Below are 60948 nucleotides of genomic sequence, written 5' to 3'. Positions count from 1 at the left end.
GAGCGGATTTTAATGCCATCTGGGACCCCTCGATTGATAAATCTAATCCCACCACTTCCAATGAGCAGAAACAGGCCTCTAATGCATTACAGGCATGGGCCAAGGATACAGGCGTGAATGATTTGTGGCGACTACTCAACCCAACGGCCCGAGAGTACTCTTTTCTTTCAGGAAGACACAAGACATTTTCCAGAATAGATTATGTTTGTGCATCCCCTAGACTATTTGATAGCTTTGACGTGGAAATGGTACATAGTACACTATCAGACCACAGCTATTTACTCCTAAAGGGCTCATTTAGCAGATTGACATCCCGAGCCCCAAGATGGCATTTTAACTCAACACTGTTGAAAAACACTGATTTCATTTTACAATTCAAATTTGAACTAGATAAATTCCTGAAGATTAATGCGGCTTCGGTACAAGACCCCAGAATGTTATGGATATCGGTAAAGAGTTTTATCAAGGGAAACACTACGGTCTTTGCCTCCAACCTGCGCAAGAAACGACATTCCAAATTGGTAGAGCTGGAAACTCTTCACTTGTCATTGTTCTCCTCCTTACAACGCAACTACTCGTATCAATTGGATTCTCGAATTAAAGTGTTAAAAAAAGAGATTAATTCTATCTTAAAACAACATTCTGAATTTCAAATACGCAGTACAAGACAACATTATTATTTTCATGGTTCTAAACCGAGTCACCTACTAGCTATGAAGATACGAGCAAATGCACAATTTGCTGACATCCCTGCTATTAAGGACCAACAAGGACTTGTTACAGACCCCAAAAAAATCAACGAGACTTTCAGGGAGTTTTACTCCAACCTATACAAGTCGGAAGTGGATTTCGATCATAATAAACTGGATACATTTCTTGATCAAATTAAACTACCTAAAATTTCAGAGGAAGACGCTAAACAGTTAGATGCACCTATTACAATAGAGGAACTTAGGGAGGCTATATCTGAACTGCAAAGTGGTAAGGCTCCTGGATGGGATGGTATCCCACCAGAACTGTACCTTTCATGTTGGGATGTAATTGGACCCCTATTACTTGATATGATTTTATACTCAATCAAAGAGGGGAACTTCCCCAGGGACGTCATATCTGTCCTCCTTAAAAAAGATAAAGATCCCACCGAATGCGGTAGTTATAGACCCTTAAGTCTCCTCGGAACCAATCTCAAGCTGTATGCCAAGGTACTAGCCATCAGACTTCAAAAGCATATGACATCTTTAGTTCATCCTGATCAGACAGGCTTCATAAGAGGCCGTCTGATCACGGATAATATTAGATGGATACTGCATGTGATAGACTCCAGCAAGGATGCCGTGCCTCCGATAGCTGTATTATCCTTGGATGCGATGAAGGCCTTTGATAGGTTAGAATGGTCTTATTTATGGGTAGTATTGGGAAGGATGGGGTTAGGAGATGGATTCATTAATATGATCAAAGTACTATACAAAGATCCTTCGGCCATGATTATAACAGGTAAATTCACCTCCCCACACTTCCCTGTGTCGCGTTCGTCCAGACATGGTTGCCCTCTTAGTCCCGGACTATTTGCCCTTTCCCTGGAGCCTTTGGCACAGTATATAAGACAATCCCAAATTATAGAACCAATCTCAATTAGGGGTACACAGCATCATATTAGTTTATATGCGGACGATGTAATATTGTTCATACAAAACCCTACCACCTCAATACCTCATTTGCTCAAGCTGATAGATGATTTTGGCAATCTATCGGGATTTAAAGGGGAACTATTTTACAATTTCTTTCACTATTTGGGCACTTTTACACAATTCCTGTGAGTCTATGGAACACCTCTGTAATATATATATTTTTTTATTCATTGTTTTGTATTTCTAATCAAGTCCTCAAAAACAGCATTTTTCTACCTCAAGATCTCGAGACGTTTTGAGCCTGGGCTCCAGCCACTGTGTGCAGCTCATCTTGTACCTCGCCATTATCATGCAGCGGTGTCTCTCTGACATCACAAATCATCACATTTTCAGATGACTCAGTTCAGTGAGGGTGAATATTGTGAGAGGAGAATTGGAAGAATGCGCCAATATGAGAATTAGAGATATAGATCATATTAATATAAGTTCACATAGCTAGGAAACAATGCTAAACACTCAAAAAGGCCATTTATAAGATAGTTCCCCTTTAAGATAAACTGGCCAAAATCGGCATTCCTTCCACTTAATGTCATTGCGAAGGCAACCATCCTCCCAGAAAATATACCAATGGTAGAACACTTTAGATGTCTTGGAGTCGAAATATTCCCCACTATATGCCAAACGGTGAAGTTTAATTATACCGGAATCCTAGATAGGATCACAAAGGACTTCGACAGATAGTCAAAACTAAAAAACTCAGTGCAGTCAATAGTTAAGATGGATGTTTTACCAAGAATCAACTTCTTCAGTTCGATGCTGCCGTTACCCCCCCCCCCCCCCCCCAAACAAACCTCCACGAATAAAAAGATCCACTGCACAGAGAAATAAAGCCGACGGAGGTTTAGCATTTCCAGACTTCTACAACTATTTTAAAGCGTTCTCTTTAAGACCACTAATCACCTGGTTTGATTCTCAAGCAGATGTACGCTGGAGGCGTGAATATTAAAGGCAACCAACTTGTGTTCGGCTTTTCTCTGATTGGCCGCGCCCCCCCCCCCCCCAATGTCGGTCATATGGTGGAAGAGTTTAGTACAGTCACACAACAGAACACCGGCTGTAGTACAGTCACACAACAGAACACCGGCTGTAGTACAGTCACACGAAAAGCTGAACACAAGTTGGTTGCCTTTAATATTCACGCATCCTGGAGACCATTAGAGGAGAACATAGTGTCACCACATAGACAACAGGATATAGTATACACCAATTTATCAATTAAGCAATGCAACTTGAAATTTGGCCCTCTTATTACACATGTGATCCGGATATGGCATGACACACAGAAAAATTTTACTAACCAATACAAATGGCATAGTCAATCTCCCATATTTAATAACAATTTACTACTTATTGCACAACAACCTATCAGATATACCAAATGGGAAAAGAAGGGCATACATACATTAGGGGATATTTTCAACGAACAGGGTTTCTGTAGCTATCAAGATATACATAACAAATTTAACCTCACCTGTTCCACTTATTATTTCTATCTACAGTTATTAGCAACTTTGAAGGCTCATGGAGTCCCATTAAAGATACCACTTGAGCACTACAGATATCACAAATAATTTTATGAAAGGGAGACATCGAGAGGCTTCGTCTCTGATTTTTATCGTCACTTACTTACATCTTCGTATGAAGTCCTTCCCCTAGACTCAGTTTGGAGGAAGGATATACCAGACTTTGAAGTCGGTTTTGATTGGGCTGAAGTATGGGCAAACGTTCGGCTATCGTCACGCAACCCGGATCATCAACAGATTAATCTTAATTTTATTCATAGGATTTACCTGACTCCGATACGACTGAACCGAATGGGACTTAAACAAGACTCTCGATGCTCCTTATGTCTAAAGGGTGATATCGGTACATTTATGCATATGTATTTATTGGGAATGCTCCCCTGTTAAGATATTCTGGGAAGAAGTAACCATGCAATTATCAGAATTTTTATTTCTGACCATACCTGTACTTCCTTCGGTATTGTTGCTGAATAATGTCTCTCAGTTATCACACTCTGTACATGTAAAGAGGCTAATCTTGTCCGGTATTACGGCAGCCAAAAAGCTAATAGCATCACGTTGGATTCAACCGGAGAAAATGTGCCTGAAGGTATGTGTTCTTACCTATCTCGATGTGATTTATCTAGAGATATCTACCGCACGAATCCTAGGTGTTAATGAAGCCAGCATAGCAATTTGGTCAGTTGTGGTGGAGAAAATAAAGCATAGCATATGAATTTGTAATCCTTGGTTTTAAACGAAATAATGGTTGGACTGTCCAACGGGGATCCTGAGGGGGGGGGAGCGAGCAAGAGCATATTATGTATGTATTGTATTGTATTGTAATTATTATGTATATATCTTGTAATCTACATTTATATTGATTCAAATACTGGACTGTCATAGTCCTGTGATTTATTGTGGATTTTTACTGTTAATGTTTGTGTGTCTAGTATTATGTCATGTCAAAAATTGAAAATAAAAATTTGTTAAAAAAAATGAATATCATTATTAACTTCAGTCCTCACCATACATATCGAATATTTATTCATTTTCAGGATTTTAACCATTTCTTAAATTAGGGTTAGGGTTAGGGAGTTAGGGTTAGGGGGTTAGCAAGGCCAGATTAAGACTTCAGAGGCCCCTGGGCCAGATTCTTGTGGAGGCCCCCCCACACACACATACACGTGCACGCACGCACAGTGGCGTTTTTATATGTCACTTTATAAAATATATAGAATATTTAGAAGTGGTGGGCTCTGAGGGCCAAGCTAAAAGGACTTTGATCACCCCTGCCCACTTTGACAACCTAGGATGGCTTAGAGTAGACGACAGAGTACAGCAACTTGCAATGGGCCTGGTCTACAAGATACACTACATGACCAAGGTACCCATGTACATGTCAAAATACTTCCCAAAGGTCAGTGAATACCACGATCACAACACCAGAGGGAGCTCCACAAATCATGTTAAACCCAGATTCGACTCAAACAAGGGACTAAACACGTTTTGCAATTATGCCACATCAATGTGGAACGCCCTACCCAAAGCTGTAAAGGAATTTGAATCACTACCCACTTTCAAAAACACTCTCAAAGAACACCTACGGGAGACTGCAATTCGAAACTGGCCCCTGTAAATGTCCTAACACAACCCCCTCCAATGTACAGTAAATGACCAAGTATGGTTTTGTCAATATTCCAATGTACAGTTTTGCTTGTACAGTTGTACAGTGTCCCCCACCCACCCACCCACCCCTCCCACCCAACGAACCACCTCCAATGTACAGTCCCCCCCACCCCCCCAACCCCACCCCACCCCACCTACCCAACCTCCTCCAATGTACAGTTTCTACGTCAAATGTTTTCTGGACTCTTTTCGTATCACAAACAGTACTGTATTTGCAAATCTGGTATGTCATAAATGTATAGATGTAGCACTACTGTCTATCTGTATGTCATGTATGTCATATATGTTATGATGAATTGAAAATGGGGGACCCTGATGTAAACAAGACGAAAGTCTTTCTCTGGTCTGCATCCCCTTAACAATTATTGAGCTGTACTGTACTGTACTGTACCAATTCTACAATCTGTTAATAAAGTTTTCAATCAATCAATCAAGAAGAGAAAAGAAACACATCATGTTTAGATGGGGGGATGGCGCCATCCTCAGGAAGAAAAAAAACATGCACACACTTTGGAGACAAGAATATAATATTAGAATAGTACGCTTATTTTTACGTGAATGTCAATTTAAATTATAATTAGGGAAGGGAGGGGGTTGAAATGTGTTTTGTCCTGTGTTACTGTCTGTGAATTAATGAATTAATGAAAATTGTATTTAACAGATTGCAGAATGGGTACAAATAATACAGTACGGCTCAATACACACAATTGTTAAGGGGATGCAGTCAGACCAGAGAAAGACGTTTGTCTTGTTTATATCAGGGTCCCCCATTTTCAATTCATAGTGACATGTATGACATGCACAACATATATGACATCATGACATTTATGGCATAGGGACATACATGACATACAGGTATATAGTACTGTTACATTTGTGACATATATGATATGCAAATATACAGTACTGTTACACATAGATCCTGACAGAGAGTATATACATATGATGGGGAGGGGACTGTACATTAGGAGGGGGTGGGTGGGTGGGAGAGAAATATACATACGGTGGGGAGAGAATATATACATTACATACGGTGGGGAGGGGACTGTCTATTAGGTGGGGGTGGGGCTGTATGTATGTATGCATGTATGCATGTATGTATGTATAAAAGAAAAATAATACAATAGAAATAATGACTGACGTTTCTTAGGCGACTCTTTCGAAGTTGGTTAAGGTTAGAGTATGGAATCAGGGGTGGTGTTCTATCGCCGTGTTCTAAGACAAACTCTAACCTTAACCAACTTCAAATGAGTGCCTAAGCTTAACCAGTGAAAGAAAGAGGCGTCACACGATTGGCGCTACCAGAAACGTCAGTGGCCAATCAGAGCGCAGAACGCGAACGCGGAACTGGAAATCCGTTGGTAAAAGTATTTAGGCGTCGGGGCTGGGATGTGGAGATGCAAGTTTTGACTTTTTATTGCTGTTTTTACCTCAAACGGAAAACCTCAAACTCTTATGAAGAGGATAGTTGATGAAATATTTTTGTTGACTAAATATTTTAGTTGATGAAACATCAACTCTAGGGACATCAACAAAGTGGTGTCCCAAGCCGGTGAGGGAGACTAGCTCTGTGGTGGGAGTCGAGCTGGTCAAACTAGAGGTGGTGGCGAAGAGGAGGAGAAGGAAGCTGGCCACTAACCTGGAGAACCCCACCCACCCCCTCTATGAGGAGCTATCCAAGATGAGAAGCACGTTTCAGCCACAGACTCATACCCCCCGACACACCACTAACTGCCTCGGCCAGTCCTTCATACCAGCGGCCATCAGGCTCCCCATCAGTGGACAGGGACCGCTGCCAGCAGCCAAAGAACAGCAGCAGAACTCGAAAACTACTAGGAATGTCTGATGACTAAGTGTGCCTGACTCCTACCTAAACTGCACAGACTACAACCTATAATGTATGACATATATCATGCCAGATAGGGTACCTTATGTATACTGTACCTTATGTATACTGTATACTGTATACTTTACTAGTATATTCAGATTCTAAGTGTTATTGACCATATTTATTGTAATGTAATGTATAATAAATGTAACTTATAGGACATACAGACCCTCATCTGCACCTTTGATTACACTGCCTACTTGCTCACATGCGTATATTCAGAGTTAATTAATTATATTGTTTACACTGCCTTTTATTTTTTCACCGACATGTTTCTAAATAATGTAAGCCAACAAATAAAGGCTTTTTAAAAATGTGTAGAGCTGCCTTGGATCTCAACCTTTCTTTTATGTGGTATATACAGTATAATCTACAATAAGCGGCACGGTGGTGTAGTGGTTCACACTGTCGCCTCCCAGCTAGAAGGTCCAGGGTTCGATTCCTGCTTGGGGACCAGGTTTCCTGGGCCCTTCTGTATGGAGTTTGCATGTTCTCCCCGTGCTCACAAGGGTTTCCCCTCGATAAGATAAACCCAAAGGAAAAACATGCACAACAGATCGCTAACGCTGTAGCGTTCCCTGACAAAGACGGACAGGAGCACTTGGGTTGGTCCCACGCCGCAGCCCCTATCTGCTCCCGGCTTCCCCTTGGGGGACGGACAACGGGATGAGTCAAGAGCAGAGACTCAATTTCATCGGCGACCCAAAAATGTTATGTGTGTTCCTGTGTGTGCCGCCCATCGCATGTGTGTGTCACCACTGCATGATGAATTAAGACTTCTTAAAAAAAAATCCAGTTTATTATGAATGGGTAGGCCTGTATTCTAACACTTGTGTAGTAGAGATTGATTGATTGATTGATTGAAAAGTTTATTAACAGATTGCAGAATGGGTACAGTACAGTACATCTCAATACATACAATTGTTAAGGGGATGCAGACCAGAGAAAGACTTTCGTCTTGTTTCCACCAGGGTCCCCCATTTGGCAATGGCAATGAGTACTATTCGTAGTAGGCCTATATGTAGTACAGACTGAATAAGTGTATGAGCCTACATCTTGGTTTGCACGACTGACTTTTTCCAAATGTATTTATTAATTTACTACCACAAAGAGCCTCGCCATGCAGAGCTCCAAGAGTTCAATATTAGAAATAACCGCCAGGTGGTACTATTCCCTCTCCAGCTCAGATCGTGACTGACAGGCATTATGACTCCTCCTACTTTACACGATCGCCCAATGAGAGACCACGTTCTTTTGTTGTCAAACGTGTGCTGACAGCGGAACTGAACAATCTTGAGAGGCTATCAACTAGAAACCAACAAAAACAAGGTGAATACTTATACGTGGTGCTTTATCTGTATGCATTCATACACACCTTTGTGTGTGAAACATATTTCTTAGTTATTCCCGCAATGCCGACTTTCGATGAGTCATTATTCAGGGATAACATGAGAGGAGGCCTGCCGCTCTGCATGAAGCCAGCGCCAGACTGGTATTAGCTAAAAGCTAGCTTGCTTGCTAGCATGACACATCGTGTGTGTGACTGAAAAGTTAAATATTCTGAGCCTGAAAAACAAATGCATGTTATATTTTGCTGCATTTCGTTTTCCTCGTCTGTTCTGAACCGTCTTGCATTAGTGTCGTTTGTAAAGTAACGGCATCTCTCTAACGTTAGCTAGCTAATTTAGCACATAGCACTGGCAGGCAGTTGGGCTTTAGTTAGTTAACGTTTGCAAGCTTGACAGGTCCGATCAGAGGTTCCCAATGTGTCATATTTAATTATGTGCAATTTTCGGTGCTTTTGACCAGCTCAAGATATTATAAAAAAGTTGTATCTCTGTCCTCTAATGCAGCTTTTGTTTGATGCATGTAAGTCACCCTACTACTGCTAAACATTCCATAGTAGTATTATTAATAGCCTAGTGAAAACAATTCAGAAACACTGTTAGGTCAAAATATTTCCCGTTCTTACTTTTTATTTGCATAGGCCCTACTTACTTCTATCATATTGTGGGGTTCTGTTTACCTGACCCCATCTTCATAGTGGTGCATGATCATGTTCGTGATGAGTGAACTGCAACATTATGTCCCACTAGTGAAACATTTGGTTGGTTCTGCACTGGATTGGTCTTCATTCCTGGTACAGTAGAACCAATGCAAACAGCCCATAGGAGACACTTTCTAATCACTACCCGAATAACCTCTGTGGTCTGCTAATCCCATAATGCATTTCTTTCATAATGTGAATGGCATTTTATGACGATGCCTCTATCTATAATATCAACAAGGCATGGATGGTTTCAGTAGCCAGATATGATCCCAATGGAGCCTTTATGAGAGATGCTGCAATGACATCCCAGACAGTGTTGTCCTCTGCCAGCATCTCTGTGATGATTATTCACAATCATGGTGGTGGTGGTAGAGATTAATTATTGGCTTGACAGCACAAGTGCTTCACTTCACAAGATGTGCAGACTTTCAGCTTGAATTTGAGGGTATCTAAATCAGGTGCAGTGTAGGCATTACACGTTTCCATTATGTGCTCTCCCCCTTTTAAGGGACCAAAAGTAATTGGACAAACTAACAATCCATAAATAAAATGATCACTTAATACTAGGGGTGGGACGATACGCATTCGAACCGTGTACCGTACGGTACGACCCCCACGGTTCGGGGCGTCTGTGTATCGTACGGTTCAGATGACGCGCAAAAAAAAAAAAAAAAAAATGGCAGAGCCTGGAGAGCTGGCAGCAGTCGAACATTCTAGAACATTTCTGATGATGTCATAGCCGAACATTCTAGAACATCAAACATTCTAGAACATTTGTGGTGATGTCATAGCCGAACATTCTAGAACATTGAACATTCTAGAACATTTGTGGTGATGGCATGACCGAACCTTCTAGAACATTTCTATACAGTATATTCAACAATTCTCTCAGCCAGGTCAGTGTGCATCTTTGGACCAGCCATTTGGATATCTTTGTTTTACACTGGAGTGGCTGTGGACATAATTTTTCTTTATCAACGAACGTACTACTCACAAGTAAGTAATTGTAACCAGTAGAGTGGAACGTCTGCCCTCATAGTACTGTATCTACAAAACCTTCTGTTGAATCATCTTCCATTGATTAATTTGCTTAGATTTTTCAGGTATAATAATAAACTTTATAATAAACTTTATTTGTAGAGCACCTTTCATACAGAAACTGCAGCTCAAAGTGCTTCACAACAGAAAAAAGACAGGCATAAAATGAGCACATATAAAATCTGTTTTTCACATTAGGATCTAACATCCCAACAGGCCACCTTGTTTATGGTTTGATTCAGTTTTAAATAGACGATAATAAAAAGATGCCAAAGATGTCCATCATTATCATTTAGTTATGGTCAATGTGTTACTCATTCAGTATATATATATATATATATATATATATAAATTAAAATAAACACAACCATTTTATGCCTGATATTCTATATTCTATAATCATATTTCAAATTGCATGTGTCCGGATGGCAGAATTCAGTACTTGTAGGAGCCAAAGCTATATTTAGGTTATTGTATTATATAATTGTCATAATAGAACATTCTAGAACATTTGTGATGTCACAGTATGATGTCGGTCGAACATTCTAGAACATTTGTGATGATGTCATAGACGAACATTATAGATTCTAGAACATTGAACATGCTAGAACATTTGTGGTGATGTCATAGCCGAACATTCTAGAACATTGAACATTCTAGAACATTTGTGGTGATGTCATGACTGAACCTTCTAGAACATTTCTATACAGTATATTCAGCAATTCTCTCAGCCAGGTCAGTGTCAGGTCTGGTCAATTTTAGCATGGTGTTATTCAGTCAAAGATACAATTTTTTTTTATTGATATTCTCATTTGGTTCATTACTATTTACTCAACCCTAGTAACAGACACACTGGGAATACATTCCCTGAGATCCATAGATGGCCCTAGAATCAGATACAATACCAAGAACATGCAAATGCAGGGACTATTTTAATCGTCATGTTGGCGTGACTGTATGCTTCAAAGGGTTAAATCGGGGGCGCCCCCCAGTGGCGAACCACATAGTTCCATGGGTTCGACTCCCGAACCCGTCGTTATTTGCCGAATGTCTTCCCCCCACTCTGTCTCCCATTCCTCCTCTGTCTCTCTCTACTGGACTGCCCAGTAGAAATAAAGCGATTAAACGCCAACAAATAAATCTTTAAAAAGGGCTAAATCAAGCATTTTTAAGGGCTTTAGAGGAAATGTCAAAATATTGTGATGTACATCGTGTATCGTAATATAGCCAAAAAATATCGTGATATCATTTAGAGGCCATATCGCCCAGCCCTAGGCTGAAGTTTAATAAAGTTTTAGACTGCATTACTCTCTGTCACAGTGATCTCCTGGTTGTTCCCCACTTAGGTTATCTAACTATCTGCAACTAGAAACACTGGCCTGGCCTGCTTCTAAGTTCAGTGGCCTGACTGCACATACAAAAAAAAAATAAAAGAAATGTAAATATATTTTTTAATTTTTTAATTTTAAATTTGTTCAAGTACCACCAGCAGTACCACCAATTACCACAGTTTGAGAACCACTGGTTTGATGTATGATAAGAAATCCATTCCAGCCATATTCCTTTCATTGTATTTCAAACACTGCACTTTAATTTCAAGCAGAAAACTAATCTTTCCATTCAGAATTGACAATCAGGGAATTTAAACATGGTTGACATTGTTTTTGTGTGTTTAAACTTTATATTAAAGAAAGGAAAGTCTAGTGCTGGCTGAGCATATTGTTTGTTTGCACTAAGTTAATACTTTGACAAAATAATGTAGCCTATATTTTTCAGTCAGTTCGGTCTTTGTGTGCCAAACATTATTTAAGGCTGTAAACACTGTAACACTGTAAACTTTTTTTTTTAATAAATGAGAAGCATGTTTAGATTTGAGTGTTACATTTCTTTTAAATAAAAATTAACGTATATCCATGCATTAAAGCGTTCCGTCTCCAGACGGATTTCAGTCTTTTTTATTTTTTTTTCCGTCAATTTGATTTGGAGTCTGACGGAATTGGCTACCTGGTATTATGATTTGTAGATGCGTAGGGCATTTTGACCATTCTAACCAATCAAACGTGAGCTTGACGCACACACGCTGCTCACAGTGCCCTCCCCCTCACAGACCTGTCTTGTCACAGACTCGTATCATTTGCACCGGAGCAAGCGTGCAGGTCCTCTTTTAACACCACTGAAGCATTAAACAATGGCCCAGTAAACCATTCACTTTAGTTTACTACACGAGGCGTTCTCTAACGTTATCTAGCTGGCTAGCTGATAGCTCATAACATAATTGAAATTTGTTTTGAAGCTGTGGCTAACGTTAGCTAGCTACCTACTTCGGGTGGCTAACGGTTAGCTACCTAGCAACCGTAGCTTGCTAATACGCACTGTCCTGGCTGGCTAACTTTTATTTCGCAATGGAGTGGAGCTAACTAACTGTACAAATTGATGTGATTGGCTGAGACTGTACGGTTGGCTGCCTGGCTGTTGTGGATTTGGGTAGCCAGCTAGCAGCTAACATCAACTCAATGTCAACACTATGTTGACACTGAGCGAGTTTGCCGACAGCAATGTAACAAACAATATGGTCCGTGCGGAACCATTATCCCCAACACATAGTTATTAGCTAACGTCAGCATAATAACGATAATGGAAGGAGTAAGCCGGCCACTAAAAAGAAAACACACGCAGTGTTCTCAGACGAAAAGGATGAGCGGCACCACCCAACAAAAGAAAGTTTCGAGAGGAATGGAAGTTTGAAGATAGCAGTGTTTCAAGAGACTGGCTAGGCTACAGTATGATGCGGGGGCTGTAGACGGTGGTGAGTTGTTAACTTGTTCCGCAACTATGTCAAAAAGAAAAACAGAAACAACACATTTGTCATTGTTGTGTTACTTCACAGTACAAATATGTGAGTCCTCTGCTGTGGTTGTGAGTATCCTTTATTAGTTTAACTCCGTAGCAACATCACACAGGTGTATCTGTAGACGGTCTCCTCCCCACTGTATATTCTCCCCCCACCGTATGTATCTTTTTTCTCACACCCACCCTAATGTACAGTCTCCTCCCCATCATAATGTATAATCTCTGTTAGGATCTATGGGTAACAGTACTGTATATTTGCATATCGTATATGTCACAAATGTAACATTACTATATACCTGTCCTGTAGTATGTCATGTATGTCCCTATGCCATAAATGTTGTGTATGTCATAAATGTCATTATGAATTGAAAATGGGGGACCCTGATGTAAACAAGACAAACGTCTTTCTCTGGTCTGCATTCCCTTAACAATTGTGTGTATTGAGCCATACTGTATTGTAGGGGTGGACGGTATGGTCTAAAATTTATATCACGGTATAATTTGAAGCATAGACGGTAACGGTATATATCACGGTATCATCGTTTTTGATAAAAAAAAATTTTTTATTTTATATATATATATATATATATATATATATTTTTTTTTTATAAAATATATATATTATATAATTAGACTTGTACTTGTATTATCTGCGAGACATCGCCACCACGCAACAAGCTCAACTGTCTGTGTGTACTCTAGTAGCCTCCAGCTACTCGAGTAGCCTCGAGCAGAGCTACGGCCAGCCCAATAGTATCCAGCTGATTCTCCGGCGCTGCACCTGGACCCTATTGGCATAACGTTACTTAACTGTGCTCATCAAGCCCTCAGCTCGAATACGCATCGAATCAGTGTTATAAGACATTGATATCAGGAGCTATCTGTAGCTACTGCTAGCCGGATATATAACGTTAATACAACGCCTCAGTGAATTATTTAGTTCAATGGGACATTTCGTTTTGAACGGTGAACTTACTTGCGCTAACGTGAGCTAACGGCTAACGGAGCTATCATACACGTCTACTCTACTAGACTTGATGGAGCGTTTGTTGATGTCAGGAGCTATCGGTAGCTGGCCGACTAGATACCGTTCGGTTAGACAATGCCTCATCATGTATTAAACTAAAAGTGAATAGTTGACTGGGTCATTTTGTAACGGTAGCTAAGCTAACGTTAGCTCAGGGAGACGCCGCCGACAGCTGAGCTCCCGTGTCCCGTCCCACTAGACTACTAGATCCGTGTTTACATGCGTGCGGGAGGGGCTGGCACGCCCACTGCGCGAAGCCTCCTAAATAACTTTTTCCAGTTCGCACATATCTATTATCTATGACTAATTCTATCTATTTTTAGGGGCAAATGCGAGTGAAATAGTCGCGCAGTGGTTACATGACGTCATTGCTATTTTAGAGCTGCACTACCGGTTACACGGTATACTCAAAATCCATACCGTAGAGCAAATTCATACCGTTTATACCGTATACCGTTTATACCGTCCACCCCTACTGTATTGTACCCATTCTGCAATCTGTTAAATATTGATTGATTGTTATAGCAGATTGCAGAATGGGTACAATACAGTACAGCTCAATACACACAATTGTTAAGGGGATGCAGACCAGAGAAAGACTTTCCACTTGTTTACATCAGGGCCCCCCATTTTCAATTCATCATAACATATATGACATACTTGACATACAGATAGACAGTACTGCTACATCTATACATTTATGACATACCAGATTTACAAATACAGTATTGTTTGAATTGTGATACAATAAGAGTCTAAAAAAGAGTGTATATACATTTGACGAAGAAACTGTACATTGGAGGAGGTTGGGTAGGTTGGGTGGAGGGGGGGGACTGTACATTGGAGGTGGTTGGGGGGGGGGGGGGTGTAACTGTACATTGGATTATCGACGAAACCGAAACAAGTAGGCTCCCTTAAAACGCCAATGCTATTAAAAAGAAATACAGTGAAGGTTAAAATAAGAATATGACTTGGCCTGAAAAAAAGTTCAGTCAGGAGATTTTTTTGCTTTAATCCCTGCGTATATCGAACCGAACCGAAAACCGTGACCCCAAAACCGTGATACGAACCGAACCGTCCATTTTGTGAACCGTCCCACCCAGCGTTTCCGTTAGCCGGTAATTACCGGTATTTGACCGGCAAAATCTGTTGAAGTCCGACATATTTAATCTCTCCGGTCTTAATGTCTGGTGAAAATAATTCCCTCTAAGCACAATTTGATTATTTGAATTGTATTAAAATAGGCTAAAATTAAATAGCCTATGCGATGAACGAAACAATCATTACATTTGTTTCATCGTTGCTTCACCAAGCAGGTATAATAATGACACCGCTGTGTCAGCGGGAGATTGCTGCTAGATTTGCGACTGCATGCAGCTGCAGAGCCACATAATCCACCATAACTCACCCATCTGTACCGGCAGAGTGCAGTACTCCAATTCAGCCATTGGCAATTCAGCTGTTGGGTGGGGGGCGCTGTTGAGCGGTCCCCAGATAGAGCCTTAAACAGCTGAATCTGCTGGTCTGCAGCGCCATACTCTTGCAAATAAGTCGTTGCGAGGTGGAGAGTCATCACGCAAACCCACGATAATGTTGCCGTCTCTCTCTGCCAAATTTCTCAGTTCTTCGCTTGATATAATTAATACAAATGTCCAATATAACGGAATTCGTTAGCTCATAAAAATGTGATTATAACAGACTGCTGTTTATTAATGTCGGGCGACTGCCCACAGACACCTATTTGATTTAAAGTCGGCAGCAGCACGAGTCTCGGGACTTATTTTATTTGGAATATAATGACTGTATACACAAAAGTTGCCTAGTTTTAAGTAAAAATATTATAAATCTACATGCCTTGAGGATGTCAATTATTTTTAAGCTCAATAAACTCTGACCGGAATTTCTCTCATTTGACCGGTAGATTTAAATCTACCGGACCCTGAGACCGGCAACAATTTTTTCTAACGGAAACCCTGGTCCCACCCCGACTTAATACTGGGTTTCTTCCCTGGCGATGCTCTGCCAGGCCTCTACTGCAACTGTCTTCAGTTCTTGCTTGTTCTTGGGGTATTTTCTCTTCAGTTTTGTCTTCAGCAAGTGAAATACATGTTCAATTGGATTCAGGTCAGGTGATTGACTTGGTCATATTGCATACAATTCCAGTTCTTTGCCATAAAAAACTCTTTGGTTGCTTAACTTGCTTTCGCAGTATGCTTCAATGAATGAATGAATGAAAACTTTATTAACAGATTGCAGAATGGGTACAGTGCAGTACAGCTCAATACATACAATTGTTAAGGGGATGCAGACCAGAGAAAGACTTTCGTCTTGTTTACATCAGGGTCCCCCATTTCCAATTCATCGTAACATATATGACATACATGACATACAGATAGACAGTACTGCTACATCTATACATTTATGACATACCAGATTTGCAATTACAGTACTGTATTTGTGATACAAAAAGAGTCCAGAAAGAAAAGAGTATATACATTAGGCGTAGAAACTGTACATTGGATTGGGTAGGTGGGGGTGGGACTGTACATTGGAGGTGGTTGGGGGGGGGGGGGGGGGGTAGGAGTGGGGGGGGGGGGGGGTTGGGTAGGAGTGGGGGGGGGGGGGGGGGTTGGGTAGGAGGGGTGGGTGGGGACTGTACATTGGAGGTGGTTGGGTGGGTGGGGGGGGGGGGGGTGGGTAGGAGGGGTGGGTGGGGGACACTGTACAACTGTACAAACAACACTGTACATTGGATTATTGACAAGACCATACTTGGTAATTTACTGTACATTGGAGGGGGTTGTGTTCGGACATTTACAGGGGCCAGTTTCGAGTTGCAGTCTCCCTTAGGTGTTTTTTGAGAGTGTTTTTGAAAGTGGGTAGTGATTCACATTCCTTTACAGCTTTGGGTAGGGCGTTCCACATTGATGTGGCATAATTGCGAAACGTGTTTAGTCCCTTGTTTGAGCCGAATCTGGGTTTAACATGATTTGTGGAGCTCCCTCTGGTGTTGTGATCGTGGTATTCACTGACCTTTGGGAAGTATTTAGTCATGTACATGGGTACCTTGGTCGTGTAGTGTATCTTGTAGACCAGGCCCATTGCAAGTTGCTGTACTCTGTCGTCTACTCTAAGCCATCCTAGGTTGTCAAAGTGGGCAGGGGTGAGGTGGGTTCTAGGAGTAAGGTCAAGCAGTAGTCTGACCAGTTTGTTTTGAGATGTTTGTAATTTTGTTTTTAGCGCCTTTGAGGTGCTTTGGTACCATGAGGTGCAAGCATAGTCGTAGTACCCTTGAATGAGTGCTCCTGCTAGAGTCTTCAGGGTATTCTTGTTTACCAGTGAGGAGATCCGGTACAAGAAACGAGTTCGTTGGTTGACTTTTTTTATTACATTGGATGCCATTTTGTCACAGGAAAGATTTGCCTCTAGGATGGAACCCAGGTAGGTAATATCTTCTTTCCTTGTGACAATATTGTCACCCACTGTAACTGAGAAGCCGTCGGTCTTGCTGAGTTTGTTATTTGAACCGAAGAGAATGGACTCTGTTTTGCCCATGTGTAATGATAGTTTGTTATCAGCGAGCCATATGCAGATTTTGCTTAGTTCTGAGCTGAGGGTTTTTTCAACCTGTAATTTGTTCTTGTCAGAGACCAGCAGGGCTGAGTCGTCCGCAAACAGGAACAAGTTGCAGTCACAAGCTGACGACATGTCATTTGCATAAATTAGGAACAGTAGCGGACCTAGTATGCTTCCTTGTGGAACACCACAGTTTACTGTGAGGGGGGGGGATAGGGTACCGTTTACCTCCACCATCTGCTCTCTCCCCTCCAGGTAGGATTGCATCCAGCTCACTGATAGACTATCAAAACCAATTGCTTTTAGCTTGTCAATCAGAATGGTGTGATTGACAGTGTCGAAGGCCTTTTGTAGGTCCAGCATGACCATGCCGCAGTATTTGCCCGCGTCCACCTCTTGTTTGATGTGGTCGTTTAAATAGAGAAGGCATGTGTCAGTGGAGTGGGATGTTCTGAAGCCAGATTGGAATTCGTAGATTAGATTTTTTTCCGCAAGGTATTTTTCGACCTGTTCGTATACAATTTTTTCCATGACTTTCGAGATGGAGGTAAGGATAGAAACTAGGGGTGGGACAATACATCGATCCAGATCGATATATCGATCTATTATCAATAATCAAATAGGATCGACGCAACGTAAAAAGATCGATTCATATTGCGATACTCTTATTTTGAAAATCCCCGCGAGTCATATCCGCCGGCGCCCAGTATTGTGAAACTCCGTGTACACATTACAGCAGTGTTTGCGTCTGCTGTAAAGCACTACAGAGCGTCTATTTTGCGAGCAGATATAAGTCTGTGCAGTTTTTTCCCCGCAACGGGTCAAATGCATATAACAGGCGTTGCATCGTCGCCATTCCTTTATGCCAACGTCGCGTTAAATATCTAAATGAACGTCGCGTTGGCTGCTTAAAAGCTAAGCAGCTAACCGTGAGAGAGAACAGGAGAGTGAAGAGGGGACTTGGAAGGAGGAGGGGTGGGGGCTGTGGGGGACTGTGTGTGTGTGTGTGTGTGTGTGTGTCTGTGTGTGTCTGTGTGTGTCTGTGTGTGTGTTAAAGCTCAATATATAAAAACAAAAGTGAACAGGAGGTCTATTTGTATTAAAAACAATAGATTGTTTTTCATTTAAATGTCTGGAAGAGCTCAAAAATAAATACATCAATTGATATTTCCGTAGCCTTTTTTTTTTGATCTAAATGTGACTGATTGTGTTAAATGGGCACATAATATCGCCTCATATCGATCGCAGGCACCTGAATTGAATCGTATCGTATCGTATCGTGGCAGACTTTGTGATATCGGCAAATATCGTATCGTTGTCCAAAGAATCGATATCGTATCGTATCGTGATGAAACTGATGATTCCCACCCCTAATAGAAACAGGGCGGTAGTTGCCTGGGTCTAATTTACTGCCTTTTTTGTGCAGAGGGGTCACTCTCGCAATTTTGAAGTCCTTGGGGACGTGTCCCTGTTTTATAGAGAGGTTTATTATGTGTGTGATGACTGGGGTGATGGCGGCTGCTGAGTCTCTGAGGAATTTGTGCCCATCTACGCTGTGTCATCCAATGAGTTCTGAAGCATTTGGCTGAATATGAGCAGATACTATTGCCCGAAACACTTCAGAATTCATCCTGCTGCAGCAGTCACATCATTAATAAATACAAGGGAACCAGTTCCATTGGCGGCCATACATGCAAAACACTCTAGTGTAACAAATTAACAATATACTGACCACTGACATTCATCTTTTATATCAGAGGTATCCAAACAGTGAAACAGATGATAATCCTCCTAGATGCAAGTTCTTCCCCTATTAAAGAAAACCTTCACTTTAGCTATGAAGGGGAAGATGAGCACAGAGAGTGTGGATGAATGGCACTGAGCACTGAGCAGTGATTTAAGGTGAACGGCTTATTCCTTGGCAGCCGGTGTCTCCGTCCTTAGGTAATACATTATCACCCACAGCAATATTACTGAATTGAATAAGCCTCCTTTGATATATTCGTCATAATGCATAAGAAACTAAAAGCTAAGTCACATAAAAAAAGGTACCTTTTAGGGATGCCCCGATCGATCGGCCACCGATCGTTATCGGCCGATATTCAGTATAAATATGCGATCGGTGATCGGTGATAATGTTTTATTTTCACCGATCGTAAACCCGATCTCACTCGCTGTCGCTGAGTTCTGTCTCAGACACCGGTGGTGCGGCGTCTGCTCTCGAGGAGTCCAGCCCCTCCCGCACGCATGTAAACACGGGTCTAGTCTAGTGAGACACGGGAGGACGGCGTGTCGGCGTCTCCCTGAGCTAACGTTAGCTTAGCTACCGTTACAAAATGACCCAGTCAACTATTCACTTTTAGTTTAATACATGATGAGGCATTGTCTAACCGAACGGTATCTAGCCGGCCAGCTACCGATAGCGCCTGACATCAACAAATGCTCTAGCAAGTATAGTAGGTAGGTATGATACCTGTTAGCTGTTAGCTCACGTTAGCGCAAGTTAGTTCACTGTTAAAAACGAAATGTCCCATTGAACTAAATAATTCACTGAGGCGTTGTATTAACGTTATATATCCGGCTAGCAGTAGCTACAGATAGCTCCTGATATCAATGTCTTATAACACTGATTCGATGCGTATTCGAGCTGAGGGCTTGCTGAGCACAGTTAAGTAACGTTATACCAATAGGGTCCAGGTGCAGCGCCGGAGAATCCTGGCCGTAGCTCGAGGCTACTCGAGTATAGGTCCAGCTGCAGCTCCGGAGAATCCTGGCTGTAGCTGGAGGCTACTCGAGTACACACAGACAGTGGAGCTTGTTGCGAGGTGGCGATGTCTCGCAGATAATACAAGTACAAGTCTAATTATATAATATATATATTTTATAAAAAAAAAAAAAAAAACATTATATAATTTTTTTTTTAATTTCTTTTAATCAAAAACGATCGGATCGGTATCGGCCGATATGGCTCACGACGATCGGTGATCGGTATCGGTGGCAAAAAACGTGATCGGGGCATCCCTAGTACCTTTACCTTCATGTCATGGGTCACACAATTGACTGACTATAGCTATAGCCTACATCTGCCAATAATGAAAGGTAGAATAGTTTTGGTTCTTGATATTTAATTGGCTCAATTTGCATTTAGGAGCACATGTGTAACGTGTTGCTTGGGGAAAAGAAGTGAGCATTAAGCCCTGACATTGCTCCTGCTGGCCTGGGATCTGCCCGAGCCCTTTCTCCTACTGTATGTCTAACCTGCTGACTCTCAATAAGGAAACATACCAAGGGGAATGGACTGTCCACTGACTCAAAAAAACAAACAAATGTGCGTTTACTAGTAGTTTATATCACATTTGTGATGTCACAGTATGATGTCATAACCAAACATTCTAGAACATTTGTGATGTCACAGTATGATGTCATAACCAAACATTCTAGAACATTTGAGGTCACAGTATGATGTCATAACCAAACATTCTAGAACATTTGAGGTCACAGTATGATGTCATAACCAAACATTCTAGAACATTTGTGTATCTATATATTAGGGATGCACGATATTGATTTTTTGACACCGATACCGATAACTTTATGCTCCTCAAGCCGATAACCGATATCGATAACCGATATTTATTGTATTATCATTTCTTTTTAAATGTATATATATATATATATATATTTTTTTTTAATCAATTTTTTTTTTTTTTTTTTTAGTATTTATAAGCTCCGACGTCATCGGTACTGCTATCGGTACTCGAGAAATTATGGATTTTTTTTTTGAGGAATTTAAACGTCTCAAACTAATCTTGTTGGCCGTTTTCTATCTCTCCTCCCTCGGTCTCTCTCTGCCTGCGCGAGGGGGCTGTGCTCTTACACACACTCACTCACACACACACACTCACTCACACACACACTCACTCACTCACTCACTCACACACACACACAGCTCTGCTCTCGACAGCACCCGTGTGTGTGTGTGTGTGTGTGTGTGTGTGTGTGTGTGTGTGTGTGTGTGTGTGTGTGTGTGTGTGTGTGTGTGTGTGTGTGTGTGTGTGTGTGTGTGTGTGTGTGTGTGTGTGTGTGTGTGTGTGTGTGTGTGTGTGTGTGTGTGTGTGTGTGTGTGTGTGTGTGTGTGTGTGTGTGTGTGTGTGTGTGTGTGTGTGTGTGTGTGTGTGTGTGTGTGTGTGTGTGTGTGTGTGTGTGTGTGTGTGTGTGACGTTTAAATTCCTCAAAAAAAGTCTGGGTCTATTTAACTAAAGTCGATGCTGACAACGCTCGTTGCCACAAGTGCAACAAGACATTTGCCAGTAATGTATAAGCGCTGGTACTTGTCAATGTGGCTGGCGGGGAGCAGCTAACGTTATAGCTCCGAGTAGAATAATGGCCGACAATCCGGAGGTAAATAAACGAACGAGAGCTTCTGATTGGTGGTAAGAAGAAGAGGTGGGTGCAAGCGGAGGGACGTAATTGGCAGATCGACTGTCTGTCTCTGAATGTAACGTGACTACGTCACAGCCAGGGGAGGAAATTAGGCCACTTTACTCGCCAAATGCGAGTATTTTTTACGTTTGGCGAGTGATTCATGAAGACCACTCGCCAGTCTGGCGAGTTGACAGTGCCACGAGACGAGAGCACTGCACAAGACCCGCGGACATATATAATGTTTAATAAAAGTTCCCGCAGTACTGGCCAACCCGTGGACACATATAATGTTTAATAAAAGTTCCCGCAGTACTGGCCAACCCGCGGACATATATAATGTTTAATAAAAGTTCCCGCAGTACTGGCCAACCCGCGGACATATATAATGTTTAATAAAAGTTCCCGCAGTACTGGCCAACCCGCGGACATATATAATGTTTAATAAAAGTTCCTGCAGTACTGGCCAACCCGCGGAAATATAGAATGTTGAATAAAAGTCCCGTGGTACTGGCCATCAGTCAAGGAAGCACTCGCAAACAGATAACGTTAAACACAGAAGATGGAAAACAGACAGACTGAGCAACGGGGAACTGCATCCAACCCTAGTACAACTCTCGAGTCCAAGGCAAGGACACATTTAAATTACAGAGGTGTATGTTAGTCTATTGCGCACCGGACTACGACGTAAGGTTAGACATTTTATTTCATGCTCAAAAGCCCCTGGCTTGCACATCGCAGTCACGAAAGGGGCTAGCTCAACCAGTGCACAACAGCAGACCAACCCAACTGACGTTACCACAACACTTGACGCCGGTACTTCACAGCACTGTCGTAAGGCCACCGTGCCGTCTTAAAGGCACAGTGAACACTCGGATGCATACACAACATTGACGTGGCTTGACAACCGAGGTTCAAAGTTAACTTGATTGACTGATTGAAAACTTTATTAACAGATTGCAGAATGGGTACAATACAGTACGGCTCAATACACACAATTGTTAAGGGGATGCAGACCAGAGAAAGACTTTCGTCTTGTTTACATCAGGGTCCCCCATTTTCAATTCATCATAACATATGACATACACGACATACAGATAGACAGTACTGCTACATCTATACATTTCACATCTATCTATCTATACACTTCACAACATACTTCAGTTTTTTTCTTTCACTGCCCAACCCAGTCCAACCCAGCATCTTTCACTGCCCAGTTCAGCCCAACCCAGTCCAGAATAGATCCCTCTTTCATGTTAATATGTGTTATGCTAATATTGTGAAGAGCAGAGACTGTTATTAATGTTTTATGCTAATAAATATTTTAAAGAGTAGAGACACGGTGTGATTATTACTATTATGATTGAAAATCAATTTAGACGAAGACATACAAAGAAGTAATTATCACAATTAGCGATTTTTTTTGGCTGGTAAAAAATCAGTTTGTCTGGTAAAAAAAATCAGATACTCGCCAGTTGGCTGGTAAGCCAAAAAGTTAGTTTCCTCCCCTGGTCACAGCCAAGAAAGGGAGCGCTGGATTTGTGTAAAACTCCCTGTTCCTAAACCACACGCTGTCAGTCATACCACAGTACTGGCAAAACGGGAGGAGGCTATAATAAAAACAAGCGCCCTTCATCCAAATCCACCCACAACGGATTTCTTTTAACCAAAAAATGTATTATATATTATCGGAGCTATTAATAACGTTATCGGGTTTATCGGGATGACGTCATAATTGCTGATATCGGCCCGATAATTATCGGCCCGATAATTATCGTGCATCCCTACTATATATATTCAACAATTCTCTCAGAAGAGGTCATGGTGTGAGAAGGGCGAGGAAGATAGCGATAGGGATAAGAGAGAGAGAGAGAGCGAGAGAGAGAGAGAGAGAGAGAGAGTGGGAGAATAGTGGGGAGGAGAATGAGAGAGGGGTGGGAAACAGTGGGGAAGAAGAGGAAGAAACAGACGGAGAGGAACGACTGCGATGGGGGTGAGAGTAGCCAGGGCAAGGGTAAGGGGTCGGGTGGTGACGTGGAGAGTAGGGGGGAGGAGAGTGGGGGAGAAGGGTGGAAGAGGAAGAAAGTGAGGGACGATAGCTCAAGTGGGCCCGAGGGTGCTGGAAAAGTGATTCATATGGTGATTAGGCTTGAGGGGGAGAGAGGAAAATAGGCAGGCTCACGTTCAGGGAGCGAAATTAAAGCCCGCCAAGCGCCATTTGCGGGCAGATTTTTACGTTTGGCGGGTGGGACTGAGAGGTCTGTGGCGGCCAACGAAATAGTCATGTGAAAACCGATCGAATAACATGATCCAATTCTTAGCGGAGTTCTCACTCGCTGTCTCAAGCACACAGACATGTAACGCGCTGCTCCTCCCTCCTCCAGCCCCTCCCAACCCCATGTAAACAGAGAGACTAGAGTCGGGCCGGGCAGTCTGCTGACTGCTCTAACGTTAGCTACCGTTACAAAATGACCCAGTCAACTATTCACTTTTAGTTTAATACTGAGGCATTGTCCGTTATCTAGCCGGCTAGCTACTGATAGCTCCCGATATCAACAAATGCTCCAGCAAGTCTAGTAGTGCATAATACCTCCGTTGGATAGGTAGCTACCTAGTACACGTTAGCTCCAGTAGGGTCCAGCTGCAGCGCCGGAGAATCCTTGCTGGAGCTGGAGGCTACTCGAGTATACACACAGACAGTGGAGCTGTTTGCAGATAGCGAGCATTTTGACTTGTGGCGTGGTGGCGATAACGTTAGCTACCGTTACAAAATGACACAGTCAACTATTTTAATACATGTTTAATACATGAGGCATTGTGTAACGTTATCCAGCCGGCTAGCTACGGATAGCTCTCGACATCAACAAATCCTCCAGCAATAGTCCAGTGCATAATACCTCCGTTGGCTAGGTAGCTCACTAGTCACTACGAAATGTCGCAGTAAACTAAATAGTTCACTGAGGCGTTGTCCCAACGCCATCCAGCAGTAGCTACAGAAAGCTCCTGGCATCAATGTCCTACAACAACATGCGTATTCGAGTCCCTGGCTTACATCGCTGCTGAATAGGGTCCAGCTGTAGCTCAGGAGAATCCTTTTGCATGCTGAATGTAGCGTTTAGGGTCCAGCTGCAGCGCCGGAGAATCCTTGCTGGAGCTGGAGGCCACTCGAGTATACACACAGACAGTGGAGCTGTTTGCAGACAGCGAGGTGGCGATGTCTCGCAGATAACACAATCACAAGTATGATTATATAATATATATATTTTATTAAAAAAAACTATATAAAATAATTATAATTTTTTTTTATCAAAAAAAAGTTGGCAGGTAAGAAATATGCTTGGCGGGTAGATTCTTCCCATTTACCCGCCACTGGCCGGTGAGTCAAAAAGTTAATTTCGCTCCCTGCTCACGTTGCCCAAACTCATTGACGAGGAATTAGGGGAGGTAAAGTACTCGAGAGTTTTGTGGGATGGGAACCTGGCCGTAGGGTGTGGTAGTGAGGAGCAGGCGGGGAGGGCTAGGGTGTTGAGGAGCATTGGTGGGGAGGGTATACGGGAGGTGGTGAGAGTAGGGGAGAAGAGGAGATGTAAGGGGGTGATAGCTGGGGTGCCGGTGGAGATGGACGTAGGGCAGCTGGTGGACGAGTTAAGGGAGGACAGGCGAAATGGCCCAGTTAGGAGAGTAGAAAGGATGAAGAGGGGAGCGGACAGGACGGAGACGGTAGTGATTGAGTTTGAGGGTGGGGATGTTCCTAGGGAGGTGGTTGCAGGGCAAATGGTGTCTAGGGTTAGGGAATTTGTTCAGAATCCTTAGGTGCTATAGGTGCCAGGAGTTTGGCCATATAGCTACCACGTGTAGGAAGGGGCTGAGGTGCGCTAGGTGTGGCGGGGAACATGACTATGGGAAGTGTGGAGAGGGAGTGAAGCCGATGTGCTGTAGTTGTGGTGGGGAGCATAGTGTAGCGTTTAGGGGGTGTGAGGTGATGAAGGAGGAGGTCGAGGTGATGAAGAAGGAGGTCGCGGTTCGGAGAGTGAGAAGGGAGGGTAAGTTGTCGTATGCTGAGGCGGTTAGCAGGGTAGGACAGTGCAGCCAAGAAAGGGTGCAGGGGGTTGGAGGAGGGCATTTGGCAGAGAGGGTAGAGCTAGGGCTGGGCGATATGGAAAAAAATCATATCGCGATAACGATATGATAATTTTATTTTATTTCTCGATATCGATAATTATCGAATTGTTATAAGTATAAAAAAAATCAAAAAAAAAAAAAAAAAAACGTTTTTTTTTTTTTTTTTTTTAACAACAGATGTATGTTTATTTTGCAGCAATTCTTTGTCATTGCCGCCATCTTTAGTGTTACATCCCCTCACACTCCAGTTCTCAGGCTGCAGCTGGTTTAAAAGCTAAAGTAAACCGGCTTCTCTGCTGGCTGTGGCTCCAGGGGAGTTGAACAGTTCTGGCTCTGCTAGTTTATTTTCGATCTTTTGGCGCTTTTTTGGTGGACAAACCACCGCACATGTGCACCGTGACTCGTGACTGGAGTCTAGTTCTGCTAGCACACATAGCCTACTGTGTACAGACGGTTTCAAAATGTATTTTAAATTAGAAAGCAAACAAAATAAATGGACAAGATAAAAAGAAATCTGAATTTGGTCAGTATTGTCATTTGGACAAGCAAAGCCATTACTTTAAGTTGCAGGCAAGAAAGACAAGTCTGTCCACTGTCTCTGGTTTTAAAACTGCCATGTTGCAGGTCAAAAAAAAAAAAAAAAAACGATTTTTCGATTTTTATTTTATTTCGATATTCGATATCGATTATTAAAATATATCGCGATATTTATCGTTATCGTTATATCGCCCAGCCCTAGGTAGAGCAGGAGGATAGAGAGAGGGTGTTCGAGGAGAAAGTTAGTATTGTGGCCTTCGTGGCAGGGGTAGTTACTGGTCTGGCAGAGGCTAAGGGTAGAACAGAGATGGTGAAGATGATTGTTAGGATAGCGGTTCAACATTTGGGAATGGAAGGTCTGGACTGGGAGGAGGTGGTTAGGGAATTGGGTGAGGGGGCTGAGAGGGACCAAGCAGACCAGAATAAGATCGCAGGGGGCAAGGAGGGTCCCGCGGAGGGGGGCTCAGACAGGAAGTAGCAGCATTAGCTGCACTCCAATGGACAATGTAGGGGATGACGGGTTCCAGTAGACTGCGAGAAAAGAAGAAGAAGAAGAAGAAGAGCCCATCAAAAGAATTGCGGAGGGCAGTCATACGCCACGATGCGTCTACACTGCCGGAAATTCAAATAAGAAGAAGAAGAGGTCAGTGTGCAGTGCTGAGCAGGACTGAACAGATAGACTAAACAACATAGATTGAAGCCTGCATTTCTAGACCCGGGTGCCGTGCCGACCGTTTTGCTGTGGAAAGAACCGGCAAGTTGATTTACGGCTTTCAGGTGCGGAGGAATTTTGTCATGTGTCGAGTCGGCGGTGATTTTGGAGACTGGGAAAATACAGTTTTCTTACCTTGTAGTAGTAACGTGAATATTTAGGAAAATAGCTTTAGGACCACTTCTGTGAAGAAAGACTTCGCTGTGGAAGAGAAATAAACCATTTGGATATCTTTGTTTTACACTGGAGCGGCTGTGGACCTTATTTTTCTTTATCAATGAACGTACTACTCACGAGTAAGCAACTTTAACCAGTAGAGTGGACCGTTGGCCCTCACAATAGCTATTATGTTTATCAATATCTGCTATATCAGCATTAGCCATATGGCGTAATGCATTAACCCATTGGATTTCCTCACTGATGACCAATAGCTTTGTTTAGTGTATCTTAGGGCTTTAGTGAGGTGTATATGTTTAGTAGTAGTGTTTACTGTATCTTAAGGCTTTAGTGAGGTGTCTGTTGCTTAGCAACAATAAATTAAAACGGATAAGAAGTGGCCGGAGTTATAAGCCAGCTTCCATTCATTGTTTCTAAGCTAGGCTAATGTGCAGCTGAACTGCTTTCTACTGACGCACAGAGAGGAAAGTGGTATCTATCTATCTTCTTGTTTGACTCTGGAGAAGACGGTAAGCGAATGTCCAATCATTTTGGCGTGTTACATGGAGTTTTCTTTACTCTGACCCGGTCTTTGTCACTTTGCTGTGGTGTATTTCTTTCTCTACTGCTCTTCTCTTGTGTCTTAAGCTGTTCTGTGTCCCCTGCCGTGCTGATCAGATGGAGGTGGAGCAGCTCCTGTCTCTGTCAGGCCCAGCACTGGCCCAGGCTGTCAGCTCCTTGTTGGAGACCCCAGGCCTTTATGTCTTCTCCGACATCCTGGAGCTTCCCAACGTCAGAGAGGTACTACACACACTCACACTCACATTCACACACACACACACACACACACACACACACACTATCTATCATTCTGTTGCTCACAGCAGGCCATTTTCTCAGAGTTGCTCACTGTGCAAAGATGAAGCACACAACCACCTTCCCTTCTCACGTCGATGGTCTCATTACTCCTCTGTTGTCTCTCTCCCACAGCTGGAGACGGGCCCTCACGCACCAGTATACCAACTCCTCAACCTCTTCGCCTATGGAACCTACTGCGACTACAAAGGTAGGGTGTTTGCAGCGGTGTGTGAATAAATAGTGGCCTGGCCCCGGAGCTCCCTGCCAGGCGAGGCACCCTGGGCACCCTGGGCACAGTGGCCTGAAACACTCACCACCTCGTGTCCTGAGATGGTACTGGCAGGTCGTTCACACAGTGCAGAGTTCAGCAGTCCACTTACCTCTTTCTCTGGGAGCAGCAGTGGCTTAAAGGTTGGAGATGGGGGCCTTGTGACCGGAAAAGGTCGCCGGTTCGATCCCCCAGGAAAAATCTGGGCGGGGAAGTTAATGAATAACTTTCTCCTGTCCCTCAATACCAACCGCTGAAGGGCCCTCGAGCAAGGCACTTAACCCCCGACTGCTCCAGTGGAGTTGCTCAGTGGCCAACAGTGTCAGACTGTGGTTGTACTGGGCAGCTCCTAGTGGTCAACAGTGTCAGACTGTGGTTGTACTGGGCAGCTCCTAGTGGTCAACAGTGTCAAACTGTGGTTGTACTGGGCAGCTCCTAGTGGCCAACAGTGTCAGACTGTGGTTGTACTGGGCAGCTCCTAGTGGTCAACACAGTGTCAGACAGTGGTTTTACTGGGCAGCTCCTAGTGGTCAACAGTGTCAGACTGTGGATGTACTGGGTAGCTCCTAGTGGTCAACACAGTGTCAGACAGTGGTTTTACTGGGCAGCTCCTAGTGGTCAACAGTGTCAGACTGTGGTTGTACTGGGCAGCTCCTAGTGGTCAACAGTGTCAGACTGGTTGTACTGGGCAGCTCCTAGTGGTCAACAGTGTCAGACTGTGGTTGTACTGGGCAGCTCCTAGTGGTCATTCAACAGTTTCAGACTGTGGTTGTACTGGGCAGCTCCTAGTGGTCAACAGTGTCAGACTGGTTGTACTGGGCAGCTTCTAGTGGTCAACGGTGTCAGACTGGTTGTACTGGGCAGCTCCTAGTGGTCAACGGTGTCAGACTGTGGTTGCACTGGGCAGCGCCTAGTGGTCAACAGTGTCAGACTGTGGTTTTACTGGGCAGCTCCTAGTGGTCAACATTGTCAAGACTGTGGTTGTACTGGGCAGCTCCTATTGGTCAACAGTGTCAGACTGTGGTTGTACTGGGCAGCTCCTAGTGGTCAACAGTGTCAGACTGTGGTTTTACTGGGCAGCTCCTAGTGGTCAACAGTGTCAGACTGTGGTTGTACTGGGCAGCTCCTAGTGGTCAACAGTGTCAGACTGTGGTTTTACTGGGCAGCTCCTAGTGGTCAACAGTGTCAGACTGTGGTTGTACTGGGCAGCTCCTAGTGGTCAACAGTGTCAGACTGTGGTTGTACTGGGCAGCTCCTAGTGGTCAACATTGTCAAGACTGGTTGTACTGGGCAGCTCCTAGTGGTCAACAGGGTCAGACTGTGGTTGTACTGGGCAGCTCCTAGTGGTCAACAGTGTCAGACTGTGGTTTTACTGGGCAGCTCCTAGTGGTCAACAGTGTCAGACTGTGGTTGTACTGGGCAGCTCCTAGTGGTCAACAGTGTCAGACTGTGGTTGTACTGGGCAGCTCCTAGTGGTCAACAGTGACAGACTGTGGTTGTACTGGGCAGCTCCTAGTGGTCAACAGTGTCAGACTGTGGTTGTACTGGGCAGCTCCTAGTGGTCAACAGTGTCAGACTGTGGTTGTACTGGGCAGCTCCTAGTGGTCAACAGTGACAGACTGTGGTTGTACTGGGCAGCTCCTAGTGGTCAACAGTGTCAGACTGTGGTTGTACTGGGCAGCTCCTAGTGGTCAACAGTGTCAGACTGTGGTTGTACTGGGCAGCTCCTAGTGGTCAACAGTGTCAGACTGTGGTTGTACTGGGCAGCTCCTAGTGGTCAACAGTGACAGACTGTGGTTGTACTGGGCAGCTCCTAGTGGTCAACAGTGTCAGACTGTGGTTGTACTGGGCAGCTCCTAGTGGTCAACAGTGTCAGACTGTGGTTGTACTGGGCAGCTCCCAGGTGTGAATGTGAAGAAGGGTGTGGCTCCATTTGCTCGGAAATCCTGACAATGTTAACTTGAGTGAAAGAGTCGCGTCATGAGGGTGAAACCTTACAAAGGGTGCATATATCAATAATACCTCCAGTATTAATCCCATAAACCCTTAACACATTAATTGCCAAGAACGAGTTAACTCGTTATTGCCCGCCATGCGAATATCGCGAAAAACGAGTTAACACTATGGTCGCCAAAACCGCTGTACCACGTCTTTCATATCAATATTTAAGAAATCTGTGATCGAAATCATATTTCTCCCCCGGACACTTGAGATCTACTGTTGATCCCCTCTCAACTCTCCAACGGTTCAAGAGCGCCATCTGGTGGCCGATCGGCGGATCGCCCAGAGCGGAAACAGGAAATGGAAGCTGGTGCTCATTTCAATTCGGTCCGATCACTCGGTAATAGTCCCAGGACTCGAGCTGGACACAACGGATAGCAATCCGTTACCAATAACTCGATAAACAACATGATTTGGACGTATATACTATTATACAACCTGGAAATGGATCGCATATTTCTACATCCCATAATAGGAATATTTCTGTTCCACGCTCATCGCCCAACGCTATGAGGAAGCTACGGTAAGATTCAGCGTTATTTTTTAATGTGTTCGATACTAACTGCTCTAATGATCATATCACCCACACTAGATGAATCATCTAACGTTGGCCACGGAATTATAAACGACCCCCCCCCCCATCCGGTCAACATCAGATGATCAGTAGTAACTTCTAGAAGCACGTACATTTGACATTTTTTATCTTGCGCAGATTCCTATCAAACTGTATTTCATCATCAATATAATGCATTTGGGGCTATAAATCACGTTCTGGAGAAAGCTGCAGAAAACGATAAAACATACTTATACTTTAGACCGTATTTTAGTATGAATATGTGAATGAAAAAGTATAACGTTGCTACACCCTGAACAATAGATATAGGATGTTGAATGGGCCATAGTAATGTCAATTTAGCAATACAATTTAAAAAGTTATAGCCCTGCAAAGAAGGGGAACATCTCCATATTAAATAGGGCTGGCGGAGGATGGTAAATTATGAATTTAAGCCTGGCGATCAAAGTGTTAACTTGTTTTTGGGATCGTTATTTATTTTATTCGCTATATCCATAATTCATGGCTGCAGCCTCTGCAGACCCTTCAGACCCTGTCTGAGCTGGCAGACGGTCAACACCGCCCTCTACTGCCTTGCAGAGCTATTGCACTCCATTGGAAATGGTCTGGTATGTTTTTTGAGCCGATCTGAGCCGTGGGGGCGGAGTTTAAATACTCAGGCGAGGCAGGCCTTTACAACGATGGCATGGAACACTAACTCCGCCCGCCCGTTCATGTGTAACGCTTGGTAATGTCGTGAACAGGATCGCTGTGGATAACTGGAATGGCGATCAGATAATTGGATTATTTTTTTTGCATTACATCAGAGACCAGGTAAGGACTCTATATATAAAATCTTGTGTTGATCTGATATTTCTTTCTACCGCGATCAAAGCTATCTGTGTGTGTATGTGCTTATTACCGTTGGCTGCGGTGGGGGGGGGGGGGGGGGCACTGCGCTACGAGGGCCATTTCATGTATGCACGAGGAGATATAATAATGATAATCTAGCGTTGATTTCAGGATGATTAGATAATCAGCCGAAAAATTACAATGTGATGATGACTGGATTACACTAAAATGCCCTTTCTCGTCTTTTCCTGGAATTACTCAGAATCACCCAAACTAGGGCTGGGCGATATGACGATATTATATAAATATCGGGTACAGTTCATTAACGATACACTTTTTCAACGTATCGTGGATATCGTGATGTTTTGCCCAAGAGGATTGTGTCGCGTCAATCTGTCCACACGTTACTCGTTCATATCTCAGCCCGTGCTGAGATATGCCCATTCCGCGGTCTGTTAATAAAGTTTTCAATCAGACAGATGTATGGAAAGGCTTTTATTATAACATTCGTTGTAGTAAAATCATTATGCCTCATTTAGTCATCCTGTTTAGCACTGGTCTCCTACTCGACGGCCGCGGGGAGCTAACGTTAGTAGCCTTGTTGACGTTGTTCAGCCACAGGACATTCAGGAAGTAAAAAGCTAGGAGCTTGCCGATTGGTGCTAAGAACAGCAGGGCGGGTGCAAGCGCTGTGACGTAATTGGCAGACTCGACTGTCAATCAAAATTATATGTTTCCGTCAGAATGAATGAGTGAAGACTTTGTTAAAGGGTTGCAGAATGGGTACAATACAGTACAGGAGGATGAAGACCAGAAAAAGACTTTCGACTTTTTTACATAAGGGTCCTCCATTTTCAATTCATCAAAACATTTAGAGACATACATATATACAGTAGTTTCATTAAAATGCTATTGATTGATTGATTGATTGATTGATTTAAAACTTTATTAACATATTGCAGAATGGGTACAGTACAGCTCAATACATACAATTGTTAAGGGGATGCAGACCAGAGAAAGACTTTAGTCTTGTTTACATCAGGGTCCCCCATTTTCAATTCATCATATTTCATATCTAAATCATATAATATCTCATTGCTAAATATATGCAATATATAATCTAATAATCTAAATCTAATATATAATATAAAAATGCTAAATGCATGGGTATTTTATTTTGTCTTTAATGTTAGCTTGCAAAATCAAATACTGTCTTGGTAAGCCTCATAATGAATTGTTTGGGGTAAAAAAGAAAAACATCGTGATGTGTATCGTGTATCGCCGAAAGGTCAGAAAATATCGTGATATCATATTTAGGCCATATCGCCCAGCCCTAACCCAAACCATACTCGTATTCAAAACGGTATAAAGCGGAAATGTACGTTTTTTTTTTGTATCCACTTTTTCTCCCATTTTTTCTATATTTTCTCCCATCCCAATTTCGTATCATCCAATTCAACCCTCCCCTGTCACGAACGCTGTTTCTTGCCTCCCACAAGCCGGCTGCAATGTGGACTAAGTCATACATAGCACAAGTCCCCTCCGGTACTTGAGGTAACAGCAGTTGCATCTTTTCACCTGCGCAGCTCGATCTCTCAGTGGCGAGGAGTAACGCGTGGGAGGCTCACGCTGCCCCCGACACTTCCTGATTCTACTGCGCAGGCGCACCAACCGACCTGTAGGAGTCGCTGTCCACAACGCCCGATCCCCACCCATCAGTTTCCCACCCCCTAATACGGCCAATGTGTATTAGTACGGACGACCAGCTAAACTGAAAGCAAATGTGGAGCGCTGGGCTCGAACTGACGAACCCAGCGTCTCCAGCATTTCATGGCGAGCGCCTTGCCCACTACGCCACGTAGCCGCCCCAACAATCTGTTTTTTGCATGTTGACCAGAAGCAACTCACTGACAGTCGACAGCGTTATTAGATCCATAGCTATAATATAAAATATAGTTTTAGGACTAGCAAGTTTGCTATTCTAGAACTATATCCATTGAATAAAGACCTGGCGCTGAAGGGGGATCAGCGTCCCCTGCTGCTGGCGGTCAATGTGTTAATAACATAGGAGGCATCCAATATTCAAACAACCACAGTTACTCTTGGTTTCAGTTCCTCAACAACACATAGATTAATAAAGCACACACACAACTTGAATTAAACAAAAAATATTATTAAGGTGGGGTATTCAGTTTAGTTTAGTAAATTAACTGAACTAGGTAAATAAAGGATCAAATAAAGAAATAATAATAATTAAGCACTGCGTTTGACTGGGGGCCGATACCAATAACCGATATTAACATTTCTGTTATGGCCTATAACTGATATTACCAATGTCGATATGATCTGTATAAATAAAACAAATTTTTATGATCACATTTTGTACATACTGAAACAATGTTAGCCCACAACCCTGTGCTGCGTCATTGTCGCATGCAAGTAACGTTACCCAAACAAATGTGGGAATAATCAGTTGTTCATCGGCCAGGTTTTGCTCATCGGACTGATGCACTCAATAACAAAATCACTATCACCAATCAATATATGCTTGCCGATGCATCTGCTCAGTTTTGCTCATCGGACCGATACTGATATATGAAAAAAATCACTATCATCGCCCGATACCAATATGGTCACCGATATATCGTGCATCCCTACATTTTTTATTATAGTACATCTTATTTCATGCTGAATATCAACTGACGGACTAAAAAAAGGCTTATTTTATTGTTGTCCTCCCTTTCTAGTAACGCCAACAGGGAGCACATTAATAATCCTAGAGCTGTGTAGTGAGGCCCTGAGAGGAGCTGTCAGAGCTGAGGCCCGTCTCCTCTCCAGGGGAGAAGCAGTCACATGAGACCCGTCAGCCTCACCTCGCTCTGCTCTGCGACTGCTCAAACAGCTCTGCTTTCACCTGCACATCTCTTCCTATAACGCTAGCCCTCAAAAGGGTTGAGTCGAGCACCTTGATCCATAATGACCTAGTGACCCTCGCACTTCTGACACTCCTGTTCTCTATACAATGGAGTCCGTTTTGTGTCTCAATTATACATTTTCTTCTCCCGTTTATTACCTGACCCTCCGTCTCTCTATACACCTTCCCTCCTCCTTCGCTCTCTCCATCTCCCTCCTTCCCTCTCTTTGCCCCTCGATCTTCCTCCCTCTTTTGCTCTCTCTCTCTCTCTCTCTCTCTCTCTCTCTCTCTCTCTCTCTTACTCTCTCTCTCGTCCATCTATCTATTATTATTTGTATTTTTTGCACAATCGAAGCGGGCATGTTCATCTTCATTTCACTATATGTCTTGTGTATGTATGTGATGAATAAACCTCTTGAATCTTGAATCTTCCAGAGCGGGCGGCGTCTCTCCCAGAGTTGACCCCGGCACAGAGGAACAAACTCCGTCACCTCTCCATCATCAGCCTGGCGTCCAACCTCAAGGTACCACTTCAGGAGCTGCTACCTACCACCTGTTCTTACACCCAGAGTTTCACTGAATTAGGGAAATCTGCTTTCGGCTTCTGTGCCCCAGAAACATGGAATGTTTTGCACTGCACTTTAAAACTCAATTCATTAGTATCTATTGGTCAGTTTAAATCGTTAATAGCAAACCACTTAACTGTAATTGATTGACTTTCTGTCTCTATGTTGTTTTTTCGTGTTTATTTTTTATTTATTATGTTTTGTATTTCTCAACGTCGTTGTAAATGAGAGCTTGCTCTGAATGATCCTTCGAGATTAAATGAAGATTGAATAGAATTATTGCCGAGTGGCCAGTCGGTGTCTCTGCTGCTGAAACTGGTGGAAAGCTTTTGGATATTTGGATGATGCTGGGAAGAAAAGCAACCACCCATAAAGCAGAGTTGTCTTTCCTAGCTGCACCCATCAACCCCACCTCGCAGGCTCAGTACAGCAATAATTGATATTAATGATGTTATCAACTTGGCTTTTGAAACCGGCTTTGCTACGTAACTCGGGCACATTATCCAGATTAAAGAAAAGAGAGTTCTTGTGAGCTTGACTGTGATCTTAAGCTCATGCCGTTATTTATAGCAGCAGAGTCTGTCTCCCCCCCCCCCCCCCCGAACCAGATTTGGCACAGCAACTACTACTCCTCTTCTTGTCGTTCTATTTCTCATCCATTCATAAATCACCATCGTATATACCGGTACATTATGCAATGGCAGTGAAATGTTTCTCCTGTGTCTCCCACCAGACTAGGTATAAAAGAAAAAAAGATAAATGAAACTCGTCAATAAAACTAAATACACCTAATAAAACTCTTGATAAACATCCATCCATTCAATCTTAGGTCAGGCAGCTCTGTCTCATCTCTGCCCCTCTTCTCCTCATATCCCCATTATTCTCTACAGGCGTCTTAAAATGTAATAATGAGAATTTTAGCCCTTTTTTAAAAGGTCTTAAATATGATTTACTTCTTTCATAGTAATTCGCCTTCATACCTTTCATACATATGGATATATATATACATATTTCATATTCATACATAATATGAAATGGGTATTAAATCCAATTAAATTAAATATATATTTTTTTTTTTAAGTCTTAAATTGAATGTGTTCAGCAGGAGCCCAGTCTCTAGCTGTGTCACACTGATCTCGACCTCTGCTCTTCCATGTTTTTACATGCAGGCCACACTTTAACCTTCCTTGCAGGTACTTTACATCCGCACTCCTTAATTGCCCAATGAAGGCTTGTTAAACTCCAGACTGCGTCTCTGCCATCTCCTCGCCTCCCTCTCACAGTGACATTTAGGCAAATTAGCAATTTCAATGTTCGCCGGTTTTGTCATTTTCTCTCGACCCTCCGGGAGGAGTGGAATTAAATTCTCTTGACTGTTTACCAAGGTAATAAAGAGCACATAAAGTCTTTCCATCTATCCCGTGTGTCCCTCAGTGCCTGCCCTACTCCCTGCTCCTGCAGCAGCTGGAGCTGAAGAACGTGCGGGAGCTGGAGGACTTGTTGATCGAGGCGGTGTACTGTGACATCATCCAGGGCAAGCTGGACCAGCGGAACCAGCAGGTGGAGGTGGACTGCAGCGTGGGCCGTGACCTGGGCCCCAACGAGCTGCCCAACATCGCCAACACACTGCAGGAGTGGTCAGTAGAGTGTGTGTGTGTGTGACTGTGTTCTCATTTATTTACATTTAACATACAATGGAGTCCGTTTTGTGTCTCAATTATACATTTTCTTCTCCCGTTTACCTGACCCTCCGTCTCTCTATACACCTCCCCTCCTCCTTCACTCTCTCCATCTCCCTCCTTCGCTCTCTTTGCCCCTCGATCTTCCTCTCTCTCTCTCTCTCACACTCTCAGGTGTGCTGGGTGCGAGGCGGTGTTGTGTGGAATTGAAGAGCAGGTGTCCAGAGCAAATCAGTATAGAGAGGGCCAGCTGAAGATCAAAGTCCAGGTGGAGACAGAGGTCAGTACTGTGTGTGTCTGCGTCTGTCAGGCCTCTAGGTGGAGACAGAGGTCAGTGTTGTGTGTGTCTGCGTCTGTCAGGCCTCCAGGTGGAGACAGAGGTCAGTGTTGTGTGTGTCTGCGTCTGTCAGGCCTCGAGCTACTACTGGGATGTCAGTCTTTCACTCTAGCAGGCCATCGCCTTTTAACCCTTTCACTACCACACTACAGAAGGTTAACTCTTTCACTACCACACTACAGACGCATCTGTAGTGTGGTAGTGGAAGGGTTAACCTTATGTAGTGAAAGGGCTAACCCTTTGTCATGTGGCAGTGAAATTCTGTGGTGTCACAGTGAAAGAAAAAATACCCATAAAAAGCAGGAATTATGTATTCATTCACAGAATTGACATGAAAGCTTATCAGATTCTTTAGTGTACATCACAAACTGGCCAATTGTACATGAAGCAAATATCAATCTTTGATACCATCTGCAATAAAATATGTCATGTGCTTTAGATAACATTTTCAGTCTGTTCACCTCATTCCAATCATTTCTTTTATTGCAGTAAAATGGTATTGTCAAGCTAAATAAAAAATATATCTTCTTTCTAAATAAATATTGATACTCTGTGCCAGTGTATTGATAACGTGTCGCAAGAGGAAGTACGGCGATATATCGCAGTATTGATTTTTTTTTTCTACCCACCCCTAATACAGAATAGGCTATACAAATCCTGAAGGCATTCATTTCTGCCGAACTGATAAAATGGCAGTTATCCTTTCATTAATAATGATTAAGCCACTCTGGCAAGATTTGTGTCCATGGATAGTTTTTAGTCAAGCAGGCCTGTTGATGTGTCTGCTGTCTGGCGGCAGCCATGCACTACTGTAGCTCTTTAAGCAGAGAAACCCAGAGCTCCAGCCAGAGGGAATGCCAAATAACTCTGGGGACTGCACAAGCAGTTACAACAGTATGGGGCGAATGCACAAAGGGATTGCGCAGATTCTTTGGACGCAATGCCTGTGCAAATAGCCCCAAAACAAACCTTGCTATTCACAAAGAACTCGCAAAGGGTGAAATACCGTGCTAACTGCGTTGATCATCATCATTGCATCTCTGTGCTATTTGCAGGTATTTAAATGAGGTAATATGGTAGAAGAATTTGCCCCTTTCTATGCAATGAGCCTCATTGCAAAAATACTCCAATTCACAAAGATCGGCGCTAATTGCCATGCGCAGTTAAAGTGACGTTAGTGATGTCTTCAGAGAATTGGTGGTAACTAAGCGCATTAGTGGCCAGCGTCTCCGGTGATCCGTTGGGTTAGATAATAATCACAATAAAGTGAATAGAACCCACTCATGTAGGGATGCACCGATCCGATATTGATATCGGATCCGATATGACTAAAATAGCTGGATCGGGTATCAAATTTTTTTTTTTTTAATAATATAATAATAAATAACAATTCAGTACATTTATATCTGTGTTAATTTGTTACATTTCGTTTCACTAAGTTAGGAAAGTAATGTTTTAAGTCAAGCCTGATGTTGCCTTGCACAAAAGAATGATCCCAGTTTCTTCCACACAGTGAGGCATACAGTTTATTAATTGAACAATTAAATGAAAAGTTTATTCTGGAGCATATGAGTAGGGATGCACCGATCCGACTTTTTCAGTCCCGATAACGACTGAATCGGATCGGTACTCGATATCGGCCGATACCCAAAGCCCAGGTATCGGTATCGGGACTGAAAAAGTCGGATCGGTGCATCCATACCATGTATATGCTCCAGAATAAACGTTTAATTTATAACGTTTTGTTGGGTCCATGAGGAGTAGACACTGGAAACACGGTCAATGAAAAGTTTATTCTGGTGTATATGAGAATGCGGGTTCTATTCTCTTAACTAAACTTTAAATACAACTTAATTTATCACTCTAAAAATATTCCTAAGTCTGAAATTATTTTCATTGGCACACAGTGCCCACCTTCGGCCAAGAGATGCAGCCCCATGGACAGGTCTGCTCAGATTCAGCCCCATGGACAGGTCTGCTCAGATTCAGCCCCATGGACAGGTCTGCTCAGATGCAGCACCATGGACAGGTCTGCTCAGATTCAGCCCCATGGACAGGTCTGCTCAGATTCAGCCCCATGGACAGGTCTGCTCAGATTCAGCCCCATGGACAGGTCTGCTCAGATTCAGCCCCATGGACAGGTCTGCTCAGATTCAGCCCCATGGACAGGTCTGCTCAAACTAGATTCAGCCCCATGGACAGGTCTGCTCAGATTCAGCCCCATGGACAGGTCTGCTCAGATTCAGCCCCATGGACAGGTCTGCTCAAACTAGATTCAGCACCATGGACAGGTCTGCTCAAACTAGATTCAGCCCCATGGACAGGTCTGCTCAAACTAGATTCAGCCCCATGGACAGGTCTGCTCAAACTAGATTCAGCCCCATGGACAGGTCTGCTCAGATTCAGCCCCATGGACAGGTCTGCTCAGATTCAGCCCCATGGACAGGTCTGCTCAGATTCAGCCCCATGGACAGGTCTGCTCAGATTCAGCCCCATGGACAGGTCTGCTCAAACTAGATTCAGCCCCATGGACAGGTCTGCTCAAACTAGATTCAGCCCCATGGACAGGTCTGCTCAAACTAGATTCAGCCCCATGGACAGGTCTGCTCAAACTAGATTCAGCCCCATGGACAGGTCTGCTCAGATTCAGCCCCATGGAGAGGTCTGCTCAGATTCAGCCCCATGGACAGGTCTGCTCAAACTATTACATGTTGGGATGACATGACAAACAATTTGGTACCATCTGGGTGGGCAAATTCTAGATGTTATTTTTTCATTTATTATTCCTATACATCCCTAGATTGTGTTTCGGTTTGTAGTTTATTAGTGGTTAACGAAGCAGTCCCCTGCCATATTTTGCTCCCCTTCATAGATTCGCTCGTACGTCGGGTTGTGGGGGTACTAGAGACATGACCATGATCACGTTTTATGCACCGGAGTCTCCTGAACACGTAGAGATAATCACTGAGTCTATCGGACCTTCCTACCACTCAGGGTTTATCTCTAAGGGGAGCAAGATCTGGCAGGAGACTTATTTAGCAAAAACTCAGTTTTCGTTAACCACTAATAAGCTACAAAACCAAACTGTCTATCATATCAAAACACAATCTAGGGATTATAGGAATAAAATAAAGTGTTTGGCCCAAGGACTAGAAGAGCTACAGTATTGATTGTCAGGACTTCCAATTTGCAATCAGAGAATTGAAACTTCTGTTTTCTGTCTGCCATTGTCCTAGGACATGCATACTGTTGCATGTGCAGTATTTATACTATTGTACCTAGAGCTGCCGCGGTATTGATTTTTTCCTTACCGCACAAATTTGCTAAATATTTCCTACCGCCGAGATAACCGAGCAAAAAAAAATGAAAGCTTTTTTTATTTTTATTTTTTTAGTCTACTCTTTATAGCATATAGCCTGCCTCTAGTCTAATGGCGCTTTTCCACTGCATTTAAAAAAAAAATATTATTTAACCTTTTATTTAACCAGGAAGTCCCATTGAGATACAAGATCTCTTTTGCAAGGGAGACCTGGCCAAGATGACAGCAATAACACCCGCAAACATCAGACAGCAATAAAATGTGCGGTACATCACACAAGAACATAATAAAAGTGCATGTACACAATACACAATACATCACACGTAAACATAAAAACACAAAACAGAACAGTCTACATAACAGTAAAAGTGCACGACAGTAAAATACAGGGCAATACAGTAACTCTGCAGTTTTGCAGCTGGGACCCGACTACAGAAAGCAGCGACACTCTTCCTGTAGGAAGTTATGTAATACAGACCTAAACTCGCAGAGAGAGACCAGGGTATCTAAGTGGATATGGTCCTGTAGCCCATTCCATGCCCAAGGTGCGAAGCTTGAAAAAGCTGTTCTTCCTAGTTCAGTGTTTATTCTCGTTTTTTTTTTAAAGTAGCCATCTTGTGGACCTGGTATGGCTGCTGCTAGAGGCAAAGCTAATTAGGTTGGAAAGATAACGGGGAAGCTTCCCTATGATGGCCTTATATATAAAAACAAACATGTGGGATTTCCTCCGTACGTACAGAGAGGTCCATCCTACCATTTGGTAAAGCACACAATGGTGAGTAAGCTCTTTGGCACTATAGTGATGAAGCGCAGAGAAGCATGATACACACTGTCTAGCTTTTTTAGCATTGAAGAGGCAGCATGCATATATATTATGTCACCATAGTCAATTACAGACAGGAATGTGGCTTGAACAAGTTTCTTTCTGGCCTCAAAAGAAAAGCATTGTTTGTTGCCAAAGAAAAAAACAAGTTTTAGTTTAAGTTTCTTTGAGGTTTCCAATATGCACTTTAAAAGATGGCTTTTCATCCAGCCATAGCCCAAGATACTTGTAGGATGAAACATTTTCTATGGTTGCTCCCTTTAGCGTAACGATTTAGGTACCTGGTACTTCGTTCCTTTTCCACTGCAGGTACTACTCCGTTTGTCTCTGTGTGGGGACGCAGGCGGGGGCCCCTTGTGTACACTGAAAGCTCCGTGAGCATAGCTATGTCCGAGGGCTTGCAGCAAGCCAGAGTTTAACAGTTTCAATCAATCAATCAATCAATCAATCAATAACAACATTAACCAGACTCGTTGTGTCTATTCTGCTAAAGCTAACGTTACCTCTCATTGTGTCTATTCTACAAGCTTTAACGTTACCTCTCGTGTCTATCTGCTGACGTTAGCGTTAGCATTAGGCTAACAACAACAAGCTTAACACATCAGCGATCTTTTTGTGACACTAAACTCTCCGCTCGGTGGTAAATTGGGTTGATGTCGGTTTTGTTTCATCAATAAATGAGGCAGAATACACAGTGAATCCATCCTTTTTTGTTTATTGCACTTGGTCCTGCTGCAAACAAATCCTGAATGAAATGAATCCTTAGCGAGGCAGTAAAGATGGCGGCTTTCTGCTTTTGTGCAGGACGCTCCAACGTGTGACGCGTCTCTCCTGACCAATCAGTGGTCTGCAGTGTTTCACATGACTTTTCTGGTACCACTTCTACCCAATAGGGTCGCTTGGAACCTCGACAGAGCAGGGTACTTTATTATTATTATAAAAAACAGCAGTGATGCGGTATTCAGCCTAACTCTGCGGTGGGCGTGATGTAACAGCGATACTGCGGTAATCGTGGCAGCTCTAATTGTACCATATCAGGAGCAAATTGCACTCTGCAAGCCAACTGCGCTAGTAACGGATATCAGGAGCAAATTGCACACCGTATGCGCTAGTATATCATTTGCGCATTCTTTAGTGAATAGGTCCATAACTCTTTCAGCGCCACGTAGGGATGGGTATCGTTAGGATTTTATCGATACTACTACTCTGATCGATACTGCTTAACGGTTCGGTACTTTATCGATACTCTTATCGGTTCTTTTAAATTATTATTTAAAAAAAAATTATACATTTATTATTTGAACGGCTATCTGTACTTGATGTTTGTTTGTTGCATATTTGAAATAAACTTCAATCAAATCAAACCCCCTGTGTTTAACCTAGCCATCTATAAAACATCATGCTAAAACTGTGAAACAATTGTCCTACTCCCCTAAAGAAAGAAATACATGGCAAACATGACTCAGTTATCCAATAGTGCTGCTGTTTTTTATTTTTATTTTGTTAACACTTATTTTAGTTAACACTTTGATTGCCTAAGGTTAAATTCATGATATACCATCCGTTGCCAGCTCTATTTAACATGGAGAAGTTCCCCTTCTTTGCAGGGCTATAACTTTTTAAATTCTATTGCTAGATTGCCATTATTAGGGCCCATTCAAGGTCCTATATGTATTGTTCATGGTGTAGCAACGTTAAACTTTTTCATTCACATATTCATACTAAAATATGATCTAAAGTATAAGTATGTTAAAAAGTATGCAGCTTTCTCCAGAACGTGATTTATAGCCCCAAATACATTATATTGATGATGAAATACAGTTTGGTAGGAATCTGTGCGAGATCAAAAATTTCAATTGGACGTACTTCTAGAAGTTTCTACGTATCATCTGATATTGACCGGATGGGCGAGGGATCGTTTATAATTCCGTGGGCAACGTTTTACCATTAATCTAATGTGGGTCAAATGTTCATCATAGCAGTTAGTGTCGAACACGGTAATATTACACGCTAAAACTCACCCCAGTCTCCGCGGGCCGTTGGGCGATCAGCGTGGGGTAGACAGTTTTCCATTATGGGATGTTGAAATACCCGGTCCATTTCCAGGTTGTATAATAATATATACGTCCAAATCATGTTGTTTTTTCGAGTTATTTGCAGCGATCGATGTTCACTGTGTGAAGACTGAGTCTCTCTAACATTAGCGAGTGCCCGGACCACATATGGAGTGAGTCCTGCCGTTTTTTCGATCTGCCGATCGGCCACCAGATGGCGGTCTTGAACCGCTAGAGGATTGAGAGGAGATCACACTTGTGTCTCAGGGCCCCGGAAAGGAAATATGATTCCGATCACTTTTTTTTTTTTTGAAATATTGATATCAAAGACGGGTTACGGCGTCTTCGGCAACTTGAGCATGGCGGGGAAGGACGCCTAAACTCGTCCTTTGGCAACTAAAGTGTTAATAAGACTAAAAGACTAAAAATGACCAACGATTTCATGACCGCTTCCTGTCCACACGTTTCCATTTCCGGGTTAACGTTACATGTTCAACAACTAATTATTTTTTTTGGCGTTTTTTTTTTTTATCGCTTTATTTCTAATGGGCAGTCCAGTAGAGAGAGACAGAGGAGGAACGGGAGACAGAGTGGGGGGAAGACATTCGGCAAATAACGACGGGTTCGGGAGTCGAACCCGGGTCGGCCGTGTCGCGGCTGAGCGCGCTATGTGGTTTGCCACTGGGGCGCCCCAAGATTGCTGCTAATTAAACACTTCATTGAAACGGAGTAACGTTATGTCGAGTTCATACGTGTAGAGTGTAGTATGAACTCGACATAACGTTAACGTTACTCCGTTTCAAGTGTTGCTGCCACCGTTGCGTCGCAGATGGATGGTACACTCTGTTTGCTCCGTAGCTAATCCGCTCCGTTGCGTCGCAGATGGATGGTGAATGAATGAAAACTTTATTAACAGATTGCAGAATGGGTACAATACAGTACGGCTCAATACACACAATTGTTAAGGGGATGCAGACCAGAGAAAGACTTTTGTCTTGTTTACATCAGGGTCCCCCATTTTCAATTCATAGTGGTACACACTGTTAGCTCCGTAGTTAATCTGCTCCTAGACTATACCGATAGCAGTACCGATAACGTCGGAGCTTATCAATACTCCGGTTTTTCTAATTTAGTACCGGTTCCTGTTTAGAACCGGGTTTCAGGGGGCATCCCTAGCGCCACGGGTCTAGCCCATTTTTGTTCCTACTGCGCCACCGCTCTAAGAGATAGGGATGCGTGGCAGTGTTTGCAGGGCTATATCTATATTCTATATTATAGCTATGGAGACAATACTATGGCTCATTTGACATCAACTATCCATCGTTCAACATGTGAATTTTTTTAATAAAAATCATGTATACGTTTGCGTGTTATACCATGGTGAATATTGTATAATTTCAGAGTGATCCTGGCTAATTCCTGAAAACGGCGCTATGTAGCAATACGTGAATTTAGCTAAAAGTGTTGGCGTTGCTCGCCTGGACACACTATTATTTCCAATTCAAAGGTATACATAGGGCTGGGCGATATGGCCAAAAACGTTATCGCGATAAAATTATAAAATTATTTTCATATAACTCGATATCGATAATTATCGTCGATATAATGTCTGTCAAGTTTAATTAACTTCTTATGCCCGGCGCCGATGGACGGGCTATTACTAATAGACTTGTTTTGCTGCTGCGAATGTCTCGAGAGTCGAGTTGATGTCGTCATCAGTCCGCGCACGTTAGCAGTTAGCCAGAGCAAGCGGAGTATCTCATGACAATGTACTAAATATGACCCTAAAATACTCTGTTCCGCCCCAATACATTGCAACGACATCCACCGTATACCCCACACTACTATAACAGTTACCCTCAGAATTCAAAACACACACCAACTCGGCAGGTAAACTGTAAAATAGCGGCGTGCAAGCTAATTATCCTAGCCAGCCTCGTTTCCAAGCGGTGTATTCCATGACAACGTACTAAATATGACCATAAAATACTCTGTTCCGCCCCAATACATTGCAACGACGTCCACCGTATACCCTACACTACTATAACAGCTACCCTAAGAATTCAAAACACACACCAACTCGGCAGATAAACTATAAAATAGCGCCGTGCAAGCTAATTATCCTAGCCAGCCTCGTTACTGAGTGACTTGAGTCATGCCTCTCTACGTCTCCTTCCGCTGTCGGCCATCTCCTTCACCGATTGGTTGTTAGTGCGTGTGCTCATATCCAAGCTTGGAAAATCGATATATCGAAACTTTGCGACCACGTTTCATGTTTATTTCGAGGAAATGATTTATCGCGATAGTTATCGTTATCGTTTTATCGCCCAGCCCTAGGTATATAATAGGTATTATGTTTCATCATGAATGCATGAGAGGGGGGGGGGGGGGGTCGTTTTTTGATGCTCTGATCGTCACCAACGGCATACGTTTTGGAGTATGTTACATTATGATCGTTGTGATCGATGTGAAATCATGGTTGGATCAAAGTCTGATTGATGTCATATAGTCCTTTTTACTAGGAGGTATCCCAAAAAGAATATTCCAATTGTCTGATCACGATTTCCAGTATTTGTGTCCATCGTGTCCCCAACATAATCCGGCACAACAACAATTAGCTGGGGGCATTGGATGCGTTTCAATGTGATCGGGTGAACCGCTAGACTTGCCTGACCCAAAATACTGCGCCCGGAGGGAATTAAATGTAACACCGGGTGTGAAAAAAAGGTTTCAAAGGGTGGGCGATACTGCCACCTAGCAGGATGCGACAGGTATTGCACTCTAGCGATCTCAGAATGATTCCCTATGGCAGGGGTCAGCAACCTTTTTGACATGGAGTGCCTGTTTGAAATATAGTTGTAACTAGTGTGCCTCAACAATATTCCATGCATCGTAATTTTTTTTTCTGATAATCAGGTATTTTTTATGATAATCTTTACATTATTACATCATTATTGTTATTGTTATTATTAACAATATTATTATGATGGTTGTATCAACCCTAAATCTGAGTTGGGGGGGGGCAATGCAATGCAAACAAACAGCTGCATACAGTGCAACCATTTCACTCACATTTGCCCATTCATTTTTGGACACATCACACACCATCGGTGTGTTTACTGTACTGTGTTGTCATAGCTCCACCTACAGGCCTAATGGAGAACACCCGGAGAACACCAGGTTGTGAATGGAGGGTGAATGTGAGGTATATCGTGTAAATAAGTTTTGATTGATCGCAAGACTACACTGTAAAAAAAAAATTATAATAAGTTACCAGAATTTAAAAATATTGAGTTCAGTTACTGTGCATTAAGGTTTTCAGTTTTCAATCCATAATAAGTTAACAGAAAAATAAGTACACAACCACATTATTTCAACCTAATAAAACTATGTTTATTGTCATTGTTTTAAGAACACAAGTTGACTTGGTAATACTCACATTTTGAGTAAAAAAAAATGGCTTTTAACATGTGCAATGTTCAATGAAATAGAAAAATAAATAATAAAAATTGTTGATTAATCCCACTGGTCACAATGGTGACCGTAATAATGTTTTTGTTATAAGGCTCTGCAAATGTTACTGAATGATGTAGCAATGTATTTCCAGCTAAATTGAAATAATAAACAAATAAAGGGTCTCAATTAAATATGTGGTAGTAAAAAGAACCTGTGGGAGGATTTCAACAAGATAAATGCGACAACAGTGCAAAATATTTCACTATAATATTTCAGAGCAAAGATTTTTTTTTTTTTTTTTTTTTTTTTTTTTTTTTTTACTGCTGCCCCCTGTGTCTATGCAAATGCCCCTGCGTGCCTATGCAGGCACGCGTGCCTAGGGTTGCCGACCCCTGCCCTATGGTAACCCTGAGGTCCGTGTGCCTGAAATGAATTAAAAAAAATCGAATAAAAGAAATAACGATGTTTCGGGGGTCCTGGCGCTCAACGCATGGCGAGATAACCCGACTATCCTCGGGTCTGGCGTCCAATGAGTTAAGACGGAGCAAATAGCAGGCGCAAATCACACACAGTTAACACTTTGAGTGCCACGCCGGGTTTTCCTTTTTACCCCCTTGATGCCACCATCCACTTCAATGTTAACGTTAATATCGCCTAATCTATGTTTTAAATTATGGCTATGTGTCTAATCTGCCCGTCGCTTATCAAAGACTATTTTCCAGTCAGTGCTGTCAAGGCAGATTGGTTTTTTATCGCTTCATTTCCGTTTTAGAGCATTTAGAAAAGCACCCGTTTTGAGATAAAAAAACAGTTCATTCTGGACCATTCTATGAAAATCGTCTTTTACTGGAATATTCCACAACGTTGATATTCGTCGGCCTATTTATGAATAGTTTTCAAATAAACGCTAGATGATCAATATTATACGTGCACGCAAGCACATTCGGGCCGCGCACGGATAATCGCCGCGTTGATTTCCTCTTGGACTTTTACAGTGAAACCGAAATAGCCCATTTCACAAAGCGGCTTATAACTTCATCAAAATTAGTCTGATTATCCTAACACTGATAACATAGATTCCTTACCTGACATCAGATGGTATCCAACTGGTATATTCCAATTCCTGATCACCATTCGAAAAAATCGATAAGTCTATAGATCCACCGTGTGTACAGTGCAGTACATGATTCCGCGGGGCTGAGAGGCTCCAGAATGAACTGTGGTAACCCCGGCTGGATCAGTGGACTGTAAAATGTGGAGTACCGGATTTTTTCCCCCATCCATTTTCATTGAGTCCATTCCAAAATCCCTTATGTCATCTGGGAGACGATAGGGGGCGCTTTTTTCCACATATGATCGCCGGCGGTGCTTGGGTATACTCGGGTAGGCTCGCGTGATGCAATATGATTTCAGATCGCTAAAAAAAATATATATATCCGAGAAATCTCGTGAGTGGCTTTCAACCACATATTAATAAACCCGAGATATCTCGTGTGTGGCAGTTAAAGTGTTAAGGGTGCTATTAGGGGGCACAATCCATTCTTTGTGAATTCTCCTGTGTGTCCTTGTTCAATAGTTCAGCTATAAACACTAGCACCACCCTTTGGAATATAGGGCCCATGATGATGACTAATGACACTGCAAGATTGCTAAATGGCTAGTTAGGCCTAATTACACAACATTTTTAATAAACTGTTTATTAGCATTACATTTTGAATATTTAACATTTCACCAGGTTCCAACAGAAAGTGACAGTGACACCCTAACAGAAACACAACATGCTTGTGTGTGCCAAGAAATGCAGAAAATCAAGTCATGTTGCTTTTAGATTCAGATTATAGTATTTGGCCAATTCTTCACTGCCCTGTTTTAGCTTGGTATTGACCCATCTCAAACCCTGCCCTCTTTTCTTGATCCTCCAATCGCAACTGTTGCAAGCAACGGATGTGATTTGAGGATCAGGAAAGAGGGTGGGGCTTGAGATAGGTCAATTGACCCCACATTAGTATGTATTGTTAAAAGCAGCATGTCCGTAACTACAAGTTCATTTCTCAACCCCCCTCCTCTTGTTTCCTCTCTCTCCCCCTACTTCCCCCAGGTTTCAAACCTGCAGAAAACGTTAAAAGCCAGCTCCGCCTCTCCGTCATCTGGTCCGGCCCCCGCCGGAGCCGCTTCCAATCAGGACGCGGATCAGCCAGCAGAGCCACGAGACCCCGCCTCCTCTCAGGAACAACGGCAACCGGGCAAAAAGAGCTCAAAAGTCAAAGGGTCAGTAATGCGAGATTGACTCCGGCGTTTCGTACCCTGTGACCCCCCCCCCCCCCCCAATCATCACTTCAGTTAGTATGTCAGAGCAGTGCTTCTCAACCTTTTTGACTTGTGACCCTTTGTGACCTCTCTACAAGTCAAGCATAGACAGAATGGTGAACTTTGACACAAAATCATGGTTTCTATTCTCCCTTTTCGGGCTATTTAACTTGATAAATTATTGGAGGAGGGCTTTAGATTTTAAATATTCTTTATTTCACAAGAAAACTATCTATACATGTTGTATTTGTATATCCTTTCACCCCACCCCCCAAACGTTTAAATTTTTTCAATAAATATTCAAATCCAGCTCTGTGTGAGTGTGCATGTGTACGTGTGCATGTGTACGTGTGCATGTGTACGTGTGCATGTGTACGTGTGCATGTAGCAGCTTCATTATAAGACACTGGCTGTGTTTTGCAGTGGTACTCTAAAGCTGCTCTTCCATTATCAACCTTCTATAAAGGAACCTCTGAAAGTTGGAAGAGGTGGGTTCTTGTTTCTTTTTCCACTGTACTTCAAGAAGGTAGATGCTAGATCAGACAGCCTGGAAGAAAATGATTAGAAAATGTTTTTTTAAGATTGTGGGAGTAGGTAAGGTTAGGTTATGCACCTCATCATTTTGTCCAGACAGCAGTGTCCCTGGTATGAGATATTTCTTTTAAAAATATTTTTTTTTAAAGGCGTGATGAACTTTCGCCCCCAGCTAGCTGCCTGTTTGGATGTGGCGACACATTTGTTGACCAATCACAATGGAGAGCGCTGCTAGCTCAGTGTTCCTGGAACTCACGTTTAGTAGCACCTCCTGAGCTGCTCCAAAATGCAGTTCTGAGAACCTCATGTAGAACCTCCCCGTTTACCATGGGAACCATTTTGGAACCTGTGCACTCGGTTTGACAGCGCAGTTCGCCATGGCAAGTGGAAGGAAAAGGGCCATAATAACGCTGCTATCAGGGACTCTCCTTCCATTCTGCCTGACCGCCTCCATCCGGCCCAATTATCAAACGCTAATTTCACATCTGTCCTGGATTTGGAAATGTCACACAAACGCTCCCGGTGCTTTTCTTCCTCCTCTGATCTGAACAGCTGCTCAGCTGTCGCCTCGTTTAGTTTCATGTGTTTGTTCTTGATAAATGGGCAGTGATGATTATTTACCGATTGCCTGACATATTTTGACATAATAAAGGCCTGTAATTCCAACCACTCAGCACGACACTTCATTGGATGTGTTCATTGGAATGAGTGCTTTGCTCATCTAGAGTTGGAATGAGGTAAATATAAATTTTTGTATATAACAAGTGTTCTGGGTAAAGGCTTATTTGCCACATCTCTTTACCTCTGCGTGAATAGCGATCCTTTGAGATGAGATACAGTGATGACAAGACCGAATCTTTAACAGTAAAACTGGCAAAATTATAATGGTGCCAGAAACCGCTCACGTCTCACTCAAGAATTTACTGTTGATTTTTACAGAAAGCACTCCTCGCAACAAGATAAAGATAATCAAACCTATTCTTCAACTTGATAAACCATTATATATTAAATTAGTTATGAGAAAAACCCATGAAACTTCTTTTCACAAGTGTCTTGTTAGATACATATTTTTTTGTCGAAATGCACAATATTTTGGAAGTGCATTCAAACAGTGCCAAAGGTTTGACCTTTTGGTCACAATAGCTATATATATATATATATGTGTGCCAGTAAATTAGTTTTTACCTGGATGAATAACACTGTTAAGCCTTTTAGGGCTGTACCGAATAGTTCGACGTTTCGATTATAATGTTGACATTCGAATTCTAAATCAACATTCAAATTAATCTTTTTTAATAAAATATCTTTTAATTAATTTTTTTTTAATCCGGAAAGTATCCCCACATGATGCTGCCACCACCATGCTTCACTGTAGGGATGGTATTGACCAGGTGATAAGCGGTGCCTGATTTCCTCAAACATGGCACTTGGCATTCTGGCCAAAGAGTTAAATCTTGGTTTCATCAAACCAGACAATTTAGTTTTTCATGGTCAGAGTCCTTTAGGTGCCTTTTGGCAAACTGTTCCTTTTACTGAGGAGTGGCTTCCGTCTGGCCACTCTACCATAAAGGCCTGATTGGTGGAGTGCTGCAGAGATGGTTGTCCTTCTAGAAGGACAACACTGGACTGAACACTGGAGCTCTGTCAGAGTGACCACCTCCCTGGCCAAGGCCCTTCTCCCCCGCTGGCTCAGTTTGGCCGGGGGGCCAGCTCTAGGAAGGGTCCTGGTGGTTCCAAACTTCTTTAATTTGTGAATGATGAAGACGACGGTGCTCGTTGGCACCTTCAATGCTGCAGAATTTTTTTGTACCCTTCCCAGATCTGTGCCTCGATACAATCCTGTCTCGGAGGTCTACAGACCACTCCTTGGACTTCATGGCTTGCATGCTCCGACATGCGCCGTCAACTGTGGGACCTGATATAGACGGGTTGTGTGCCTTTACAAATCATGCTCAATCAATTGAATTTACCACAGGTGGACTCCAATCACGTTGTAGAAACATCTCAAGGATGATCAGAGGAAACGGGATCGAGCTGAGCAAAATGTTTAGTGTCATAGCAAAGGGTGTGAATACTTATGTACATGTGCTATTAAATCTTTTTATACATTTGCAAAAAATCTCTTAATTTTGTCATCATGGGGTATTGTGTGTAGAAGTTTGAGGGAAAATGTATTTAATAAATTTTGGAATAAGGCTGTAACATAACAAAATGTGGAAAAGGTGAAGGGATATGAGTACTTTCCAGATGCACTGTGTATTCATTCTGTTTAAACCAATGGGGGTTTTCTTCACAGTTGCAGATAAAGATTAGGCTATACTAATATTATAGTATATGACTTGTCATAAAAATGTAAATAAAACATTTATCATAAATGATGTAGCCTATCTGCATCCGCTTGGCACTCTGCACTCCATCAAGATGTCACCATCACTTTCGTACCAACCGTGCCCTTATTCTATTACCTATTTATGTTGACGCAACTGATGAGTTATATTCATTAAAGAAAGTTTATTTAATAAAGAAAATACTCATTTAATCAGATTAATCACTTTATTCAAATTGAGGATTTAGTTTGAGGATATTTATAAAAAATAAAAAATTTGGATTACATCATAAAATATGACGACAGACATTCGAAGCTTTGAATGTTAAAAAATTACATTCGGTACAGCCCTTTGCTTTTTTTTAATAAAGTTTAAACACACACACACATCTTTGAACTGAACTGTTTTACATGTTTTTCTGCGCCGTCTGTTCCCAGGCTGCGCGGCAGTGGGAAGATCTGGTCCAAGTCCAACTGAGAGACGAGAGGAGACCTGGAGAACCTCCCCTCCCCTTCCCCCCTCTACCGATGGAGACACTCACTGGGTGAATGGATATATAATACGGACATGTCGACGAGATGCACGGATGCATAAAGGACTGATCAGCGTGACGAGCTTCCACAAGCACCCTCAGTAAAACACAATTCACCTTGCAGACAGGAGCGCCAAGACACCCCGCGGGAACCCTCATCTTCACTCACTATCTCACCCTCGTCTTCACTCACTCACTCACTATCTCACCCTCGTCTTCACTCACTCACTATCTCACCCAGACGGATTTAGACACACACACACACACACACACACACACACACACACACACACACACACACACACACACTCTGATGGAAATAACGGATGTGACACCCTTCCACACACAGTTATCCACAACCTGACGGGTAGACTATCTGCTCTGTGTATAGACAGTCCGGCTCGTGCAAACACAGGAAGTCATGACGGAATCACTAGAGCGGGTAACCACTCTTGCATCAGGCAGAGAGGCTTAAAAGTCTATTGAGAGGGAGGAAGCCACACAAAACGGTGAAAAACAAAACAGGATTGGTGTATTTGACGCGTGTATGTACTATTGTTTTAAAATACTTTGTTTAGATTGATTCTATGTTTGTTCGTTTGTATTCTTTTTTTTTCCTTTTCTTTTCTCTCCGCTCAGTTCGGACATGTATAAAATCAGGATATGAAACTGTTGGGAAATAAAAGAAAAAAAGATTGAGCTCTGTACAAAGTCCTCCTGTCTCATTAATGTCACTGTTGCGTCCTTTTTCATTAAGTGCACTTCTAAATGTTAGCTCGCAGAAGGGGGCCAACCGTTAGGAGGTCAAGCTATTAATTAGGGCATCTCCCCAAAGAGACTAATGTATTAGAGCCGAGGCTTCCCCTGTGTTCAGCCGGCATGGTTACACACATGCACGCATGCACACACACAAACACACAGTGCATTTATATTTCATATCAGTATGTTTTGCCCAGAGCCTCTATTTCAATGTTGAAATTGCCTGCCACCCTCCACCGTCCTTCCATCACAGGCTCAAAATTGCCTTCATCAGGCCTGCCTCACTTCCTTTCATTCCACCCGTGTGTCTGTTTTCTCCAAAATTCCCTCTCTCTCTATGTCCTGTGTGAGTTAATGGTGGCAATTAAGACCCCAGCACCCACGTTGAGAGAGAAGACTGAGCGTTGAGAGACAAGGAAATGATGATCCTATTCCATTTAACCCTATCCCCCCCCCCCCCCCCCCTCTTCTCTCATCCCCCTCTTCTCTCCCCGGCTCCTGCTATTAATAGTGCTGTTAATTTCAGTCAGTGTGATTGAGCTTTACGGCTTCACAGTTTGCTCCGTTCTTAACAGATGGGGAACTGAATTCTACCAGCTGCACACCTCCAAATGTGCTGCCGGTGATAGAGAGACACTTTCTTTAGGTGTGTGTGTGTGTGTGTGTGTGTGTGTGTGTGTGTGTGTGTGTGTGTGTGTGTGTGTGAGCAAAAGGTGGGAGTGGGACGTGTGTGTGTGTGCGCGCTTGTTTATTAGGTGTGAGCATTCCGAGTGATGATCATGCCCGTACATTAGTGTGGGTCCGTGTTGGTGTGATGATTCTGCCCGTACATTAGTGTGGGTCCGTGTTGGTGTGATGATCATGCCCGTACATTAGTGTGGGTCCGTGTTGGTGTGGGTCCGTGTTGGTGTGATGATTCTGCCCGTACATTAGTGTGGGTCCGTGTTGGTGTGATGATTCTGCCCGTACATTAGTGTGGGTCCGTGTTGGTGTGGGTCCGTGTTGGTGTGATGATTCTGCCCGTACATTAGTGTGGGTCCGTGTTGGTGTGATGATTCTGCCCGTACATTAGTGTGGGTCCGTGTTGGTGTGATGATTCTGCCCGTACATTAGTGTGGGTCCGTGTTGGTGTGATGATTCTGCCCGTACATTAGTGTGGGTCCGTGTTGGTGTGATGATTCTGCCCGTACATTAGTGTGGGTCCGTGTTGGTGTGATGATTCTGCCCGTACATTAGTGTGGGTCCGTGTTGGTGTGATGATTCTGCCCGTACATTAGTGTGGGTCCGTGTTGGTGTGATGATTCTGCCCGTACATTAGTGTGGGTCCGTGTTGGTGTGGGTCCGTGTTGGTGTGATGATTCTGCCCGTACATTAGTGTGGGTCCGTGTTGGTGTGGGTCCGTGTTGGTGTGATGATTCTGCCCGTACATTAGTGTGGGTCCGTGTTGGTGTGATGATTCTGCCCGTACATTAGTGTGGGTCCGTGTTGGTGTGTGCACAGATACTGTGTGTGCGGGGAGTTTGTTGCTCACCACAGCGCTGGTTATGGATCGCTGCGGTGTCTGCTGGTTTGTGTCTCATAACTAGGCGGTCGTTAAAACTTCCGAGTGGACTCCAGCCAATCAATTACTTTGATTGATTAGCGAAATGCCCAGAGGAGATAAACGGTTAACATCAGGGCCGCCTGTTCTTTACTCCCAGCCGAGGAGTGCTGCCGAGTGCTTCCGCGTTTTCCCTGATTGGCCGCGACACGCCCCGCGGCAGAGCGGCGGCATTATGCAGCCGTAATCCCCCCGGTTTTAACATCGACGGTTAGCTCAACTCGTCCGCCGCCTTGCTGTGGAGCCTGCGGTGCGTTGGTGACCAGTTCTAATCACTTCAATTTTTTTCTTTTTTCTCTCGTTTAATTAATTTATCATCTCTCGCTATAAACATGCATTCTTTCGCCGGTTAAGTTTAGGCATTCTTTCGGAGTTGGTTACGGTTAGAGTTTGTCGCAGAGAATGGCAATAGAATGCCTGTCTGTCTTTCTTGACGCGGAGGCAGCAGCCTATTTCCGCTCTGCCGCGCGCCGCGGTCACATGGGCGTTGTGGCCAATCAGAGAAACGCGAAGCACTCTTCGGCTGGGATTAATATAGACTCATCAGGGCCGGCTGGTGGAGAATCGCAACATGCTCAAGTGGCTTTCCTCTGCTTTCCGCTGTCAAACCGTATTGACATTTGTATGAAAAACTGGACTCTGGACTCTGGAGCCCCTGCTTGGCATCATGTTGATCTGGACTCTGGAGTCCCTGCTGGGCGTCATGTTGATCAAACTGGACTCTGGACTCTGGAGTCCCTGCTTGGCATCATGTTGATCAATCTGGACTCTGGAGTCCCTGCTTGGCATCATGTTGATCTGGACTCTGGAGTCCCTGCTTGGCATCATGTTGATCTGGACTCTGGACTCTGGAGTCCCTGCTGGGCGTCATGTTGATCAAACTGGACTCTGGACTCTGGAGTCCCTGCTGGGCGTCATGTTGATCAAACTGGACTCTGGACTCTGGAGTCCCTGCTGGGCGTCATGTTGATGGTTTGAGATAAAAGGGAAGTGCCATATGAGGGAAGATCGCTTTGAGAATGCCGTCCTTATTCCACCCCCCTTTCCAGTTTCCACTGCTCCTTGCCGATTTAAACCCGTATGATTAACATATACGTGTTGACTTTTTTTTTTTTTTATCCACTTTTTCTCCCATTTTCTATATTTTCTCCCATCCCAATTTCGTATCATCCAATTCAACCCTCCCCTGTCACGGACGCTGTTTCTTGCCTCCCACAAGCCGGCTGCAATGTGGACTAAGTCATACATAGCACAAGTCCCCTCCGGTACTTGAGGTAACAGCAGTCGCATCTTTTCACCTGCGCAGCTCGATCTCTCAGTGGCGAGGAGTAACGCGTGGGAGGCTCACGCTGCCCCCGACACTTCCTGATTCTACTGCGCAGGCGCACCAACAGACCTGTAGGAGTCGCTGTCCACAACGCCCAATCCCCACCCATCAGTTTCCCACCCCCTAATACGGCCAATGTGTATTAGTACGGACGACCAGCTAAACTGAAAGCAAATGTGGAGCGCTGGGCTCGAACAGGCGAACCCAGTGTCTCCAGATTTCGTGGCGAGCGCCTTGCCCACTACGCCACGTAGCCGCCTATACGCGTTGACTTTTTATGCCAATCCAGAATGGTTTTTAAATCGATGCAGGGCGGTGGACTAATGCGTGCTTCAGGAGGGGAAAGGTGGGGGATTAGGACACAGGGTGGCTATTAAAATGCACAGCGTCAGCCTTGATCCCTCCCTATAAAATACCACAGGTCCCATGATGCCTCCCAGTGAGGCCCAGTCAGCGAGGACAGAAATAAACGAGATGGACACGGGAGCTAAAACATCAGTGTTGAGCCTTTATTGGAATGTCCATATGGTACGGGAGGACCAGACGTCCATATGGTACGGGAGGACCAGACGCCCATATGGTACGGGAGGACCACACGTCCATATGGTACGGGAGGACCAGACGCCCATATGGTACGGGAGGGCCACACGTCCATATGGTACGGGAGGGCCACACGCCCATATGGTACAGGAGGACCACACGTCCATATGGTACGGGAGGGCCACACGCCCATATGGTACAGGAGGACCACACGTCCATATGGTACGGGAGGGCCAGACGCCCATATGGTACGGGAGGACCAGACGCCCATAAGGTACGGGAGGACCAGACGTCCATATGGTACGGGAGGACCAGACGCCCATAAGGTACGGGAGGACCAGACGTCCATATGGTACGGGAGGACCAGACGCCCATATGGTACGGGAGGACCAGACGTCCATATGGTACGGGAGGACCAGACGCCCATATGGTACGGGAGGACCAGACGCCCATATGGTACGGGAGGACCAGACGCCCATATGGTACGGGAGGACCAGACGTCCATATGGTACGGGAGGACCAGACGCCCATATGGTACGGGAGGACCAGACGTCCATATGGTACGGGAGGACCAGACGCCCATAAGGTACGGGAGGGCCACACGCCCATATGGTACGGGAGGACCAGACGTCCATATGGTACGGGAGGACCAGACGCCCATATGGTACGGGAGGACCAGACGTCCATATGGTACGGGAGGACCAGACGCCCATATGGTACGGGAGGGCCACACGCCCATATGGTACAGGAGGACCAGACGCCCATATGGTACGGGAGGGCCACACGTCCATATGGTACGGGAGGACCACACGCCCATATGGTACGGGAGGACCAGACGCCCATATGGTACGGGAGGGCCACACGTCCATATGGTACGGGAGGGCCACACGCCCATATGGTACGGGAGGACCAGACGCCCATATGGTACAGGAGGGCCACATGTCTACAGGAATTCTAAGAACCACAAGACAACTGGATTTACTGCACGAGCCACGCACAACGCCAACCACCACCAGCACAGCGTGTTTAATGGAGGTTCATATCTCCAGCTGCTAAGAGAGACAGGTGGAGTGACAAAAATATATATATATTCTTATATTGTTTTTTCCGAGGGAATCCAAAAGGATCGCACTCACTTGTACAGTAGATGAAAAACATGTTGATATAAATAATTGATTAGAAGCGACAACTACTCTCGCATACATATATTCTTTCTGTATATGTGCAGAGTGTTTTCTCTCGTCCACCCACCACCTCGGAAGGAAGGATGCCTCGTAACACCTCCGCACAGTCCAGGCACAGAGAGAGGAGGAGTACAGAGGCCGCTAACAGAGGCACAACAGAGAGGGAGAGAGGGGCGAACGTCAGCCACATAATTAAGAGAACAAATCATGGAGAGAACTTTCGGGGGGGAAAAAACAAAAACGCCTTCTCTGCATGTTGCAGAAGAAAAGCCGAAATATTTGCATTTCAGGCACCCAAAGCGTGGAAAAAACAGCAGTTTTTGGAGCGTGACGTGTTAAACACATTGGCTGCTGGCTACAGCCCTGCCAACCGGCTTTATGAAATACCCCCCCCCCCCCCCTCCTTCAGCCTTAGGAGAAGCTGAGAATGGCTTTTTAACTATTTATAAACCAAATGAGAACCTGCCTGAACCAAAACATGTAATATCACAACATTAGTTCAATGCAATTTGAGAGCCGGATGACAATTTTTACAAAATCTCTACAGATGTGCAGTGGAATCACGGATATCGGGGTGTCTCTCGGGGGGGGGGGGGGGGGGGACGACGACGACGACAATGATGCACGGGTGGCAACGCCGCTTGTTTGTGAATGAGTCGTGGCAGGTAGAAGCGCAGAGCGGCTGGTGTGGTAGATACTGTATAGCCCCTGGACGACACAGAGGAGTAGAAAACCGCGGGCTACAGTAACATAGAGCCATACGAAAGGAGGAGATTTACACAAAGTACAGAGGCAACACGGGAGAGGAGAGTAGAGTGGAGGGGAGGGAAGCAGCAGGAAGATGAGATTGGGTCTTTTCTAGACCTCAGGGAAGCCGAGGAGCTTTGCGATGGCTGGATACCTGGGATCCCTGATTTCATTTCACAGTCAGAGAGAATAAGACCGCGCCACGGGCACGTCCTCTGGTTAGCGCCGGATGGTCCTCCACAGGCCACCGTAGGAATGTTTATCAAATGGAGAAAACAGTCACCTCAGAGGTTCACCACGGGGATCCTGACAGAGAGACAGGGGTGAGAGAAGAGAGAGGTGAGAGGAGAGAGTGATGGGGGTTGGGGTGGGGGCGCTGCTAAACAAGACCCTGATTAACTGAGATGATGGGGAGGGGGCAGGAAAGTGGAAGAAGAGGAGGGGGGGCAGGAGGAGGGGGGATGAGTAGGAGGAAGAGAAGAAGACAGGAGGAGGAGGCTATAGAGATGAGGAGGTGATGGAGAGGAGGATGAGTAGGAGGAAGAGGAGGTGGAGGAGAGGAGGAGGAAGAGAAGGAGACAGAGGAGGAGGTGGTGGAGAGGAGAGGAGGAGAGCTGGAGCAAAGACCAATAATTATCCTGATTGAGATTAACGTTAAATCCCCACCCATAGAAGCATCATTTCATGGATGGCACTCTGGCGGCTTTCAAAGGCCCACGGTGACTCATCTGGGAGAGGTTTTAACCCACTGGTAGTCGTGCTGTACAGCCCAGCTCCAGGACACTTCCAGGCCCACGGTGACTCATCTGGGAGAGGTTTTAACCCACTGGTAGTCGTCTGTACAGCCCAGCTCCAGGACACTTCAGGCCCACGGGGACTCATCTGGGAGAGGTTTTAACCCACTGGTAGTAGTCTGTACAGCCCAGCTCCAGGACACTTCAGGCCCACGGTGACTCCTCTGGGAGAGGGTTTAACCCACTGGTAGTCGTGCTGTACAGCCCAGCTCCAGGACACTTCAGGCCCACGGTGACTCATCTGGGAGAGGTTTTAACCCACTGGTAGTAGTCTGTACAGCCCAGCTCCAGGACACTTCCAGGCCCACGGTGACTCATCTGGGAGAGGGTTTAAACCACTGGTAGTCGTGCTGTACAGCCCAGCTCCAGGACACTTCCAGGCCCACGGTGACTCATCTGGGAGAGGGTTTAACCCACTGGTAGTCGTGCTGTACAGCCCAGCTCCAGGACACTTCAGGCCCACGGTGACTCATCTGCGAGAGGGTTTAACCCACTGGTAGTCGTGCTGTACAGCCCAGCTCCAGGACACTTCAGGCCCACGGTGACTCATCTGGGAGAGGGTTTAACCCACTGGTAGTCGTGCTGTACAGCCCAGCTCCAGGACACTGCTCATGGAGCGCATATAGGAGAGGTGCTAGTGCTGCTGCACACTCGCACCACCGTACACGGACACTAGGGCTGCACGATTCATCGATTTTAAATCGAAATCGCGATTTGGAATGATGCAATTATCAAATCGCAAAAAAATTAAGAAATCGCAATTTTTTTATTTTTATTTTTTTTATTTAACCAGGAAGTCCCTTTGAGATACAAGATTGGTTTGGGAGAGGGAGGTAAGGGGTTTTAGATTGTGTGTTGTGAAGTTTAGACTTCAGAGAGGGAGAGTAAAGTACAGAACAAAAGGTACCGTTGGGTACCGGTATCCATTCCCAGGTAAAAAGAAACGGGCTCGGTGTCCCGAAAAGACCCACCGTGTAGGCCAGATGCAAGCCGCATTTTACAATAAACCTCTGTGGGGCTGCTTAAAAATTTATTATAATTATAATCGAAAATTTTATCGCAATCGCAATATCTGTCAGAAAAATCGCAATTCGATTATTTCCCAAAATCGTGCAGCCCTAACGGACACATGCAATAGACACGCAAACATAACCTAGGCTCCAGTAGTGCACACAGAGTGATACGCACATGGAGAGACAGACAGACACACACATGAACTTGACTCCAGTAGTGCACACAGAGTGATACGCACATGGAGAGACAGACACACACACACATGAACTAGGCTCCAGTAGTGCACACAGAGTGATACGCACATGGAGAGACAGACACACACACACATGAACTAGGCTCCAGTAGT

General features: G+C 43.8%; 1 protein-coding gene across 1 annotated transcript; it reads left to right on the top strand.

The window, feature by feature from the left end:
- The first annotated feature begins 8011 nt into the window (after positions 1–8011).
- Positions 8012–53342, top strand: cops7a (COP9 constitutive photomorphogenic homolog subunit 7A). Its single transcript, XM_084336199.1, has 8 exons — positions 8012–8096; positions 27936–28058; positions 28248–28323; positions 35139–35227; positions 36704–36906; positions 37123–37228; positions 49036–49205; positions 52543–53342. Exons 2-8 carry the CDS (start codon positions 27936–27938, stop codon positions 52580–52582), a joined length of 807 nt encoding a protein of 268 aa, XP_084192325.1. The 5' UTR covers positions 8012–8096; the 3' UTR covers positions 52583–53342.
- The last annotated feature ends 7606 nt before the right edge of the window (positions 53343–60948 follow it).

This window comes from Notolepis coatsorum (assembly GCF_963971535.1).
Source record: "Notolepis coatsorum genome assembly, chromosome: 19".
NCBI classification, from domain to species: Eukaryota; Metazoa; Chordata; class Actinopteri; order Aulopiformes; family Paralepididae; genus Notolepis; species Notolepis coatsorum.
The sequence above is the reverse complement of the archived record's forward strand: the minus strand, read 5'-3'. Positions and strand labels throughout refer to the sequence as shown.

Excerpts from the sequence above, each read along its gene's own strand:
- cops7a (XM_084336199.1), top strand. The coding sequence starts at position 27,936 with ATGGAGGTGGAGCAGCTCCTGTCTCTGTCAGGCCCAGCACTGGCCCAG. Across the intron at positions 28,324-35,138 it reads AACCTACTGCGACTACAAAG|AGCGGGCGGCGTCTCTCCCA; the intron begins GTAGGGTGTTTG and ends TGAATCTTCCAG. Across the intron at positions 49,206-52,542 it reads AAGAGCTCAAAAGTCAAAGG|GCTGCGCGGCAGTGGGAAGA; the intron begins GTCAGTAATGCG and ends GTCTGTTCCCAG.